This window comes from Thalassophryne amazonica, chromosome 14 (genome assembly GCF_902500255.1).
Source record: "Thalassophryne amazonica chromosome 14, fThaAma1.1, whole genome shotgun sequence".
Lineage (NCBI taxonomy): Eukaryota > Metazoa > Chordata > Actinopteri > Batrachoidiformes > Batrachoididae > Thalassophryne > Thalassophryne amazonica.
In genome coordinates, this window is record NC_047116.1 from 54,204,840 (window position 1) to 54,276,928 (window position 72,089).

At 41.4% G+C, this 72,089-nt stretch overlaps 1 protein-coding gene across 1 annotated transcript; it reads right to left on the reverse strand.

Annotated features, from left to right (window-relative positions):
* Positions 1-27,612: 27,612 nt before the first annotated feature.
* Positions 27,613-35,517, reverse strand: LOC117524726 (helix-loop-helix protein 13). Its single transcript, XM_034186541.1, has 2 exons — positions 34,707-35,517; positions 27,613-27,810 (listed from the first exon to the last, which is right to left on the reverse strand). Exons 1-2 carry the CDS (start codon positions 35,272-35,274, stop codon positions 27,773-27,775), a joined length of 606 nt encoding a protein of 201 aa, XP_034042432.1. The 5' UTR covers positions 35,275-35,517; the 3' UTR covers positions 27,613-27,772.
* Between the last annotated feature and the right edge of the window lie 36,572 nt (positions 35,518-72,089).

The window sequence follows — 72,089 nt, forward strand, 5'->3', positions numbered from 1 at the left end:
ACGCTCATTCTGGTGCATTTCACGCACACCTGCTCCCAATCTGCACCTCATCACTTGGGTGTATTTAAGATCCTCTTTTTGCTGTTTCCTCGCCAGATTGATGTGCTCTATGCCTTCTCTCCAGCCCTCTATTTCTTGTTCTCGACCTGCTTGCCACCCGTGTTCTTCGACCCCTTGCTTGTACTCTCGACCATGCACCTGCCTGATGTTCTTGCTTTGTTTGCCTTGTTGGACTGCCTGTGTACCAGACCCCGTTTTTCGCCCAAGTAAACTGCTTTTACATACAGAGCCTTGAGTCAGAGTCCTGCATTTGCATCCTGCCACAGCCGTTTACCAGTAATGATAATTCCTACCTCCACACAACTCCAACCACACACGAGAAAGTTTCTTGACAGTTCTAGTTGAAGGAAACCGCGTCTCCCTAACCGGACAGAGTTTTGATGTCATCACGCATGCGCGTAGGCACTGCTTTACTGCAACTTGAAAATCCCCCATTTCTCCATCAACAAGCTCCACTTCTTTATACAATCATCAGCCTCCAAACTGTTACATGCAGTTTCCCTCCATGAATTGTGGGTCATTTGAGCATTTTTGTAGTTTTTTGACTTTGTATTGTAAAGTTGGTCATATTTGTGGACCTTTCTGCCAAATGTTCCTCTGTTTGATCCATGATTAAAATGTAATCACTGTGTGCCCTGCAAAAACTTTTAAAATATGATGGGAGAGGAAGGAGTTAAACTGGAAAACTGACCATTCACAGCCCTTGTGGTCTCCGTCATTTTGATGTGTAGTTTCCGTTTTTGGGAGATGTCAGGTTATGGAGAAGGACTCAGAGAGGGTATGCAGTGATGCAAAGGACTCTGATCTAAAGCGATTGTTTTTGGATCACTACACCCAGAGATATGTGTGAAACCTGACATCATATTACAGTGCTGACAGCAAGCAAGATTTTGTTGAAAAATTCATGCCCAGGTGTTTAATCAAGGAAATACAGTATTTTCATGGCCAAAATATTAAGGTCATCTGGTACCTAGATGGTGCTTTGGAGTCAGTTGTATTTTTGTGGCATTGTTTGGGCCAAAATGTGATTTTGCACTTAATGTTGCTATGGTTAACACCCTTCCTACAGGGACTACCCAGGCATTTGGGATATAGAAGCCAGTGGTTGGGATGAATGGTGCTGTTAACTATATCTCACCACTGATACTTTGTTCAGGTTGGCAGGCAAGAATAAACATCTGAAAAGCTAAAGAGGTCTGAACAAGATACAGACAAATGAGGAGACAAAGAAAAGTAGAACCTGTGGAAGGACAGGACCTCATGATCTGAAGGGCACAACCTCATCCTGGGAGCATACTGTAGTTAGTGTTGTGTTTGTGAACTGGTTCTGCATGGATTAAAAAATCCAGCATGATGAAGTTTATTGTCTGGTCGCCTTCAACCTAACAAACTCAGTCACAATGCAGATTTACTGTGACCTGTAAAGCATACTACAAAGGCAACCCAGGGCTTGATTTACGACAAAGTAGTGAAAAATTCAGCCATTTCAAAAAGAACCAGTTGCTGAAGGCAAAACATGAATGCCAACTTCCCAAGATCAAGCATGAACTAAGCATGGAAGAACAGCACCAGAGAACAAACCCAGTGTCTCACAAGGTTCCACACGTTCACTGCAAAGGACTTGGTCACCAAGTATTAAAAATGTCTGCTCAATTTGAGATTATGTTTACTTGACTAATTATTTTTTTTTCTCCTTTGTTTGTACCACATAACAAAAATGCACAATGTTGAGAAGTGAGTTGCCTAAAAGTTTGCACTTTGTCCTCATATTCATTTGCAACATGCAAATGTGTGTACGAGTTACAAAAGTAACTTGTAACAAAAGTTTTGTAAGTTTTGTAACAAAAGTTACAAAAGTTTCATAAGTTACAAAATGTCACTTCTGGATTCTTGCAGTACTTTTGACTACATCCTAAAAAAAAAGATCTAAGGTATTGTCCTCTAATTAGTGTTGCCTCACAGCCAAGTTATTCATGTAAACTGGTGGTATTCATTTGTACATTGAGTAGTTTGGGAAACAGCCAGAGTCTGGTGGTGAATAGTTTGCAGATTGCTGTGTTGCCAAGGAGTTTTTCTGTATCTGCAGTTATTATCAGTTGTAATATGTGAAAAAGCTGCTTTGTGATGCAGGTATCTGCAGCTCTGCACATTGACTTTTTTTTGTTATATCCTTGTTTCCACAAACATGAGTTCAGCCGTGACTCAACTCAGATGCACTTCATTGACTTGACAGTTACAAGAACCAGTGTTGCCAGAGCAATTATGCTGCTATAACACAATTATATTCATTATGAGTGTAGCACTTCCAGAATCTGAACTTTAACCAGGCCAAACACAGGAGGAGGAGGGCAGGTCTTGTTGATAAAGTCAGAGCAAATTTGCTGAACAAATGACAGAGGGACGGTGCACTCAGGTGCTGATGGGGCGGCCTCCTCCACAAATAATGTGCTGTAATTAGCGTTGTTCTTGTGACCCTGCTGCCAAGGTTAGCAGCATGGTTGGCCGAGGTTCAGAGAGCAATGCTGGCCTGTGGGTAAGTTATACCAGGCTCGGTCAAAGCAAACTTAGTCTTGTTTATTTTACTGATTGGGTGAGGATGCTCAGGGTGAAGATCTCCAGATGTCAACACCGTGGTGGCATTTACAGTCCACTGTCAGTCCCTGCATATCACCTGTGTCATCATAATCAAAAACTCTGCAAAAGACCAGACTGTTAGATTATCCTGTAGCTGTGGAACTATAAATCTCAGCTGTGTAATGAGGTCACTCAAACAACAGCAGAATTTTTATTTTATTTTATTTATTTTTTGCTGCATTACACCACAAAATCATTACAATCAGCTACACTTTAATCAGCTAAGCTAGTGGACTTGGCAGGTCATTGTTTCAATTTGCCAAAGCTAGTTAGCTGTGTTAGCTGTTGTGTCACAAACCAAATTACTGTTACATGTCCAACCTTGTCTTTGGTATTAATTAGATGCCTGATTTTAGTCTTGTTGGCACAAATATTTTTTGTAGTTTTCTTCACATTTTAGCCTGAATACGTGAGACTCAAATATGACTGAAATGAACAAACATTCTTTGAGAAGGACAAAACCAGATCCCCAAATTAATGCAGCTTGTGTAAAAATATATTGAACAGTTTACAGTTCAGTATGAAAAAAGTTTTTAAAATTGTATTCTTGGCAAGAAAGGAGAGGGTGTTAAGAAGGGGAGGTCATACTTTGAGGAGATGATGAATAAAGAAAACAAGAGGGAGAGTGCTGAAGATGTCCAAAGATTGAATCAGTTAGTGTAATGGATCAGTAAGGATTAACCCCTTAACACCCATCGTCGCATATATGCTATAATCTCTGACTCAAATATGCAACTTACCAAATTGACCTGTATGCCTGTTGTTGCAAATTTGCAACATACCATCATTATTATTATAACATTATAACATAAAGTCATTACCAGAATACCCAATATTACTATCTAGTTTTTGTGCAAAAGTGAAATTAATAATCTCAACATTATTTACCATCTACTTAAAGGCAAAAACACACACAAAACATTTTTTTATATACAGGTATATAAATTCAGGCGTTAAGGGGTTAAATGAGGACAGCTATGAACATGATGAAGAGAAGAAGGCAGTTGGTCCTTAAAACATAACAGTGGAGCAATACAAATGGTTAGAAGAGATAGTAGAGGACTTTTTAGCAGGATTGCTTATAAACTAGAAAGTGAGAAGATGCCTGAAGTACTGGTACCAATTTTTTTGTTCACCTGGACCAAAGGTCCGGTGGGCTTATGCCGTGGATCGTCTGTCTGTTGCCATCGGCAGTGACCTGTGTAAACATCTTCTTCTTTGAAACTGCTGTACCAATAAAGCTGGAACTTGGTATGCATGTTCCAACCCATGATGACACCAAAGTTTATTTGAGGTGTTCCGATCTGATTTTCTACTAGAAGCACTCAGAGAGTGCAAACCTCCGCCAAGGCCATGGGGTCACTGACGCCATAACATCTACACGCCGTGGAATCACTGAACCTAAAAAAGTCTAGCGATGTTTGCTCAGTAGTAAAAAAAGTTTCATCTGCTGTGACTGGATAGCATGTATCCTTAGCGCTTGGCATCACAGTTTATTGCAACTTGCACCTTTCCCAGAAGCTACTGTCATCTGAGCACTAATATTGATATTGCATGTGCTTATAGACAAAAACAAATGAGACAAAATTCAATTTATTATTCAACTAAACTGCAAATATATGATTTTTTTTTAACATTTATGAAACACTTCTCTAAACAAGGCCATAGGGTCACTGACCCTAAAGAGATTCCCTCCTTGGCACAGTGATCTATTCAACAATTCAGTGTTACAACCAAAACTATGATACATACACTTTTCTTTCCTTTATATTTGACATCCTTGACCATGAAAACATGCCACTAGAACTTGGAATCACTTTTATGTCTTTATTAGTTCAAAAGTTATTGTATGAAAACGATTTTTCAGTAATAGCGGTTTTCTTCTGGATCTAGCTCCATAACATTTGAAGCTACATCAAATCTGATGACACTTACTGAATCAGTACAGATTCAGCTACAATTTGGTGTTAGTTGTGCATCCCTAGCTTCATTTGTCACCTCACACTGACACATTTTCTATTTCCCTATATTTTTGCATATTCTGGATCACCAGATCCGGAATCCGGATCCGATCATCACCAAACTTTGTTGTTTGATAGAACATTTGACTCTTACACCCTAATTTTTTTCAAGCCTTTCTGCCTTGTTTTTGTGGAGTTAGAAACTAGAATGTCAAAATTCCCCCTATCCCGCAGTGGTGAAGAATCCTTTAAAAAATTCCTGGATCCGGATCGTGCTCCGGATCACCACTAAAATTTAATCACTTGTTCCTCTTGTCATTTCCAACCACTCCACAAAATTTCATCAAAATCCGTTCAAAACCTTTTGAGTTATCCTGCTGACAGACAGACAAACAAACAAACGCGACCGAAAACATAACCTCCTTGGCGGAGGTAAATATGGCCGCCATGGTGGCCATCTTGAAAATCTCATATATATGTCATCCATTTATGCAGCAAATGGAGCAGCTATCAACAAGCCTAAAAACATATCCAACAAGTTTTGCAAAATGTTCAATTTTGACCTTGATGTGACCCCTGGACTGTGATCATATCCACGTTTCCAGTTGTCACTTTAAACATCTTCTCAGAAACTGCTGAACCAATGGTGGTCATGTTCCTTTTGAAGTATAAGAGTGATGTGCAGAGCTGCAGCAACTACAGCGGCAGAGAAGTATGTGAGGGTGGTGCAGGATATGTATGAGTACAGTGTGACAGTAGTGAGGTGTAGAGTCAGTATGAAGCATGTGTTCAAGGTGGAGATCAGATGAGATCAGACAGGAGTCTCCATGGATTATAATGTTTGCAGATGACACTGAGCTGTGGTTAGAGTAGGGAGCAGGTGGAGACTAGGCTGGACAGATGGAGATATGCTCTGGAGAGGAGGGGAATGAAAGCCAGCTGGAGCAAGATGGAGTACATGTGTGTAAATGAGGGGGAGCCCAGTGGAATAGTGAAACTGCCAGGAGTAGAGGTGGTTAAGGTAGATTAGTTCAAATACTTAGAGTGAGTAACCTGTTCAAAGGAGGATGGTAAAGGCAAGAAGAAGAGAGTCCAGGCAAGAGGAGTGGGTGGACAAAAGCAGCAGGAGTGATTTGTGATAGAAGGATATTTGCAAGAGAGAATAGGAAAGTTTGCATGATGGTAGTGAGAGGGAATGGTGTTAACAAAAAGACAAAAGGTGGAACTGAAGTCCCTGCTAATTTCCTTGAGCATGACAAGGACAGGCAGGAACAGCGCATCAGTGTAGGTTGGTATGGAGACAAAGTCAAGAGAGTTGGTGCATGTGCAGGGGAGGGATGCTGAGGATGGAGCCACTATGGAAGAGAAGATGAAGACCAAAGAGGAGTTTTATGGATGTGCTGAGGGCAAGGGAGTAACTTTGATTTTGATATTGGTGGGGACACAAAAGTGCTCCAAGACAAAGATTTTTTTTTTTTGCATTACCAATCATAAGTTCATGTCATGCAGATGTTATAGGTTAACAAGCCATCCCAATGGTTAGGGAGTTGGTCTTTCAATCACAGGGTTGCAGGCTCAAATCCCAACCTTACCTCTCACTGCGGTATTGTATCACTTCCTGTTCCGGAGCACAGCGGTGTTTTGCTGTATCTGTTAGCTGTTTAATCTGCGCAGTTAGATTGATCTAGTTATCTAGATTACGATTTGTTTCACAGTGTAATCTTCACGTGCCTTAACTAAAGCACTCCTTCTGCTGAATCACCTCTAAATTATTTACACATTATTCACTTTGTGTGTTTTTAGGAATCCGCTAGCTTAGCGCAGCTACTAGCTCTTAGCCGATTTAGCATGGCGGCTTCTCCTGTCTCTCCCGCACTTTTCTGCTCTGGGTGTGAAATGTTTAGTTATTCTTCAGCCTCCTTTAGCAGTAATGGTACTTGTAATAAGTGTAGCTTATTCGTAGCTTTGGAGGCCAGGCTGGGCAAATTGGAGACTTGGCTCCGCACCGTGGAAAATTCTACAGCTAGCCAGGCCCCTGTAGTCGGTGCGGACCAAGGTAGCTTAGCCGCCGTTAGTTCCCCCCTGGCAGATCCCGAGCAGCCGGGAAAGCAGGCCGACTGGGTGACTGTGAGGAGGAAGCGTAGTTCTAAACAGAAGCCCCATGTACACCGCCAACCCGTTCACATTTCTAACCGTTTTTCCCCACTCGGCGACACACCCGCCGAGGATCAAACTCTGGTTATTGGCGACTCTGTTTTGAGAAATGTGAAGTTAGCGACACCAGCAACCATAGTCAATTGTCTTCTGGGGGTCAGAGCAGGCGACATTGAAGGAAATTTGAAACTGCTGGCTAAGGCTAAGCGTAAATTTGGTAAGATTGTAATTCACGTCGGCAGTAATGACACCCGGTTACGCCAATCGGAGGTCACTAAAATTAACATTGAATCGGTGTGTAACTTTGCAAAAACAATGTCGGACTCTGTAGTTTTCTCTGGGCCCCTCCCCAATCGGACCGGGAGTGACATGTTTAGCCGCATGTTCTCCTTGAATTGCTGGCTGTCTGAGTGGTGTCCAAAAAATGAGGTGGGCTTCATAGATAATTGGCAAAGCTTCTGGGGAAAACCTGGTCTTGTTAGGAGAGACGGCATCCATCCCACTTTGGATGGAGCAGCTCTCATTTCTAGAAATCTGGCCAATTTTCTTAAATCCTCCAAACCGTGACTATCCAGGGTTGGGACCAGGAAGCAGAGTTGTAGTCTTACACACCTCTCTGCAGCTTCTCTCCCCCTGCCATCCCCTCATTACCCCATCACTGTAGAGACGGTGCCTGCTCCCAGACTACCAATAACCAGCAAAAATCTATTTAAGCATAAAAATTCAAAAGAAAAAATAATATAGCACCTTCAACTGCACCACAGACTAAAACAGTTAAATGTGGTCTATTAAACATTAGGTCTCTCTCTTCTAAGTCCCTGTTGGTAAATGATATAATAATTGATCAACATATTGATTTATTCTGCCTTACAGAAACCTGGTTACAGCAGGATGAATATGTTAGTTTAAATGAGTCAACACCCCCGAGTCACACTAACTGTCAGAATGCTCGTAGCACGGGCCGGGGCGGAGGATTAGCAGCAATCTTCCATTCCAGCTTATTGATTAATCAAAAACCCAGACAGAGCTTTAATTCATTTGAAAGCTTGACTCTTAGTCTTGTCCATCCAAATTGGAAGTCCCAAAAACCAGTTTTATTTGTTATTATCTATCGTCCACCTGGTCGTTACTGTGAGTTTCTCTGTGAATTTCAGACCTTTTGTCTGACTTAGTGCTTAGCTCAGATAAGATAATTATAGTGGGCGATTTTAACATCCACACAGATGCTGAGAATGACAGCCTCAACACTGCATTTAATCTATTATTAGACTCTATTGGCTTTGCTCAAATGTAAATGAGTCCACCCACCACTTTAATCATATCTTAGATCTTGTTCTGACTTATGGTATGGAAATAGAAGACTTAACAGTATTCCCTGAAAACTCCCTTCTGTCTGATCATTTCTTAATAACATTTACATTTACTCTGATGGACTACCCAGCAGTGGGGAATAAGTTTCATTACACTAGAAGTCTTTCAGAAAGCGCTGTAACTAGGTTAAGGATATGATTCCTTCTTTATGTTCTCTAATGCCATATAACAACACAGTGCAGAGTAGCTACCTAAACTCTGTAAGTGAGATAGAGTATCTCGTCAATAGTTTTACATCCTCATTGAAGACAACTTTGGATGCTGTAGCTCCTCTGAAAAAGAGAGCTTTAAATCAGAAGTGCCTGACTCCGTGGTATAACTCACAAACTCGTAGCTTAAAGCAGATAACCCGTAAGTTGGAGAGGAAATGGCGTCTCACTAATTTAGAAGATCTTCACTTAGCCTGGAAAAAGAGTCTGTTGCTCTATAAAAAAGCCCTCCGTAAAGCTAGGACATCTTTCTACTCATCACTAATTGAAGAAAATAAGAACAACCCCAGGTTTCTTTTCAGCACTGTAGCCAGGCTGACAAAGAGTCAGAGCTCTATTGAGCTGAGTATTCCATTAACTTTAACTAGTAATGACTTCATGACTTTCTTTGCTAACAAAATTTTAACTATTAGAGAAAAAATTACTCATAACCATCCCAAAGATGTATCATTATCTTTGGCTGCTTTCAGTGATGCCGGTATTTGGTTAGACTCTTTCTCTCCGATTGTTCTGTCTGAGTTATTTTCATTAGTTACTTCATCCAAACCATCAACATGTTTATTAGACCCCATTCCTGCCAAGCTGCTCAAGGAAGCCCTACCATTATTTAATGCTTCGATCTTAAATATGATCAATCTATCTTTGTTAGTTGGCTATGTACCACAGGCTTTTAAGGTGGCAGTAATTAAACCATTACTTAAAAAGCCATCACTTGACCCAGCTATCTTAGCTAATTATAGGCCATCTCCAACCTTCCTTTTCTCTCAAAAATTCTTGAAAGGGTAGTTGTAAAACAGCTAACTGATCATCTGCAGAGGAATGGTCTATTTGAAGAGTTTCAGTCAGGTTTTAGAATTCATCATAGTACAGAAACAGCATTAGTGAAGGTTACAAATGATCTTCTTATGGCCTCGGACAGTGGACTCATCTCTGTGCTTGTTCTGTTAGACCTCAGTGCTGCTTTTGATACTGTTGACCATAAAATTTTATTACAGAGATTAGAGCATGCCATAGGTATTAAAGGCACTGCGCTGTGGTGGTTTGAATCATATTTGTCTAATAGATTACAATTTGTTCATGTAAATGGGGAATCTTCTTCACAGACTAAAGTTAATTATGGAGTTCCACAAGGTTCTGTGCTAGGACCAATTTTATTCACTTTATACATGCTTCCCTTAGGCAGTATTATTAGACGGTATTGTTTAAATTTTCATTGTTACGCAGATGATACCCAGCTTTATCTATCCATGAAGCCAGAGGACACACACCAATTAGCTAAACTGCAGGATTGTCTTACAGACATAAAGACATGGATGACCTCTAATTTCCTGCTTTTAACTCAGATAAAACTGAAGTTATTGTACTTGGCCCCACAAATCTTAGAAACATGGTGTCTAATCAGATCCTTACTCTGGATGGCATTACCCTGACCTCTAGTAATACTGTGAGAATCTTGGAGTCATTTTTGATCAGGATATGTCATTCAAAGTGCATATTAAACAATATGTAGGACTGCTTTTTTTGCATTTACGCAATATCTCTAAAATTAGAAAGGTCTTGTCTCAGAGTGATGCTGAAAACTAATTCATGCATTTATTTCCTCTAGGCTGGACTATTGTAATTCATTATTATCAGGTTGTCCTAAAAGTTCCCTAAAAAGCCTTCAGTTAATTCAAAATGCTGCAGCTAGAGTACTAACGGGGACTAGAAGGAGAGAGCATATCTCATCCATATTGGCCTCTCTTCATTGGCTTCCTGTTAACTCTAGAATAGAATTTAAAATTCTTCTTCTTATTTATAAGGTTTTGAATAATCAGGTCCCATCTTATCTTAGGGACCTCGTAGTACCATATCACCCCAATAGAGCGCTTCGCGCTCAGACTGCAGGCTTACTTGTAGTTCCTAGGGTTTGTAAGAGTAGAATGGGAGGCAGAGCCTTCAGCTTTCAGGCTCCTCTCCTGTGGAACCAGCTCCCAATTCAGATCAGGGAGACAGACACCCTCTCTACCTTTAAGATTAGGCTTAAAACTTTCCTTTTTGCTAAAGCTTATAGTTAGGGCTGGATCAGGTGACCCTGAACCATCCCTTAGTTATGCTGCTATAGACGTAGACTGCTGGGGGGTTCCCACGATGCACTGTTTCTTTCTCTTTTGCTCTGTATGCACCACTCTGCATTTAATCATTAGTGATCGATCTCTGCTCCCCTCCACAGCATGTCTTTTTCCTGGTTCTCTCCCTCAGCCCCAACCAGTCCCAGCAGAAGACTGGCCCCTCCCTGAGCCTGGTTCTGCTGGAGGTTTCTTCCTGTTAAAAGGGAGTTTTTCCTTCCCACTGTAGCCAAGTGCTTGCTCACAGGGGGTCGTTTTGACCGTTGGGGTTTTACATAATTATTGTATGGCCTTGCCTTGCAGTATAAGGCGCCTTGGGGCAACTGTTTGTTGTGATTTGGCGCTATATAAAAAAAAATTGATTGATTGATTGACCTCTCTTTACACCTCCATCCATGACTGGAGTGACCTTGAGCAAAGCAACTAACCCAACATTGCTCCAGCTATACATTTAAATTGAATTCATCAAGGATGGATATTTAACACGAAGTATTGCAATGACCCTATCTGCTAGTGTTGTGACGTTCATGAATAGGGATGGGTATTGATAAGATTTTATCGATATCGATGCCATTATTGATTCTGCTTATTGATCCAATTCCTTATCGATACCTCATGAATTTTGTACTAAAAGTAGGCTTTACAGGTTTTCTATGTATTTCATTGAGTCTTAAAGTAAATAAATATGAAATTGGTCACTGTATCCTTGATCTCTGGACATAAATAAAAATAAACAAAACGGTGTTTCGCTTTGAAGTTATTAATTCCGACTGGACTCTATCATTGTAACTTGACTTGGCAGAGAGCCGCGCAGCGTTGGGAGCTGTGTGAACAGAACGGAGGATGATTCTCGTTTCTTTCTCGCAACAAGACAGGAGTCCCAGTTAGTAACTTTAATCTGCACAAAAGTGACTCACAATTGACATATTCAGGGATGAAAGTGACGAAAAACAAAAAAAGCTGAAACCCAAAATTACCCCCAAACACCACCTGCACGAAAATGAATTCTAGAAGCTGTGAAATGCAATCTGGGACTATTCCAGACAATAAAGTGCAGTGAGTGCAGCATCAATTTAGTGAGAAAAACTTTCAACTTTCAAAACTTTCCAACTTTCCTTATTCAAATTAATTCCAGTAGTATTCTGCTCTTACTAGGATGCAGCAGTTTTCTAGCTTGGCAGATAGTTCTGGAGGAAATCACTGAAGAAATTAACAAACTGAAAATATGGTTTGACCGAAAAAAATTGTCATTAAACTTAAATAAGACAGGGATGAAATGGAGGTGTAAGAGTCACTAGGTGTTCACAGGAAACACTTATTTATTTCTGTATGTACACTCAACAAAAATATAAACGCAGCACTTTTGGTTTTGCTCCCATTTTGTATGAGATGAACTCAAAGATCTAAAACTTTTTCCACATACACAATATCACCATTTCCCTCAAATATTGTTCACAAACCAGTCTAAATCTGTGATAGTGAGCACTTCTCCTTTGCTGAGATAATCCATCCCACCTCACAGGTGTGCCATATCAAGATGCTGATTAGACACCATGATTAGTGCACAGGTGTGCCTTAGACTGTCCACAATAAAAGGCCACTCTGAAAGGTGCAGTTTTGTTTTATTGGGGGGGGATACCAGTCAGTATCTGGTGTGACCACCATTTGCCTCATGCAGTGCAACACATCTCCTTCGCATAGAATTGATCAGGTTGTCAGTTGTGGCCTGTGGGATGTTGGTCCACTCCTCTTCAATGGCTGTGCGAAGTTGCTGGATATTGGCAGGAACTGGTACACGCTGTCGTATACGCCGGTCCAGAGCAGCCCAAACATGCTCAATGGGTGACATGTCCGGTGAGTATGCCGGCCATGCAAGAACTGGGACATTTTCAGCTTCCAAGAATTGTGTACAGATCCTTGCAACATGGGGCCGTGCATTATCCTGCTGCAACATGAGGTGATGTTCTTGGATGTATGGCACAACAATGGGCCTCAGGATCTCGTCACGGTATCTCTGTGCATTCAAAATGCCATCAATAAAATGCACCTGTGTTCTTCGTCCATAACAGACGCCTGCCCATACCATAACCCCACCGCCACCATGGGCCACTCGATCCACAACATTGACATCAGAAAACCGCTCATCCACACGACGCCACACACACTGTCTGCCATCTGCCCTGAACAGTGTGAACCGGGATTCATCCGTGAAGAGAACACCTCTCCAACGTGCCAAACGCCAGCGAATGTGAGCATTTGCCCACTCAAGTCGGTTACGATGACGAACTGGAGTCAGGTCGAGACGCCGATGAGGACGACGAGCATGCAGATGAGCTTCCCTGAGACGGTTTCTGACAGTTTGTGCAGAAATTCTTTGGTTATGCAAACCGATTGTTTCAGCAGCTGTCCGAGTGGCTGGTCTCAGACGATCTTTGAGGTGAACATGCTGGATGTGGAGGTCCTGGGCTGGTGTGGTTACACGTGGTCTGCGGTTGTGAGGCTGGTTGGATGTACTGCCAAATTCTCTGAAACGCCTTTGGAGATGGCTTATGGCAGAGAAATGAACATTCAATACATGAGCAACAGCTCTGGTTGACATTCCTGCTGTCAGCATGCCAATTGCACGCTCCCTCAAAACTTGCGACATCTGTTGCATTGTGCTGTGTGATAAAACTGCACCTTTCAGAGTGGCCTTTTATTGTGGGCAGTCTAAGGCACACCTGTGCACTAATCATGGTGTCTAATCAGCATCTTGATATGGCACACCTGTGAGGTGGGATGGATTATCTCAGGAAAGGAGAAGTGCTCACTATCACAGATTTAGACTGGTTTGTGAACAATATTTGAGGGTAATGGTGATATTGTGTATGTGGAAAAAGTTTTAGATCTTTGAGTTCATCTCATACAAAATGGGAGCAAAACCAAAAGTGTTGGTTTTATATTTTCTGTTGTGTTTCTATTCAGGTTATTTTTGTCTCTTTCTCTAAACTGTATATAATAAGTATATATTGTATATAATAATCATCAGATTATAATATATAAACAAAATAAATTTAAAAAATATTACAATTTGAAAACAAATGCACCCGAACGTGATGACAGCTGCAACTGCTTAATGCTAACTTTTAACATTGAAAATGCCATAGACAAGCTAACACGTAGCATTGCTCCCGTTTTTTAAGTTATAAAATACAACCCCTGGCAAAAATTATGGAATCACCGGCCTCAGAGGATGTTCATTCAGTTGTTTAATTTTGTAGAAAAAAAGCAGATCACAGACATGACACAAAACTAAAGTCATTTCAAATGGCAACTTTCTGACTTTAAGAAACACTATAAGAAATCAAGAAAAAAAGATTGTGGCAGTCAGTAACGGTTACTTTTTTAGACCAAGCAGAGGAAAAAAAATATGGAATCACTCAATTCTGAGGAAAGAATTATGGAATCACCCTGTAAATTTTCATCCCCAAAATTAACACCTGCATCAAATCAGATCTGCTCATTGACATTGACCCTATGTGTCTTTTTGCAAGGAATGTTTTTGCAGTTTTTGCTCTATGGCAAGATGCATTATCATCTTGTAAAAATCATTTCATCATCCCCAAACATCCTTTCAATTGTCCAAAATATCAACATAAACTTGTGCATTTATTGATGATGTAATGACAGCCATCTCCCCAGTGCCTTTACCTGACATGCAGCCCCATATCATCAATGACTGTGGAAATTTACATGTTCTCTTCAGGCAGTCATCTTTATAAATCTCATTGGAAAGGCACCAAACAAAAGTTCCAGCATCATCACCTTGCCCAAGCAGATTCGAGATTCATCACTGAATATGACTTTCATCCAGTCATCCACAGTCCACAATTGCTTTCCTTAGCCCATTGTAACCTTGTTTTTTCTGTTTAGGTGTTAATGATGCCTTTCGTTTAGCTTTTCTGTATGTAAATCCCATTTCCTTTAGGCGGTTTCTTACAGTTCGGTCACAGACGTGACTCCAGTTTCCTCCCATTCGTTCCTCATTTGTTTTGTTGTACATTTTTCGATTTTTGAGACATATTGCTTTAAGTTTTCTGTCTTGACGCTTTGATGTCTTCCTTGGTCTACCAGTATGTTTGCCTTTAACAACCTTCCCATGTTGTTTGTATTTGGTCCAGAGTTTAGACACAGCTGACTGTGAACAACCAACATCTTTTGCAACATTGCGTGATGATTTACTCTCTTTTAAGAGTTTGATAATCCTCTCCTTTGTTTCAATTGACATCTCTCGTGTTGGAGCCATGATTCATGTCAGTCCACTTGGGTGCAACAGCTCTCCAAGGTGTGTTCACTCCTTTTTAGATGCAGACTAACGAGCAGATCTGATATGATGCTGGTGTTAGTTTTGGGGATGAAAATTTACAGGGTGATTCCATAATGTTTTCCTCAGAATTGAGTGATTCCATATTTTTTTCCTCTGCTTTGTCTAAAAAAGTAACTGTTACTGACTGCCACAATCTTTTTTTCTTGATTTCTTATAGTGTTTCTTAAAGCCAGAAAGTTGCCATTTGAAATGACTTTAGTTTTGTGTCATGTCTGTGATCTGCTTTTTTTCTACAAAATTAAACAACTGAATGAACATCCTCCGAGGCCGGTGATTCCATAATTTTTGCCAGGGGTTGTACATCTATCAACTGTTTCAGAAGACCATAACAGGTCGGTTTAACATAAAAAAGGTAAATAATACTCACAGACGTATGTTCTTTAGGGTTTTAGCGGGGGAAAATTAAGCGAAAGAAAGAAAGAATAAATGAAGCAATCAAAGCACTGTTTCAATCTGCGAACCACTACTTCAATTGGTTCAAGGTTCAAAGCAAAGCCGCGCTGCAGAAAAGTTGATTACGGACCCGCTGCAGGGTCTGTAATCAATGTAGAGAAATGATCATTTTCCTGACAAACACCCCCCAAAATAACGGCGATTCTGAAGGACTGATAACAGAATCGTTAAGTAAAAAGTTTATTGATGTCGGTGGATCGAATCATTTCTTAACGATACCCGAAAGGAACCGGTTCTCGATACCCATCCCTATTCGTGAATGAATCGATTCCCGTTTGTCTGTTATTGTGTCTGCCTGCGCAGTCTTTTAATAAGTTCCCTGCAACTGTGCAGTAGCCTAGCTCTAACGATGCATTCTGCCACGTTGCTAAAACCTGCCTACTGCCTAAAGAGCAGAAGAAGCCTAATGCTTTTAAGAAGGGTTTCCATTCATGAAAGGGATTTTCATGAATGGAAACCCTTCTTAAAAGCTTAGCTGCTTGCTTAGTTTTTAAAGCTTGACGGAGACCCTGCACTTACATTCCTGACTGTGAAGAATGAACGAATATCTAGTTTCTTGGGAGGGGGGCCGTCATCCATTACCAAATATCACCGAAGTCTAGCTCAAGAGAGAGAGATGGGGATGGGGTCGATGGGCGGTCGCGGCCACTGTAGGAAGTGTGCTGCTTGGAGTGACAAGTGGGATAGCCAACCAAGTTAGCGAGAATCGGGTAGCTAATCAGCAGTGTTGCCACAGTTACTTTGAAAAAGTAATCCAATTACTGATTACTGATTCCTCCTTGAAAAAGTAACTTAGTTACTATACTGATTACTCAATTGGAAAAGTAACTAAGTTAGATTACTAGTTACTTTTTTAGTTACTTTCCCCAGCTGCCGACAACAACCCTCTGCCACCTCAACATGACAATGATACTTGTTTTGCCAAAACTCACTTTATAGTCACCCTTTCTTGGCGTCAATGAAAATAAATACTTGTTTTATAAAAAGTAAAATAAAGACCTCTTTCTTGACCTCATATTTAACTGTTGACAGCACTGTTACAGTAAAACTTGCAATTTCTAACCTACATTGTTTATAAATGTAGCTATTAAATTCATTCTAACATTTTTCTAACAGTTAAATTCTCTCTAAACATTTTACTTGTCGAAATTATTATTATTACTGTATAAGTAGTATTAGTAGTTGTAAAAAAAGGCTTCAAAACTGGACATTTAATCTAGGGTGTTGTGGGGGCACATCCTTGCCCCACTTCCCCATTCCATCTGGATTCGCCCCTGCTTTGGCATTTGAGCACAAAGAATGGATAACATTTATTTATGCAGAAAACATGACCAGATTTACAGGTAAGAAAGTTTTATTGCGTTTTCACATCATGTGCTCCTCAGAAAGAGAGTTTAGGTGCATTTGAGTGGAAAATAATGTTAGTTGTTGACACGTCGCGGAGGATCAGCTGTTTTTAGCAGCAGATACGGAGCGGCTCGGAGAAAAAAAAGCATAAAAATGTCTTTGTAAAGCTCAGTGCAGGTGTGCTGTTGTCATCTTCCTTTAAGAGGTGAGGACGAGTCGTAGCTGTTGCAGAAAAATGCGGATAAAAAGCTCACAGCTCGTTTAAAGTGGGCAGTTCAGTTGAACCCCGACCTCCTGCCCACGGACCAAGTTTAATGCTGCTATCGACCCACAATGCAAAAATAATAGTAACGCACAGTGACTTGGAGAAGTAACTTTAATCTGATTACTGATTTGGATGCGATTACTTGTTTCTAAAAAAAGTGGTCAGATTAGACCGGCATCACTGCTAATCAGACAAGGATATTTACGTTAAAGAGGGGGGCTTCCAGCAGTGCATACATTTAACCCTTTATGTGCCATAATAATGGAGGACAGCGGTTTTATTGGTCGTGATTACACAGTAGAGGGCTAAATATTGGTAGGGACGTGACCCTAGCATCCCTATCCCAAATTACGCCCTAGGCTGAGGGAGTACATGCAGGTGGTTGGTGTGACAGAAGAAGATGCAGAGGACACGGTGAGATGGAAAGGTATGATCTGATGTGGTGACCTTGAAGGGGACCAGCCAAAAAAAGAGCAAGAAGAAGAAGAAGTACTGTGTGATGTGGCCAGGCATCATGAAAGCAGGTCATCGGTATGGGCACAGCTTGGGAGGGGCTTTCAATGCCAATGTGTCACAGTTTACGACACAAAATATTTGCAAAGATGAACTAAACTAATATTTCAACAAAATGAGGAGATCTGCACATATCTATGCATCACTATGAATTAAAGGAACTGAAATTCACTGAAATTTTGCAGAGAAAATGTCAGGGTAAGCACAACATTAATCAGGACAAATCAACATTTTTTTATATTTTCCTGCAAACACTAATCACCCTTTAAGCTGCCGCTGTTTATGGCTGTCTCCATGGCGTGTTTGTTCTGGACTCCGGGGAGCTGTGTTTCTAATCTGAGGAAAGAAATTATTGAACCTTCTCAGTGCTCATATGAGAAGGCTTCAAATGTGCGGCCCCCTGCTGTTCAGGGCCCATGAGGCGAGGCCCCTTTGACACATTGTTAAGACGACACCACGTTTGCCCTTCGCACACTCTGATCTGAGTTATTAGCTCAAAGTCTAAAAGCGTGGCCTTGTGAAGAGGACCTGTAATGAGAAAAGCAGGTGAGGCATTTAACTGGAGTTTCACAGCTATTAAAGCACCAACATGCTGCGTCACCATGGCAATGAGTGCTGGGTTCAAGGCTTGTTGGGAGTCAGCAGTTTTGTTTTCAAGAGTAGCAGAGGTTTGAGTTTTCATTCTGCGCATGGGTTTGTAGTTTCAACACTGACCACAGCTGCAAGGAAACATTTTGATTGTGAAAAATAGAGCTGGCTTTGCATCTTTAACAGCAACTCTGTATAATGTATTTCCAGAGTTTAAGTTGCATTCTGTTTGTTTGTTTGTTTTGGGGAGGTGATGGTCTAGTGGTTACACATTGGGATTGAGACCAGAAGATCCTCGGTTCAAAACCTAGCCTGACCGGAAACTCACTGAGGGCCCTTGGACAAGGTCCTTAATCCCTGAATTGCTCCCGGTGTGTCGTGAGCGCTTTGCATGGCAGCACCATGACATCAGTGTGTGAGTGTGTTTGTGTGAATGTGAGGCATAATTGTAAAGCGCTTTGAGTGTCTGATGCAGATGGAAAAGTGCTCTATAAATGCAGTCCATTTACCATTTGTTTTACTAGTTTGGGAGGTCTTGTGACTTCAACTCCAGTGTGACTTAAACACTGCAGTGTTGTCAGTGTTGAGGTCCCCAGCAGATGGAGAAGGTCAATTAGACAACCACGTTTCATCTGGCTGCAGCAGGTAGATGGATACTTTTGAGAGTTGGGATGGACTGGTTGTCTACCTGGGAAATTCCCACTAGTCCTAGTTCTAGTATTAAGGAGAGTATGCTGAAGTTGTTTTTACATTTCTGGTATTTGTTTATGTTGCTCTAAAGTAGGTTAAGTAATGTTACAAAAGTGTAACAATGAAAAAAAAAAAATTAATTATGTTTAATTACCATTATTTGTTGATTTTCAATTCAACAGATTTATAAACAACAGCACAATTAAAGGTGATGAATGTTGTATTTCAGTAGAATCATGTTTTATTTTTGTAAATTGAACAAAACTGGTTCTGGTTTGTTAGCTATTTGAAAGTATTACATTTATTTGTGAACTTTAAAAATCAGTTTGGAGTTGTAATATACACCGTCAAATACAACCCCAATTCCAATGAAGTTGGGACATTGTGTAAAATGTAAATAAAAACAATACAATGATTTGCAAGTAGTAAGTAAGTTGCCCATGCCATGGACACTAACACACCCCCATACATCACAGATGCTCACTTTTGAACTTTGCGCTGGTAACAATCTGGATGGTCTTTTTCCTCTTTTGTCTTTAGGACACGACGTCCGTGATTTCCAAAAACAATTTGAAATTTGGACTCATCAGACCACAGCACACTTTTCCACTTTGTGTCTGTCCATTTCAAATGAGCTCAGGCCCAGAGAAGGCAGCTGCGTTTCTGGATGTTTTTGATGTATGGCTTTTGCTTTGCATGGTAGAGTTTTAACTTGCACTTGTAGCTGTAGCGACAAACTGTGTTAACTGACAGTAGTTTTCTGAAGTGTTCCTGACCCCATGCGTTAAGATCCTTTACACAATGATGTTGGTTTTTAATGCAGTGCCACCTGAGGGGTCGAAAGTCACGGGCATTCAATGTTGGTTTTCAGCCTTGCCGCTTACGTGTAGAAAGTTCTCCAGATTCTCTGAATCTTCTGATTATATTATGGACTGTAGATGATGGAATCCCTAAATTCCTTGTAATTGATCATTGAGAAACAGTGTTCTTAAACTGTTTTTTTTTTTTCATGCAGTTGTTCACAAAGTGGTGATCCTCACCCCATCTTTGCTTGTGAATGGCTGAACCTTTTGGGGATGCTCCTTTTATACCCAATCATGACACTCACCTGTTTCCAATTAACCTGTTCACCTGTGGAATGTTCCAAACAGGTGTTCTTTGAGTATTCATCAACTTTCCCAGTCTTTTTTTAAATGTGTTGCAGGCATCCATTTCAAATGAGCAAATATTTGCACACAAACAATAAAGTTTGTCAGTTTGAACATTAAATATCTTGTCTTTGTGGTGTTTTCAATTGAATATACAGTAGGTTTAAGGTATAAGGTTTAAGGTATAAGGTATAAGTAGGTATAAGGTATAAGGTTTATTTTGTTTTTATTTACTTTACACTCAATGTCCCAACTTCATTGGAATTGGGGTTTTAACATAAAGAGGTAAGGACCAGTGCACCCCCCGGCTGGGTGGTTGTCATCCAGTAACCAAGATGATTCAGCATTGTGGTGAATGTGGCAACACCAGCGAATGCTCCCAGTCCTGACCACTAAAATATACCCACGACTCACTGTTTTTCAAATCTGATTTTGAGCATTGAACGTGTCAGTGCTAGAATTCAAAAACTGAATACAGTTACTTAAAAAACACCGTGAACTACTAAAAGATAAAAGTTTTTTATTGCAAAGTTTTAACCTGAAGAGACAAATCCTTTTCTGCATAATTAATGAAGTTGGTTTCTGTTTATTTTCATTGATTTAATTTTGTTGTGGTGTTCTCCTTAACTTAATGTTATGTGTCGGACGCAGCTCGGAGAACCGACCAGCGTTTGAAGGACCCAGTATGAAATAAGCAGAGCACGGTACAAAGGCTAACTGAATTTAATACATAACAGTGATGTGATACAAAACAACAAAAGAGTGTGCGGTCTGGCGTGGTGGTGATACGGTGCGCTCCCAGCAGCGCTAACGGTCCGGAGCCAGAAGCCGTTCGGACCCAAGGACCCCGCCGACACCCCCCAGGTGGCCGCAACAAACCGAGTCTGTGAAAGAAGGAACCATTATGTGAGTCAATCAATCAATCAATCAATTTTTTATATAGCGCCAAATCACAACAAACAGTTGCCGCAAGGCGCTTTATATTGTAAGGCAAGGCCATACAATAATTATGTAAAACCCCAACGGTCAAAACGACCCCCTGTGAGCAAGCACTTGGCTACAGTGGGAAGGAAAAACTCCCTTTTAACAGGAAGAAACCTCCAGCAGAACCAGGCTCAGGGAGGGGCAGTCTTCTGCTGGGACTGGTTGGGGCTGAGGGAGAGAACCAGGAAAAAGACATGCTGTGGAGGGGAGCAGAGATCGATCACTAATGATTAAATGCAGAGTGGTGCATACAGAGCAAAAAGAGAAAGAAACAGTGCATCATGGGAACCCCCCAGCAGTCTACGTCTATAGCAGCATAACTAAGGGATGGTTCAGGGTCACCTGATCCAGCCCTAACTATAAGCTTTAGCAAAAAGGAAAGTTTTAAGCCTAATCTTAAAAGTAGAGAGGGTGTCTGTCTCCCTGATCTGAATTGGGAGCTGGTTCCACAGGAGAGGAGCCTGAAAGCTGAAGGCTCTGCCTCCCATTCTACTCTTACAAACCCTAGGAACTACAAGTAAGCCTGCAGTCTGAGAGTGAAGCGCTCTATTGGGGTGATATGGTACTACGAGGTCCCTAAGATAAGTTGGGACCTGATTATTCAAAACCTTATAAGTAAGAAGAAGAATTTTAAATTCTATTCTAGAATTAACAGGAAGCCAATGAAGAGAGGCCAATATGGGTGAGATATGCTCTCTCCTTCTAGTCCCCGTCAGTACTCTAGCTGCAGCATTTTGAATTAACTGAAGGCTTTTTAGGGAACTTTTAGGACAACCTGATAATAATGAATTACAATAGTCCAGCCTAGAGGAAATAAATGCATGAATTAGTTTTTCAGCATCACTCTGAGACAGACCTTTCTGATTTTAGAGATATTGCGTAAATGCAAAAAAGCAGTCCTACATATTTGTTTAATATGCGCTTTGAATGACATATCCTGATCAAAAATGATGTGTCCACACTCTACACACAGAGAACCACTCAAAGGTGTACATAAACAGCAAACACTTCCTGGCTTAATTACTAATCAGCTTCCCAACCTGCAGGCATGGAACATCCAGTTCACAAAACTCCACTGCAGTGGAAGCCGATACATGACTAACATACAGCTCAATATAATAAGGTGTGAGGGACACCACATTTACTGACTGTATAAACGTTAGTCACAAAATCTAACGTACCTCAGGAAGTGTGCTGACGAGCGTGAGACCTCACCCCCTCCTCTTTCACAGACCGTGCATCAAACCCTGGACGTTCTCTGCATCCACTGATGATGAGATGGCTCCCGAGACGACGATCTCACCCGTCTGGTCACAAGGTCGAGTCTCTGGCAAATACACACTGTATACTCCAGTCTTAAATGCCACCATGTTCCAATCCATATAGATGCACCACAGCTGTGAGTCCTGACGAGCCGCAGGTGATCAGGGTGAGGTCCTGATAACCTCAGCAACACAGCCACTCAGTCCCAAATGCAAGCCACCTGGAAGGAAAAACAAAAGACAGAAACAAAAAGGCAGCCAGGCCCCCCAGCCATACAACACTTAATGCTTCATGCCCATGTCGATATTGTGATTCAGTGGACCACAGCAAGTCAATCACGTGTCTTTTTTGTATGAGCTGTTTATTCTAATGTTGTATCTATTTATAATGTCATTTTAATAATAACTCAGTTGGCTGAGGGTGCACTTGGCACTTAATAATGCCGGAATAATGGCCAATAAATGTTTGTCCCGAGATGACCTCAGCTGACACTCACTTTAGTATCATTTAATACTTAAAGTATCATTGAATTCATGACATAAAAAAAATCCAGCAATTCAAAAATTGTGAGCCTTCAGTCGAAGCTGAATTTTAGAGCGCTGCAACTTTTTGGAGAACTGTTCCACCTCTTTTCCATCTAAACCCTTTGATTGTTCCAACAGGATGTGAGACACTGATTATATTTACAAGTGGAAGGACCAAACGGCGGACCAACGCAATAAACACAGCGACCGGCCGATGGAACAGCCTCACAGTGTTTGTCAGTGCAGGTCTGTCACATGTTAAATAAATAAACGAGCTCAGAACAAAAGTAAACCTAATGTAAGACACAGACGAGAAGAATCTGATTCATTCTGACTCACTTTTCCTCAGGCGAGGCATATTTAGTCCATGTGGTCGTTAGACGGTTTTTGATCCCCCTGGCTATGAAAGGCATGCTGTCACGTGACAACTGTTTAATTATTAAATACGTGCATATTCGAAAACCACTTATGCTGGTGAGGACTAATGGAGCCTGTCGCACTGAGTATTGGAGGAGAGTATCTGTCTCGGACATGTCGCCATCCAAAAACTATTCCACACAGTCAGTCTTCGTGAGAGAAATCCCACATCGACAGCATACAGAGTCCACGTGGAAAGATGCAGTTGGAGTATGTTGACCTACATAAACATTAACTTTCTGTTCATTCGTGTCAGTAAAATTTAAGTTCCTTATTTTCTACACTGCCCAAGCTGGTGTCCCCAGTGCCCATTATTTTCACAGCAAATGTACTTGTATAAGTCTGACGTGGTCAGGCACGAAGCCGGTGTGTTCTCATCGTGTTTCAAGAAACCATTTGCTCTTTAGTCCATCTAAAACCAGGTCTAAAAGTCTAGTTCAGTGACTTTTTAAAAGGTAACCTTAAATACGGGATGATACCTGCTGCCCAGACTGAAACAAAGATTGTCTGCAATACCAGGAGAACATCTCTTATTAATTATAGAACATTTTTTACATCTGCATTTCATCTTGTTGTGACCACAGCAATCATTAATAGACTACATCAAGGAACAAAAATGTGAGCACAAAGCTTTTGGAAATCTTATGAGAATAGTTCATAAAATGCAAAATTTCATGAACTTCTGTTCATGAAATTTACATTGTAGCTTGACCTGTACAGTATGTTTGGTTGCATGGAGAGATGACTAGAAATGTGAAAAGATCATCCCATCATCCCCCTTTTTAACTTGGTGATGACACTGTATGTACAAAATTTAAAGCTGAGGTGTGTAGGATTGAGCATCGAGTAGTGAGGCTGCAGACTGCACTATTTTTTTTAAAGAGGGTTCTTGAACTTGTTCACCTGCACTAGCAACCAATAAATAGGGTAGCGACCACTGATTCCTGTTCATTTCTCTTCTGTCTGTGCTGCAAAATGCCAAAGATGGAGTAAGGATGTCCCTTTTGGGTGACTGTATCAACATGGCGAACTACACAAGGGGGCCCGTGCCCATGTAGATATGAAGTGCTCATTCTAAGCTTAAGAAAACACATCGATTCATTGGTGCAGGTAATTATATATTATATAACGGCTAAGTGGATCCTTGTCATTTTATTGATGGTTTGTGTCACATGACATGAATTATTTGTACCATTTGCTATTGTGTTTCATTGACCGTGCAATAGTTCTTAGTGTGCAATTTTGGTGCTATATGAAATGTGCAATATACACATGAACATTCGCGGTGCCCCAACCACCGCGCATGTTCACTACTGGGGGCAATGTTTAGTTAAATATGGCAGAGTTTGTTCTGCTGGCTGATGACGATTTGAAGGAGCTAACTGATGCTAACACACACACACACAAACCCAACTCCACCATGCCATAAGCCATCTGGAGGCACTGTTAGGATAAAGTTAGGATGAATAGATAGACAAATTTCTGATGCGATTTTTCGCTGGAGTAAGGAAAGCAGACAGCAGACTGTACATGAAGTCAGTAGACGGTATCACGGACTAGAGGAAGCAGGGGCACAGTGGATCAAAAATGTTTTGTGGCAGCATGAACACATTATGCATCGGTTTAGGTCATTCTATTATGGATTTAATATAATGTTATAATAATGGCTGTGTTATTTATTTCTCACCAAGTGTAATTTACTGGTGTTTAAAATTGATTTTAAAATTTTTGATTCACTAGGCCCCGGACACTGATTCACGGGGCACAGTGAATCAACTTAGAATATAATGAAAAACAAATGATTATGAAGATTTCTTCAAAATTATTAAATACGAGGTCTGTTAGAAAAGTATCAGACCTTTTAATTTTTTTCAAAACCTGATGGATTTGAATCATGTGTGCTTGCATGAGTCAACCTTGAACCTTCGTGCGCATGCGTGAACTTTTTCACGCCTGTCGATTGCATCATTTCCTGGTAAGCAGCCTTTGTGTGGGACGTGTGCTGTGCGCTCGACGGATTTTCATTTCAAGGAAAAAGACGGAACAACTGGAGCAGCGCCGCATCAAATTTTGGCAGAAACTGGGCGACAGCCAGGTGGAAACCATTTGGATGATTCAGATGGCTTTCGGTGACAATGCTTTGGGCATCACACAGATTAAGGAGCGGTACAACCGGTTTAAAGACGTCCGCACAACGGTGGAGAGTGAGCCACGCTCCGGTCAGCCATCAACATGCTGAAATGACCAGATCATTTCCGAAGTGAACGCTGTGGTGATGCAGGACCGTTGTGTGACTATCCGAGAAATTGCGGAAGAGGTGGACATCAGCACTTTTTCGGTACATTCCTGTGACAGAAGATTTGGCCATGAAAAGAGTGGCGGTGAAACTCATGCTGCTGCTGACGGCGGCGCAAAAGCGCCTCCGTGTTGGAAGTCTCACAGGACATGCTGTGACATGCCGACCTCTTCCAAAATTTCTTGGATAGTCACACGACTGAAAAGTCACCGAAAGCCGTCTGAATCATCCGAATGGTTTCCACCTGGCTGTTGCCCAGTTTCTGGCAAAATTTGATGCGGCGCTGCTCCAGTCGTTTCGTCTTTTTCTCAAAATGAAAAGCGCACACAACACACGTCCTCACACAAAGGCTGCTTACCAGGAAATGATGCAATTGACAGGCGTGGAAAAGTTCACGCATGCGCACGAAGGTTCAAGGTTTGCTCATGCAAACACACGTGATTCAAATCCATCAGGTTTTGCAAAAATAAAAAGGTCTGATACTTTTCTAACAGACCTCGTATATGCTGATGCATATACAAACTATAATCCAGCAAACCAGCTATGTAATGTGTGAGCATCTTATAAAGTGATGTAAGTCCTTTAGAAACTATTATAAATACAACTGTCATAATTTCTGTTCAAGCGTGAAAACAGGTGTTTATATTCACGATTTTAGAGTATCCCAGAATCCTTTGCGTGCTGGGGAGGGAGGCTTGATAATGGCTCAGCTTAATGCTAACTTTAACATTGAAAATGCCATAGACATGCTAAGTGTTCGCATCTGTCCCGTTTTTAAGTTATAAAATGCATCTATCAACTGTTTCAGAAGAGCATAACAGGTTAGTTAACATAAAAGGTAAATATTACTCACAGACATATGCTCTTTAGGATTTAGCAGGGAAAAATTAAGATAAAGCAAATAAAACAAAGAAGCATTCTTTGAAGCATTGGTGCTTAGTTGGCTCTTTTAACCTTGAACCAATGAAGCAGTTCTCAGGCCAGCTGAGAACTGCTTCATTGGTTCAAGGTTCAAAGCAAAGCCGCGCTGCAGAAATGGTTGATTATACAGACCCGCTGCAGGGTCTGTAATCAGTGTAGAGAAATGATCATTTTCCTGAGAAACACCCCCAAAAACAATGGCCACTCTGAAGAACCGACAAGGGAATCGTTAAGCAAAAAGGCTATTGATGTCGATGGATCGAATAATTTCTTAAGGATACCCAAAAAGAACCGGTTCATGAAATGCAACCCTATCACCAACACACTTTAAAAAAATAAAAATAAAAATAAAACTCACATTAAAGACTCATGATTATCTTAGTTAAACACCTGAATGCATATTTTGGTTGAACTCACCTCCATAACGACGCACTGTTGCAAACAATTCAGTCCATTTAACTATTTTTGCTGTTATATAAAACAAATAATGAATGTTTTTCTATTCTTTCAATGTAACAAATATTTCATTCGGTGAAAGATGGAACGTACCATTAAACGAGGTGAACCTCATGAAATATTCATACCATTGAACTCATAAATATTCATTATTTGTATACTACTCTACATACTACAGTACATTCCATTTCTACTAATAAATGCTCCTAAATCCTACTCACTGGAGCTTTAAGTCTTGACTTTCACAATAGTGGTTGGTCATCCTTTTTTCATAGTCATGTGAGAAGTCCATAATTGCCAAACTTGGCAAATTTCATCTAATTACTTTCAGCAGTTTACATGGTAACTTTTGCAAAATCAACCAGATGTGGCCACGGATGAAAGAATGGCTCAGCGAAATCAGAAACAGAATCCTCCTTTTCCACTTTGGTGGTGTGTAATAAATATCTTAGGACACATTTTAAAGCACATGTACAAAATAACATTAGAAGTGTGACATAAATAAGCGCTAAGTCCAAATAAATACATAAATAATGCATTAGCTGCATTAAATCACAACTAGACTTCCTGCCGTCTTTTGAAACAGCAGCTGACACTCTAAAGCTCACTGCACTGATATTCTTTCTCATCTCATTTACATGATCAAGGGTCTTTTTAACACATCATCTCACAGCATCACGTAATAAAACCCACGCGTCAGTGCTATATGCAGAAGTATGAGTCCATGGACATCCATTGAGTCTCACAGCATTGTGTCCCCTCTCTCGCCGTGACAAGTGCTATTGGTAAACAACCCCCCCCCCCCCCCCAGTCCAAAAAACAGTGGCTCTTGATTATCAGTGTGCAATAAATTAGAATATTTAAGCCGTGGAGGAGGTGGGAGTGGATGACCTGGTGAGAAGTCCACAGATGTCGATCGTTCGCCTGCGTCATGCCGGCTGGCTGCCTGTCTGTCTTTTCAGAGGTAGAGGAAAAAAGTGGGAGAAAAAACCCAAACCACCTCCTCGTGCACTCGGCACACTCTGGTCGCCCCATGTTCATCGGTTAATCCCACTTTATCCAAGAGAGCCGGGCTGTCAGGTCTGGAAAGGAGAAGCAGAAGGGCAGAAGGAGACAAAAGCAGACTGAAGCCATGAGTTCTGATACATTTTAATGACTGTTTAACAAGTTGTTGGTCTGGGCCTAAGAATGGGCCCACGCTTACTCCTCAAAGGTTCCATAAAGAAGCTTTAGAGGGGATTCCCACAGAATTGGTTAAGTGCATATTGCGGGGAGGCAGTGAGTGCTGTAAGAAGATTTGCGTTTTGGTAAAATGAGGCTCATTTACGAGCAAATGGCCAAAGGAAAAACACCTGGGATTAAAAATGTGCAGCCCACACAAAGTCTGTGTCTTAAATGACATTTATGTTATTTGTATGTACTCAATAACTCACTCAAAATCATTAGTTCTTTCTATTCACTGTTTAAGGAGAACTGACTTGGATTTAGAACCCCGGTCACACGGCACTAACGAAGGACACCGAAGCCAAAACGAAACAAGAAATCTGGACTTACGCTGACTTTTGGAGACATTGTTTAACCGTCGTCCAGCTTCATTCCTGAAGCTGGCGCTTCGTTCCTGAAGCTGGCACTTCATCAGAATTTTCAAACTGTTGAAGAATGTGAACAAATCCTGACAACAACTTCAATTCGTCCGTATTCCGTTTTGCTTTCTGTCTTTACGGTTCCTCATCATTTGCATAGTTCCCATACCGTCAGCGTCCCGTTTGACTGTCGTCCAAATTCGGCCAACCTCCCAAGTCCAATATCTTGCACGAACGTTGACAATATCTGAACGGATCAATAACTAAAGCTCAGACGAGCTGAACGTGACTCGTCCATGTGTGGAACGAAAAGCAACGTCATACAGAAACAATAGCGGCAAGAACGTTTTATCAACTACTTTAACTATTTATGCATGTTCGCATGCCGTCTGTGGCTGGAGAGGTTGTGTGCACACACAAACGGCTGTGTGCCACAGACAGCTGTGCGCACATTTGCATGCTGTCTGTGGCTGGAAGATTCCACGGGTCCAAGCACGGGCACGGCCCCCGGTCGTGGAAAATTCCAGCCTCAGACAGCATGCAAATGTGTGCACAGCTGTCTGTGGCACACAGCCGTTTGTATGTGCACACAACCTCTCCAGCCACAGACGGCATGGGAACGTGCGTAAATAGTTAAAGTAGTTGATAAAACGTTCTTGCCGCTATTGTTTCTGTGTGACGTTGCTTTTCGTCCCACACATGGACGAGTCACGTTCAGCAGTTGTTTGTGCAGACGTTGTTTTTGTGAAGACAGACCTGTTGTCAAGACAACTCTCGCACCTGCAGGTGCTGTGGAGAGCGCATGTTGGCTGCAGAAATGATCACAGGCTGGCGCTCGGTCTGATACCCGCTGTCAAGTAACGTCATCATGAATGTTTTGTTTTGATTTTGTTTAAAGCGTCAAGGTTCCCGTTCGCTTCATTTTCTTTTGTTAGTTTTGGTTTTGTTTCGTTCCTTTATGTGCTCTGGACTCACAGGCTTTTTGGTGATTTTTTCCTTTGTTCAGTGATCGCTGTGTGCCGTGTGACCGGGCCTTTAGTCAGATTGGACTAAAGGCCTGGTCAGGTAAAATTAGTTTGTGGTAAAATTAGTTCAATGTTAACGGTGAACATATAAATGACCACTCAAAATTTAACTGATAATGTGCAGTCATCCTACAAATCTCATTATTATTGTTATTATTATTATGGCTATTTATTACTATTATTGTTCTTCTATATATTTGATGGTTTGTATTTACTGTTCACTTTCTTATTGTGAAACAGGGTGTTTTTTTGTTGTTGTTTTGTGTTTTTTTTTTATAACTGCCAATAATTCAAAAACTACTGACTGTACAGCAACTATAGCTGCACATACTTTATGTTGACAATATTTACACATATACATTTTAAGATCATATAAATGTTGTGGTTGGGCCCGTTAGTGCCCTTATGTAGGCATGTAATGCCCTTGCATTCTGACTGTTTTTCTGTTAGTTGTCTTTGTGATCTGTCCCCTGTCTGTCTGTCATCCTTGTTAGTGTTCGTTGTAATCTCTCCCATCTGTGTCCTTGTGTTAATCATCAGTGTGTTGCAGTCCTGTGTCCACGTCTGTCAATTGTGTGGTTTCCCTGTTTGTAGTCTGTACACTTTTAAGTTCCATGTTAGTTTCTGCCTTTGTTTCTTGGTTTTGTATTTGGTTATTGTACGTGGTTCTCTTTTTAGTTGATTATTATCATGATGTTTTTGGTTCTACTCACCCCCGGGTTTCTTTTACAGTTTGTGTAACTTTGTGTGTGTCAGTTTCTGTGTGTGCTGTAAGCGTGTCTTGTGTTCCAGGTGCCCCTATTCCTGTGCACACCACACCTGTAGTTCTTTTGTTTATTTGTGTTTTGGTACACTCAACAAAAATATAAACACAACACTTTTGGTTTTGCTCCCATTTTGTATGAGATGAACTCAAAGATCTAAAACTTTTCCACATACACAATATCACCGTTTCCCTCAAATATTGTTCACAAACCAGTCTAAATCTGTGATAGTGAGCACTTCTCCTTTGCTGAGATAATCCATCCCACCTCACAGGTGTGCCATACCAAGATGCTGATTAGACACCATGATTAGTGCACAGGTGTGCCTTAGACTGCCCACAATAAAAGGCCACTCTGAAAGGTGCAGTTTTGTTTTTATTGGGGGGGATACCAGTCAGTATCTGGTGTGACCACCATTTGCCTCATGCAGTGCAACACATCTCCTTCGCATAGAGTTGATCAGGTTGTCAATTGTGGCCTGTGGAATGTTGGTCCACTCCTCTGCAATGGCTGTGTGAAGTTGCTGGATATTGGCAGGAACTGGTACACGCTGTCGTATACGCCGGTCCAGAGCATCCCAAACATGCTCAATGGGTGAAATGTCCGGTGAGTATGCCGGCCATGCAAGAACTGGCACATTTTCAGCTTCCAAGAATTGTGTTCAGATCCTTGCAACATGGAGCCGTGCATTATCCTGCTGCAACATGAGGTGATGTTCTTGGATGTATGGCACAACAATGGGCCTCAGGATCTCGTCACGGTATCTCTGTGCATTCAAAACGCCATCAATAAAATGCACCTGTGTTCTTCATCCATAACAGACGCCTGCCCATACCATAACCCCACCGCCACCATGGGCCACTCGATCCACAACACTGACATCAGAAAACCGCTCACCCACACGACGCCACACACGCTGTCTGCCATCTGCCCTGAACAGTGTGAACCGGGATTCATCTGTGAGAGAACACCTCTCCAACGTGCCAAACGCCAGCGAATGTGAGCATTTGCCCACTCAGGTCGGTTTACGATGACGAACTGGAGTCAGGTCGAGACCCCGATGAGGACGACGAGCATGCAGATGAGCTTCCTGAGACGGTTTCTGACAGTTTGTGCATAAATTTGTTGGTTATGCAAACGATTGTTTCAGCAGCTGTCCGAGTGGCTGGTCTCAGATGATCTTGGAGGTGAACATGCTGGATGTGGAGGTCCTGGGCTGGTGTGGTTACACGTGGTCTGCGGTTGTGAGGCTGGTTTGGATGTACTGCCAATTTCTCTGAAACGTCTTGGAGACGGCTTATGGTGGAGAAATGAACATTCAATACACGAGCAACAGCTCTGGTTGACATTCCTGCTGTCAGCATGCCAATTGCATGCTCCCTCAATCTTGCGACATCTGTGGCATGTGCTGTGTGATAAACTGCACCTTTCAGAGTGGCCTTTATTGTGGGCAGTCTAAGGCACACCTGTGCACTAATCATGGTGTCTAATCAGCATCTTGATATGGCACACCTGTGAGGTGGGATGGATTATCTCAGCACTGAAGTGCTCACTATCACAGATTTAGACTGGTTTGTGAACAATATTTGAGGGAAATGGTGATATTGTTTATGTGGAAAAAGTTTTAGATCTTTGAGTTCATCTCATACAAAATGGGAGCAAAACCAAAAGTGTTTATATTTTTGTTGAGTGTATTTCCAGAGTAGATTTAAAGAGGTTGGTGTACAGTGAGTCTTTGAACTGCACACACAAATAACACAATCTGCATTGTGTTTTAGTTTTAGTATAGATTCCAGCCTGACAAAATAACTGAAACTGTCTGTTCCACATTCAAGTGGACATTATTTATTACAAGAGGCACTGACAAAATAATAATGCCATCTATAACAAATCCATCTGTACAAATAAAATGGAAGCATAGTGTTTGTGGTTGAGTATCGGTATGCAACAAACACCCCATTATAGCAGACGCGCACACCTCTGTTGTGCTTTTTCCAGAGCAATGAGTGGTTGTGTGCCTCGGCGCTGTGCCACCATGTGTCCAGCACAGTCTTGCAGTGTGTCCTGCTGAGCTGTATTAATGTCCCTGGCGCACAGTTACTACACACCGCTGCACAGGATCACTGCCCACTAAGGTCAATGAAATTGCTCTGCCCCAAAATAGAAAAGGACCTGCATTATATTTTAATTTCAGCCTGTAATTTTAACTTGGCATCAAAGTGACTTTACAGTGAAATCCACATTCAAGTAGAAATTATTTATTTCTAGATGCAGTAATGAATTAAAAACCAAAGCAGTCTGTAAAATTGAAGTAAAATATGCACATTGGCTCCTATCTGTACAAATTACAGTCACTTTGGTTACTTTTGTGACCCATGATGGTCACAATGTCACAATAATTTTGAACATGTTTAAAATTTTCGTGATTGGTTGCAACATTCTACAACACCACTTTGAGCACCTGTTGCACACTATGACATACTCCATCGAGGTATCCGATTGTTATTATTTTTTTTTCAGTCATAACAGTAATCATTCGGGTGCCAAAAAGCGGGTTAAGACATCTTAGTGTGATTTTTAATCCATCATTGCTTTTTGAGCTATACATGAGAGAGATGACCACAACTGTTGTTTATTTATGTAAAAGTGCAGTTCATTAAACCTATCCTTATATGGCGGATGTTAAACAACTGACTCACATTTTTTGTCCTCCAGAATTAACTGTTATAATGTTATATTTTCTGGTTTATTGCAAAAGTATGGGATACTGTTTTCAAATGATTCACAATCTGACTGCAAGTTTTAACTATATAAGACATTTGAACACAAACCTGTAGGAGCCTCCCTTTTCAACATGCTGTGAATGTGAAAGCCGATTTAAGTTTCTATTGTTCACTTATAAAACCATGACTGAGTGTTCACTGACTTGTCTTATAGAGCTTATGAAGTCTTATTTACCAACCCATGAGCCATGGTCTCAGGATGGAGGTACACCACATGTCTACGGATAAAAAGAAGCCCAGCAGGTTCTACAGCTTTGTTTATTGTACTCTGATCTGTCAACTGAGGTTAGACAGTCAAATTCTGTTGATTCTTATAATTCAGTTTTCTTTAGTTAAGCTATACATAGTTTTGTAATTTGGAAATATAGAGTAGTCAAGGATGATTAACCTGAATTCTGTTGTTTAACTCTCAAGGCAGCCATTGCAGATTTTGCAACAGCTAAATATCTGATTTTTCCTGTTACTAAAAATTAATTGGAGCCTGAGAGGGTTAAAAGCTAGTTCCTTTTATCTGTAACACGACATTGGGCGCACGGTGGCTTGCGGTTAGCATGGTTGCCTACAGAGCTACAAGGTCTCGGGTTCGGTTCTGGTCCCTACTCCTTTCTGTGTGGAGTTTGCATGTTCTCCCGTGTTTGTTTAGTTTCCCTCCAGGTGATCCGGTTTCCAAAGACTGCAGGTTAGATGGATTGGAAACTTTAAACGTGAGCCTCGGTGTGAATGAGTTTGTCTGACTATATATATGTGTCACCACTGCAATGGACTGGCGGCCGACCCGGGGCCTGCTCCGTTTCTCGCCTAATGACTACTGGCATAGGCACCATCCCCCCATGACCCTTAAGTCACAATAAGTGGGTTCAGAAAATAATGATGGAATTTTCCTTTTTTTTTTTTTAGCATTTTTGTTTTGGTGTATTTATGAAAATTTGAAATGTCTTGACCTGAAAATGTTGTGAAAAGTTTGTATTATTATTATTATTATTATTATTATTATTATTATTATTATTATTATCATCATCATCTTTCTGTTTGTTAATTAGGCCCTGCAACAGACTGGGATCTTGTCCAGGGTGTCCTCACACCCTATTAGTGCTGGGACAGACTCCAGCCCCCCCATGACCCTTAATTGGAGTAAGTGGAGACAGACAATAAACAAATGTTTGTTAATTATTGTTTATATATATATATATATATATATAATATATATATATATACGAGTATATGACTTCGACCAGGATGGCACCCCGGATGGAATATGTAACACTTGAAATCAACTTTTGACCTTTATCTTTTTATTGACCTTGTCCATAAGATTTATAGTATAAGCTTTTCACATTGCTGACCTGTTACTGAAACAATGAGACAATCCAGTATCCACTAAACATGTTATTGTCTCACATACGTTGTAATTCCTCCACCATTAACCTGTTTAAGTTAAGATTAGTAATTAACCACATATTCACATATCTTGATTACAAATAATAACATAAATCTGAGGTCATGTGTTGTGTAATTTTTGAAATACTATAAATACTGTCTTGAACTACACAGATACTCTGGTCTGTCAGATATTTGAACTTGGTGAAAGTATATGTGCTGTAAATAGTGCCTCTTATTTGTCATGTGGTGGTGATCAGGCAATATATCATTCACAACTCTGGCATATGGATTAAAAATATGCGCACAGTAGTTTATAGTGAAGCAAGTGGAAGAGCAGCTTCATATTATCCTCAGCTCAGAATCAAGAACATAAAATGAATGAAGGTGCTGTTTAATATGAGGACTTCTCAGATTTAACACACACTTCAGGATGAGAATCTCACCACTTGTGTTCCAGATGGCGTTGGTTTGGTTCTTGTAGCCGCTTTTCATGCACTCGTCCACGTAGGACTTGGGGTCACATCCCGACATGAGGATTTCTCTCAGTAGGGCGATGTAGGCGATGGCCAGTCTCAGGGTGTCTATCTTGGACAGACGCTTCTCGTAGGGGAACGTCGGAACGTGGCAGCGCAGCTCCTCGAAGGCGGAGTTGATGCTCAGCATCCTCTTCCTCTCCCGGATGTTGGCGGCGTGCCGCTGCACCTTGTAGGGCTGATGGCACACCAGCCTGCGCGCCCTGCGCTTGCTCAACTCCGGCAGCTCGTGTGCGCTCTCCGCTTCTCCGCCTGAAGTCGGCGACTGCACGTCCAAGTCGGTGAGGGTCACCTGCGCGTCTGGAAAGACGGACTGACAGCCGAAGGAGGACCAGGGAGACATCTGGCCGGAAGCTGCGCTGCTGTCCAGCAGCAGCGAGTCAAGCTGGCTCTGAAACTGGAAGTTTGGATCAACCTGTCCCCAAAAAGCAAAATCCGGGGTGCCATCCTGGTCGAAGTCAAAAAATAGATCATCCATAGTTTTTATTTTAAAAACAAATTAAATGAGTGACTTTCTCCTCAGACAGACTGCGTTTTCACCTGCGCGTGCTTTAATGTGCGCCGTGACACCGTCATCCTCTAGATTAAATACTTCCAGGACCTCCGTGCGTCGATCTGACCAAATCTAAAACTTGAAAAGAAACCCTCAAAGGACTCTTCACTCCTTGTAGATCGTTCATGTCTTTAAAAAGGAATTACAAAAGAATCAGCTGATTCTTAAGTTACCATAAGAAAAAAGAGAAGTAAGCACGTGTTCCACTCAAGTGGTCCAGCGGACACGACAAAACACTTTGGGGGGGGGGGTTGTGCGCGGGCACCGTGGCGCAGCAGGCCGCGCAAACCAGGTGACCTCAAATGAGCTCGAAGCCCAGCAGACAACAAACAATACTGTCAGAAACATACGGGAACACTTAATCCACACTGAAGGGATCTGTGCGCAAAGCGCGCGTTAGGGCGAAGGTGCCGCGTAATTTTACGCACAGATGCAAACACCCCAACAAATGCCATATATGGTGTAATATCTATTTCATCAGCATCGGCACAGGTCAGACTCGGTGTTTAGTGTCTGTTGCCACATCAACGCGCTTTTAATTTGCAAATGATACGCGTGATTAAACGGCAGGGGCGCGCACTGTAATTACACCCTAATGGTGGAAGCAGCTTTTTTTCCGAGGTTGCACAAAGGGCAGTGTGGGGATGAAGTTTAATTTATGAAGCCTGTATGTTTGCCTACACGTGGCTTCTGATTAAACAAAGTCCTTGAGGATGTTCATTTATAAGGGAAGCCATAAACACAGGCGGTCTGTGGAGAGTCATCAGGCCGAGGAGACACTTACCCACGCACAGAACCCCACGACAGGTGAAGGCACGACTGAAAGAGGCGATAACATTGTGACCAAATGCAGACTGCGTTTCGGTGCTGCTTGCATGTATGTCCATCATTATTCATGTTAGATTGACAGAATTAAACTTAATATCCTCCCCCGCAACCCGATCCGGATAAGCAGTTGAAGGTGAGATAAGATATACCTTCTCCTTTGAATTTATGTGCAATAAATTGCTTGCTATAGTTGAAAGAATTAGTTTACAATTTGTAAATTGTTTTTGGGTTTATGCATTGTGCACTTTGTTTGTCTGGTTGTATTTTGAGATTTTAGTTACCGATTAAGTTATATTGTTTGTGCACACTGCTTTGGTATTTGTTGTTGTGAGTATATATATTTATATATGTATACATTCTTTAAATTTATAGCTTAAGGGGTGGGTATTATATGCTTTGCTTCTGCCTACACCCTTTTGGCCACAGAGGTATACTGTAGTTGTTCTTTTTATGGGTTTTTGTTATTGTTGATCTGTGTGCCAAATAAATAAATTCATTCATTCATTCATTCATCTTCTACCGCTTAGTCCAATTAAGGGTCACGGGGGGGGGGGCTGGAGCCTATCCCAGCAGTCATAGAGCGTGAGGCGGGGTACACCCAGGACAGGATGCCATTCATTCAAAATTACAAGTATTTCTAAATATAGTGATCATCAGAGGCTTTTCTGTTTAAAGAACATCTCATATCCTGTCGTAATAACAGCAACAACAACACAGTAATATTATCTTACTATAATGACTGCAATGTATGTATGGACACAGCAACCCCTGCCACCACCACCCCCCCCCCCCCCCCCCCCCCCCACACGCACACTGCCTGAAGGATGAATTTTTGAAGATGATGATAATAATAATAAGGATATATAATAATAACAACAACAACAGCACAGTAGTGCTTATCTTAATATAATAACCGCTAACTGCAGTGTATCTGTGGATATGGGACCCCCCCCCACACACACACACTGCCTGAAGTATGAATTTTTACCCAAGGCCAAAATATGCCATCGGGTATTGTGAAGGCCTTGCGTCCTTCCGTCCATCTGTCTGTGCTCAGTATAAGTCCAGTCCTATTACTGGGGAGCAGGGAACATACTTGGGACAAAGTTCAAAGTTTCAATCTGTCAAGCTGACCAACTGCGATGACATCACTATTTTGATGTTTTCCTTATTTCTTTGATATTCTTGGAGTTCCAGGATCCTTCACGCTCATTTCAAACAAATATAAATAAATGTCATTCCGAAATGGCAAAATTGCTACCGACTTATGTACGAGGGGCTACTGACAAGTTTTGAGCCTGACCCAGCATAAGTAGGGTGTGGTTCTCCATCATTTACATTCTGAGAAAACAACATTTCTCAGCATTGTACCCAATGAGAAAAACTTCACACTTTCTCAAGAAATGTTGGTTTCTCAGAATGCAAATGATAGAGAAGCATGTACTTTTTTGTATTTTCATTAAGCAGTTTGTATGGTTTGTTATTAAAAGTTATGCATGTTTTACTATCTGCATTTTATGAGAATGGCGAATCACACTGACAGCTGGCAATAATGAATAAAATATGTAAATAAATGTTTCATCAATGATCACTGGAAAAGCAGGAGAAAAACAAACAATAACAGCTGTCAATCATAGCCAACAATGAGGAACCTTGGGGTAATTTTTGATCCTACATTGTCCTTTGACCTCCATATTAGAAATATTATGAGGACTACTTTCTTCCACCTGCAAAATATAGCGACGATTCATCCCATCCTGTCTATGGCTGATGCTGAGACCCTGATCCATGTGTTTATCTCTTCTAGGTTGGACTACTGCAGTGTTCTATTTTCTGGTTTACCGCAGTCCAGCATTAGGGCTCTCCAGTTGGTTCAAAATGCTGCAGCCAGACTTTTGACACAAAGCAGAAAGTTTGACCATACTGCACCCATTTTAGGGACCAGGCAGATTCAAATTTTCAGCCCTGTATATGTGATGGCCATCTCTGTTTATTTATCCCTTTCTACAGCACACTCAGCACAGCACAGCCACAGCACACTCAGCAAAACAACAACATGCTTAGGCTGAGTCTGTGGGTATGACCAGGCAGATTCAAATTTCCAGTCCTGTATATGTGTTGGCCATCTTTGTTTATTTAATCCCTTTCTACAGCACAGTCAGCACAGCACAGCCACAGCACACTCAGCAAAACAACAACATGCTTAGGCTGAGGCTGTGGGTATGACCAGGCAGATTCAAATTTCCAGCCCTGTATATGTGTTGGCCATCTCTGTTTATTTAATCCCTTTCTTCAGCTACTTTATGTTCTCAACTGTTAAGCATCTGACTGTCCTGTACAACCCAGTTTGCCTTCCTGTCTGAATACATTCATTTTATGTTTGTAAAATTGCAATGTAAAAACAGTGAAATACACCACTACCTCAATTTTGATTCATTGATATTAACATTTACTGTTATCCACCTTTTATGTGTAATTTTGTTATAAATTTGATTGCAAAACAAAGTCTGCATGAAGGACTTCAAATGTGTTTGTCTTTTAACCAAGTATTTCCACTTAGTTTGGGGAGTCCACCTCTTATAGTTCTGCTGGACAAACGTTAGCCCATTAACTATTATAAGTTATTATTATAACTATTATACAAAATAAGTTAAATAAAATTATATGCCCCTACGGTGGCCCAGATGTGACTATATGTGGTTGGGACAATTGTGTGTGTGTGTGGGGGGGGGGGGGGGGGGGCATTCTGCACTCATCACAGCAAAACACTTGAGTAATTGGCTCAGTGTTTTCTAATTAATGATGAAGGAGAGAAGAACTTGAGGGCCTGTCAAGACCTTCTGTCAATGTGACGGCGACGTTTCTCTTCCAGCTGACGGATGCTGTTTGGTTTGGTCTGGACTGAAGAGAGGCGCCTGTCAGATTCAGCTTTGCCTCATTGTTTACCAAAAACAAAAGCCCTGATTGGGTTTTCAAAGAAAGCTTCTCCCACAAACTGATCTCACAGCCACTTTCATGGATATTGTTATGATAATATGACATTATGTGAAGGCTTGCAGTGAAATCCAGCCGGCTCAGACAACCGGACAGCCAGGATGAGTCACGTGCACCTTGGACTTTACGCAAAGCCACATGGTGCCAGTTAAGACTGAGGGGTTTGAAGCCGTTTCCCACTTGGGATTAACTGTGAGAAAAACAAGGAATTTAATGAAAGTTCTAATCAAAATCACATTGGAATTGATCTTGATCCACACCTGTTCTTTCATGTTTTTTGCAATATTATCATTTTTAATCAGTGGCATACTTGATTTTGTGTACTTTGTAGCTCAGAGCTCTTGTGTCACTTCCAGCAATATGCTGAGATTTTTCTTGCTGTGGTGTTCAAAAGCCTCTCGCTCTCTCACTCTCCCTCCGCCTCTCTTCGGTGTCCGCCTGCATCCGTCGTAGTGAAAATAAAGATTAACATTTGAGTTATGTTCAGTGACGCACATTGTGTTTGTTTGGACGGCTGGGTACCAGGCTGATACACATCTTGGTTCTGGGTCATTTTTTGTTTCTTTAGTGTTTCTTAAGCCAGAAAGTTGCCATTTGAAATGACTTTAGTTTTGTGTCATGTCTGTGATCTGCTTTTTTCTACAAAATTAAACAACTGAATGAACATCCTCCGAGGCGGTGATTCCATAATTTTTGCCAGGGGTTGTACATCTATCAACTGTTTCAGAAGACCATAACAGGTCGGTTTAACATAAAAAAGGTAAATAATACTCACAGACGTATGTTCTTTAGGGTTTTAGCGGGGGAAAATTAAGCGAAAGAAAGAAAGAATAAATGAAGCAATCAAAGCACTGTTTCAATCTGCGAACCACTACTTCAATTGGTTCAAGGTTCAAAGCAAAGCCGCGCTGCAGAAAAGTTGATTACGGACCCGCTGCAGGGTCTGTAATCAATGTAGAGAAATGATCATTTTCCTGACAAACACCCCCCAAAATAACGGCGATTCTGAAGGACTGATAACAGAATCGTTAAGTAAAAAGTTTATTGATGTCGGTGGATCGAATCATTTCTTAACGATACCCGAAAGGAACCGGTTCTCGATACCCATCCCTATTCGTGAATGAATCGATTCCCGTTTGTCTGTTATTGTGTCTGCCTGCGCAGTCTTTTAATAAGTTCCCTGCAACTGTGCAGTAGCCTAGCTCTAACGATGCATTCTGCCACGTTGCTAAAACCTGCCTACTGCCTAAAGAGCAGAAGAAGCCTAATGCTTTTAAGAAGGGTTTCCATTCATGAAAATCCCTTTCATGAATGGAAACCCTTCTTAAAAGCTTAGCTGCTTGCTTAGTTTTTAAAGCTTGACGGAGACCCTGCACTTACATTCCTGACTGTGAAGAATGAACGAATATCTAGTTTCTTGGGAGGGGGGCCGTCATCCATTACCAAATATCACCGAAGTCTAGCTCAAGAGAGAGAGATGGGGATGGGGGTCGATGGGCGGTCGCGGCCACTGTAGGAAGTGTGCTGCTTGGAGTGACAAGTGGGATAGCCAACCAAGTTAGCGAGAATCGGGTAGCTAATCAGCAGTGTTGCCACAGTTACTTTGAAAAAGTAATCCAATTACTGATTACTGATTCCTCCTTGAAAAAGTAACTTAGTTACTTACTGATTACTCAATTGGAAAAGTAACTAAGTTAGATTACTAGTTACTTTTTTAGTTACTTTCCCCAGCTGCCGACAACAACCCTCTGCCACCTCAACATGACAATGATACTTGTTTTGCCAAAACTCACTTTATAGTCACCCTTTCTTGGCTTCAATGAAAATAAATACTTGTTTTATAAAAAGTAAAATAAAGACCTCTTTCTTGACCTCATATTTAACTGTTGACAGCACTGTACAGTAAAACTTGCAATTTCTAACCTACATTGTTTATAAATGTACTATTAAATTCATTCTAACATTTTTCTAACATTTAAATTCTCTCTAAACATTTTACTTGTCGAAATTTATTACTATAAGTAGTTAGTAGTTGTAAAAAAAGGCTTCAAAACTGGACTTTAATCTAGGGGTGTTGTGGGGGGCACATCCTTGCCCCACGCCCCATTCCATCTGGATTCGCCCCTGCTTTGGCATTGAGCACAAAGAATGGATAACATTTATTTATGCAGAAAACATGACCAGATTTACAGGTAAGAAAGTTTTATTGCGTTTTCACATCATGTGTCCTCAGAAAGAGAGTTTAGGTGCATTTGAGTGGAAATAATGTTAGTTGTTGACGTCGCGGAGGATCAGCTGTTTTTAGCAGCAGATACGGAGCGGCTCGGAGAAAAAAAAGCATAAAAATGTCTTTGTAAAGCTCAGTGCAGGTGTGCTGTTGTCACTTCCTTTAAGAGGTGAGGACGAGTCGTAGCTGTTGCAGAAAAATGCGGATGAAAAGCTCACAGCTCGTTTAAAGTGGGCAGTCAGTGAACCCCGACCTCCTGCCCACGGACCAAGTTTAATGCTGCTATCGACCCACAATGCAAAAATAATAGTAACGCACAGTGACTTGGAGAAGTAACTTTAATCTGATTACTGATTTGGATGCGATTACTTGTTTCTAAAAAAAGTGGTCAGATTAGACCGGCATCACTGCTAATCAGACAAGGATATTACGTTAAAGAGGGGGGCTTCGAGCAGTGCATACATTTAACCCTTTATGTGCCATAATAATGGAGGACAGCGGTTTTATTGGTCGTGATTACACAGTAGGGCTAAATATTGGTAGGGACGTGACCCTAGCATCCCTATCCCAAATTACGCCCTAGGCTGAGGGAGTACATGCAGGTGGTTGGTGTGACAGAAGAAGATGCAGAGGACACGGTGAGATGGAAAGGTATGATCTGATGTGGTGACCTTGAAGGGGACCAGCCAAAAAAAGAGCAAGAAGAAGAAGAAGTACTGTGTGATGTGGCCAGGCATCATGAAAGCAGGTCATCGGTATGGGCACAGCTTGGGAGGGGCTTTCAATGCCAATGTGTCACAGTTTACGACACAAAATATTTGCAAAGATGAACTAAACTAATATTTCAACAAAATGAGGAGATCTGCACATATCTATGCATCACTATGAATTAAAGGAACTGAAATTCACTGAAATTTTGCAGAGAAAATGTCAGGGTAAGCACAACATTAATCAGGACAAATCAACATTTTTTTATATTTTCCTGCAAACACTAATCACCCTTTAAGCTGCCGCTGTTTATGGCTGTCTCCATGGCGTGTTTGTTCTGGACTCCGGGGAGCTGTGTTTCTAATCTGAGGAAGAAATTATTGAACCTTCTCAGTGCTCATATGAGAAGGCTTCAAATGTGCGGCCCCCTGCTGTTCAGGGCCCATGAGGCGAGGCCCCTTTGACACATTGTTAAGACGACACCACGTTTGCCCTTCGCACACTCTGATCTGAGTTATTAGCTCAAAGTCTAAAAGCGTGGCCTTGTGAAGAGGACCTGTAATGAGAAAAGCAGGTGAGGCATTTAACTGGAGTTTCACAGCTATTAAAGCACCAACATGCTGCGTCACCATGGCAATGAGTGCTGGGTTCAAGGCTTGTTGGGAGTCAGCAGTTTTGTTTTCAAGAGTAGCAGAGGTTTGAGTTTTCATTCTGCGCATGGGTTTGTAGTTTCAACACTGACCACAGCTGCAAGGAAACATTTTGATTGTGAAAAATAGAGCTGGCTTTGCATCTTTAACAGCAACTCTGTATAATGTATTTTCCAGAGTTTAAGTTGCATTCTGTTTGTTTGTTTTGTTTTGGGGAGGTGATGGTCTAGTGGTTACACATTGGGATTGAGACCAGAAGATCCTCGGTTCAAAACCTAGCCTGACCGGAAACTCACTGAGGGCCCTTGGACAAGGTCCTTAATCCCTGAATTGCTCCTGGTGTGTAGTGAGCGCCTTACATGGCAGCACCCTGACATCAGTGTGTGAGTGTGTTTGTGTGAATGTGAGGCATAATTGTAAAGCGCTTTGAGGGTCTGATGCAGATGGAAAAGTGCTCTATAAATGCAGTCCATTTACCATTTGTTTTACTAGTTTGGGAGGTCTTGTGACTTCAACTCCAGTGTGACTTAAACACTGCAGTGTTGTCAGTGTTGAGGTCCCCAGCAGATGGAGAAGGTCAATTAGACAACCACGTTTCATCTGGCTGCAGCAGGTAGATGGATACTTTTGAGAGTTGGGATGGACTGGTTGTCTACCTGGGAAATTCCCACTAGTCCTAGTTCTAGTATTAAGGAGAGTATGCTGAAGTTGTTTTACATTTCTGGTATTTGTTTATGTTGCTCTAAAGTAGGTTAAGTAATGTTACAAAAGTGTAACAATGAAAAAAAAAAATTAATTATGTTTAATTACCATTATTTGTTGATTTTCAATTCAACAGATTTATAAACAACAGCACAATTAAAGGTGATGAATGTTGTATTTCAGTAGAATCATGTTTTATTTTTGTAAATTGAACAAAACTGGTTCTGGTTTGTTAGCTATTTGAAAGTATTACATTTATTTGTGAACTTTAAAAATCAGTTTGGAGTTGTAATATACACCGTCAAATACAACCCCAATTCCAATGAAGTTGGGACATTGTGTAAAATGTAAATAAAAACAATACAATGATTTGCAAGTAGTAAGTAAGTTGCCCATGCCATGGACACTAACACACCCCCATACATCACAGATGCTCACTTTTGAACTTTGCGCTGGTAACAATCTGGATGGTCTTTTTCCTCTTTTGTCTTTAGGACACGACGTCCGTGATTTCCAAAAACAATTTGAAATTTGGACTCATCAGACCACAGCACACTTTTCCACTTTGTGTCTGTCCATTTCAAATGAGCTCAGGCCCAGAGAAGGCAGCTGCGTTTCTGGATGTTTTTGATGTATGGCTTTTGCTTTGCATGGTAGAGTTTTAACTTGCACTTGTAGCTGTAGCGACAAACTGTGTTAACTGACAGTAGTTTTCTGAAGTGTTCCTGACCCATGCGTTAAGATCCTTTACACAATGATGTTGGTTTTTAATGCAGTGCCACCTGAGGGGTCGAAAGTCACGGGCATTCAATGTTGGTTTTCAGCCTTGCCGCTTACGTGTAGAAAGTTCTCCAGATTCTCTGAATCTTCTGATTATATTATGGACTGTAGATGATGGAATCCCTAAATTCCTTGTAATTGATCATTGAGAAACAGTGTTCTTAAACTGTTTTTTTTTTTTTCATGCAGTTGTTCACAAAGTGGTGATCCTCACCCCATCTTTGCTTGTGAATGGCTGAACCTTTTGGGGATGCTCCTTTTATACCCAATCATGACACTCACCTGTTTCCAATTAACCTGTTCACCTGTGGAATGTTCCAAACAGGTGTTCTTTGAGTATTCATCAACTTTCCCAGTCTTTTTTTAAATGTGTTGCAGGCATCCATTTCAAAATGAGCAAATATTTGCACACAAACAATAAAGTTTGTCAGTTTGAACATTAAATATCTTGTCTTTGTGGTGTTTTCAATTGAATATACAGTAGGTTTAAGGTATAAGGTTTAAGGTATAAGGTATAAGTAGGTATAAGGTATAAGGTTTATTTTGTTTTTATTTACTTTACACTCAATGTCCCAACTTCATTGGAATTGGGGTTTTAACATAAAGAGGTAAGGACCAGTGCACCCCCCGGCTGGGTGGTTGTCATCCAGTAACCAAGATGATTCAGCATTGTGGTGAATGTGGCAACACCAGCGAATGCTCCCAGTCCTGACCACTAAAATATACCCACGACTCACTGTTTTTCAAATCTGATTTTGAGCATTGAACGTGTCAGTGCTAGAATTCAAAAACTGAATACAGTTACTTAAAAAACACCGTGAACTACTAAAAGATAAAAGTTTTTATTGCAAAGTTTTAACCTGAAGAGACAAATCCTTTTCTGCATAATTAATGAAGTTGGTTTCTGTTTATTTTCATTGATTTAATTTTGTTGTGGTGTTCTCCTTAACTTAATGTTATGTGTCGGACGCAGCTCGGAGAACCGACCAGCGTTTGAAGGACCCAGTATGAAATAAGCAGAGCACGGTACAAAGGCTAACTGAATACATAACAGTGATGTGATACAAAACAACAAAAGAGTGTGCGGTCTGGCGTGGTGGTGATACGGTGCGCTCCCAGCAGCGCTAACGGTCCGGAGCCAGAAGCCGTTCGGACCCAAGGACCCCGCCGACACCCCCCAGGTGGCCGCAACAAACCGAGTCTGTGAAAGAAGGAACCATTATGTGAGTCAATCAATCAATCAATCAATTTTTTTATATAGCGCCAAATCACAACAAACAGTTGCCGCAAGGCGCTTTATATTGTAAGGCAAGGCCATACAATAATTATGTAAAACCCCAACGGTCAAAACGACCCCCTGTGAGCAAGCACTTGGCTACAGTGGGAAGGAAAAACTCCCTTTTAACAGGAAGAAACCTCCAGCAGAACCAGGCTCAGGGAGGGGCAGTCTTCTGCTGGGACTGGTTGGGGCTGAGGGAGAGAACCAGGAAAAAGACATGTGGAGGGGAGCAGAGATCGATCACTAATGATTAAATGCAGAGTGGTGCATACAGAGCAAAAAGAGAAAGAAACAGTGCATCATGGGAACCCCCAGCAGTCTACGTCTATAGCAGCATAACTAAGGGATGGTTCAGGGTCACCTGATCCAGCCCTAACTATAAGCTTTAGCAAAAGGAAAGTTTTAAGCCTAATCTTAAAAGTAGAGAGGGTGTCTGTCCCTGATCTGAATTGGGAGCTGGTTCCACAGGAGAGGAGCCTGAAAGCTGAAGGCTCTGCCTCCCATTCTACTCTTACAAACCCTAGGAACTACAAGTAAGCCTGCAGTCTGAGAGTGAAGCGCTCTATTGGGGTGATATGGTACTACGAGGTCCCTAAGATAAGTTGGGACCTGATTATTCAAAACCTTATAAGTAAGAAGAAGAATTTTAAATTCTATTCTAGAATTAACAGGAAGCCAATGAAGAGAGGCCAATATGGGTGAGATATGCTCTCTCCTTCTAGTCCCCGTCAGTACTCTAGCTGCAGCATTTTGAATTAACTGAAGGCTTTTTAGGGAACTTTTAGGACAACCTGATAATAATGAATTACAATAGTCCAGCCTAGAGGAAATAAATGCATGAATTAGTTTTTCAGCATCACTCTGAGACAAGACCTTTCTGATTTTAGAGATATTGCGTAAATGCAAAAAAGCAGTCCTACATATTTGTTTAATATGCGCTTTGAATGACATATCCTGATCAAAAATGATGTGTCCACACTCTACACACAGAGAAACCACTCAAAGGTGTACATAAACAGCAAACACTTCCTGGCTTAATTACTAATCAGCTTCCCAACCTGCAGGCATGGAACATCCAGTTCACAAAACTCCACTGCAGTGGAAGCCGATACATGACTAACATACAGCTCAATATAATAAGGTGTGAGGGACACCACATTTACTGACTGTATAAACGTTAGTCACAAAATCTAACGTACCTCAGGAAGTGTGCTGACGAGCGTGAGACCTCACCCCTCCTCTTCACAGACCGTGCATCAAACCCTGGACGTTCTCTGCATCCACTGATGATGAGATGGCTCCCGAGACGACGATCTCACCCGTCTGGTCACAAGGTCGAGTCTCTGGCAAATACACACTGTATACTCCAGTCTTAAATGCCACCATGTTCCAATCCATATAGATGCACCACAGCTGTGAGTCCTGACGAGCCGCAGGTGATCAGGGTGAGGCCCTGATAACCTCAGCAACACAGCCACTCAGTCCCAAATGCAAGCCACCTGGAAGGAAAAACAAAAGACAGAAACAAAAAGGCAGCCAGGCCCCCCAGCCATACAACACTTAATGCTTCATGCCCATGTCGATATTGTGATTCAGTGGACCACAGCAAGTCAATCACGTGTCTTTTTTGTATGAGCTGTTTATTCTAATGTTGTATCTATTTATAATGTCATTTTAATAATAACTCAGTTGGCTGAGGGTGCACTTGGCACTTAATAATGCCGGAATAATGGCCAAAATGTTTGTCCCGAGATGACCTCAGCTGACACTCACTTTAGTATCATTTAATACTTAAAGTATCATTGAATTCATGACATAAAAAAAATCCAGCAATTCAAAAATTGTGAGCCTTCAGTCGAAGCTGAATTTTAGAGCGCTGCAACTTTTTGGAGAACTGTTCCACCTCTTTTCCATCTAAACCCTTTGATTGTTCCAACAGGATGTGAGACACTGATTATATTTACAAGTGGAAGGACCAAACGGCGGACCAACGCAATAAACACAGCGACCGGCCGATGGAACAGCCTCACAGTGTTTGTCAGTGCAGGTCTGTCACATGTTAAATAAATAAACGAGCTCAGAACAAAAGTAAACCTAATGTAAGACACAGACGAGAAGAATCTGATTCATTCTGACTCACTTTTCCTCAGGCGAGGCATATTTAGTCCATGTGGTCGTTAGACGGTTTTTGATCCCCCTGGCTATGAAAGGCATGCTGTCACGTGACAACTGTTTAATTATTAAATACGTGCCTATTCGAAAACCACTTATGCTGGTGAGGACTAATGGAGCCTGTCGCACTGAGTATTGGAGGAGAGTATCTGTCTCGGACATGTCGCCATCCAAAATACTATTCCACACACAGTCAGTCTCTGTGGAGAGAAAATCCCACATCGACAGATACAGAGTCCACGTGGAAAGATGCAGTTGGAGTATGTTGACCCTACATAAACATTAACTTTCTGTTCATTCGTGTCAGTAAAATTTAAGTTCCTTATTTTCTACACTGCCCAGCTGGTGTCCCCAGTGCCCATTATTTTCACAGCAAATGTCTTGTATAAGTCTGACGTGGTCAGGCACGAAAGCCGGGTGGTTCTCATCGTGTTTCAAGAAACCATTTGCTCTTTAGTCCATCTAAAACCAGGTCTAAAAGTCTAGTTCAGTGACTTTTTAAAAGGTAACCTTAAATACGGGATGATACCTGCTGCCCAGACTGAAACAAAGATTGTCTGCAATACCAGGAGAACATCTCTTATTAATTATAGAACATTTTTTACATCTGCATTTCATCTTGTTGTGACCACAGCAATCATTAATAGACTACATCAAGGAACAAAAATGTGAGCACAAAGCTTTTGGAAATCTTATGAGAATAGTTCATAAAATGCAAAATTTCATGAACTTCTGTTCATGAAATTTACATGTAGCTTGACCTGTACAGTATGTTTGGTTGCATGGAGAGATACTAGAATGTGAAAAGATCATCCCATCATCCCCCTTTTTTAACTTGGTGATGACACTGTATGTACAAAATTTAAAGCTGAGGTGTGTAGGATTGAGCATCGAGTAGTGAGGCTGCCGACTGCACTATTTTTTTTTAAAGAGGGTTCTTGACTTGTTCACCTGCACTAGCAACCAATAAATAGGGTAGCGACCACTGATTCCTGTTCATTTCTCTTCTGTCTGTGCTGCAAAATGCCAAAGATGGAGTAAGGATGTCCCTTTTTGGTGACTGTATCAACATGGCGAACTACACAAGGGGGCCCGTGCCCATGTAGATATGAAGTGCTCATTCTAAGCTTAAGAAAACACATCGATTCATTGTGCAGGTAATATATATTATATAACGGCTAAGTGGATCCTTGTCATTTTATGATGGTTTGTGTCACATGACATGAATTATTTGTACCATTTGCTATTGTGTTTCATTGACCGTTGCAATAGTTCTTAGTGTGCAATTTTGGTGCTATATGAAATGTGCAATATACACATGAACATTCGCGGTGCCCAACCACCGCGCATGTTCACTACTGGGGGCAATGTTTAGTAAATATTGGCAGAGTTTGTTTCTGCTGGCTGATGATGACGATTTGAAGGAGCTAACTGATGCTAACACACACACACACAAACCCAACTCCACCATGCCATAAGCCATCTGGAGGCACTGTTAGGATAAAGTTAGGATGAATAGATAGACAATTTCTGATGCGATTTTTCGCTGGAGTAAGGAAAGCAGACAGGCAGGACTGTACATGAAGTCAGTAGACGGTATCACGGACTAGAGGAAGCAGGGGCACAGTGGATCAAAATGTTTTGTGGCAGCATGAACACATTATGCATCGGTTTAGGTCATTCTATTATGGATTTATATAATGTTATATAATGGCTGTGTTATTTATTTCTCACCAAGTGTAATTTACTGGTGTTTAAAATTGATTTTAAAATTTTTGATTCACTAGGCCCCGGACACTGATTCACGGGGCACAGTGAATCAACTTAGAATATAATGAAAAACAAATGATTATGAAGATTTCTTCAAAATTATTAAATACGAGGTCTGTTAGAAAAGTATCAGACCTTTTTAATTTTTTTCAAAACCTGATGGATTTGAATCATGTGTGCTTGATGAGTCCAACCTTGAACCTTCGTGCGCTGCGTGAACTTTTTCACGCCTGTCGATTGCATCATTTCCTGGTAAGAGCCTTGTGTGGGACGTGGCTGTGCGCTCGCGGATTTTCATTTCAAGGAAAAAGACGGAAACAACTGGAGCAGCGCCGCATCAAATTTTGGCAGAAACTGGGCGACAGCCAGGTGGAAACCATTGGATGATTCAGATGGCTTTCGGTGACAATGCTTTGGGCATCACACAGATTAAGGAGCGGTACAACCGGTTTAAAGACGTCCGCACAACGGTGGAGAGTGAGCCACGCTCCGGTCAGCCATCAACATGCTGAAATGACCAGATCATTTCCGAAGTGAACGCTGTGGTGATGCAGGACCGTTGTGTGACTATCCGAGAAATTGCGGAAGAGGTGGACATCAGCACTTTTTCGGTACATTCCTGTGACAGAAGATTTGGCCATGAAAAGAGTGGCGGTGAAACTCATGCTGCTGCTGACGGCGGCGCAAAAGCGCCTCCGTGTTGGAAGTCTCACAGGACATGCTGTGACATGCCGACCTCTTCCAAAATTTCTTGGATAGTCACACGACTGAAAAGTCACCGAAAGCCGTCTGAATCATCCGAATGGTTTCCACCTGGCTGTTGCCCAGTTTCTGGCAAAATTTGATGCGGCGCTGCTCCAGTCGTTTCGTCTTTTTCCTCAAAATGAAAAGCGCACACAACACACGTCCTCACACAAAGGCTGCTTACCAGGAAATGATGCAATTGACAGGCGTGGAAAAGTTCACGCATGCGCACGAAGGTTCAAGGTTTGCTCATGCAAACACACGTGATTCAAATCCATCAGGTTTTTGCAAAAAATAAAAAGGTCTGATACTTTTCTAACAGACCTCGTATATGCTGATGCATATACAAACTATAATCCAGCAAACCAGCTATGTAATGTGTGAGCATCTTATAAAGTGATGTAAGTCCTTTAGAAACTATATAAATACAACTGTCATAATTTCTGTTCAAGCGTGAAAACAGGTGTTTATATTCACGATTTTAGAGTATCCCAGAATCCTTTGCGTGCTGGGGAGGGAGGCTTGATAATGGCTCAGCTTAATGCTAACTTTAACATTGAAAATGCCATAGACATGCTAACGTGTTCGCATCTGTCCCGTTTTTAAGTTATAAAATGCATCTATCAACTGTTTCAGAAGAGCATAACAGGTTAGTTTAACATAAAAAGGTAAATATTACTCACAGACATATGCTCTTTAGGATTTTAGCAGGGAAAAATTAAGATAAAGCAAAATAAAACAAAGAAGCATTCTTTGAAGCATTGGTGCTTAGTTGGCTCTTTTAACCTTGAACCAATGAAGCAGTTCTCAGGCCAGCTGAGAACTGCTTCATTGGTTCAAGGTTCAAAGCAAAGCCGCGCTGCAGAAATGGTTGATTATACAGACCCGCTGCAGGGTCTGTAATCAGTGTAGAGAAATGATCATTTTCCTGAGAAACACCCCCAAAAACAATGGCCACTCTGAAGAACCGACAAGGGAATCGTTAAGCAAAAAGGCTATTGATGTCGATGGATCGAATAATTTCTTAAGGATACCCAAAAAGAACCGGTTCATGAAATGCAACCCTATCACCAACACACTTTAAAAAAAAAAAATAAAATAAAACTCACATTAAAGACTCATGATTATCTTAGTTAAACACCTGAATGCATATTTGGTTGAACTCACCTCCATAACGACGCACTGTTGCAAACAATTCAGTCCATTTAACTATTTTTGCTGTTATATAAAACAAATAATGAATGTTTTTCTATTCTTTCAATGTAACAAATATTTCATTCGGTGAAAGATGGAACGTACCATTAAACGAGGTGAACCTCATGAAATATTCATACCATTGAACTCATAAATATTCATTTGTATACTACTCTACATACTACAGTACATTCCATTTCTACTAATAAATGCTCCTAAATCCTACTCACTGGAGCTTTAAGTCTTGACTTTCACAATAGTGGTTGGTCATCCTTTTTTCATAGTCATGTGAGAAGTCCATAATTGCCAAACTTGGCAAATTTCATCTAATTACTTTCAGCAGTTTACATGGTAACTTTTGCAAAATCAACCAGATGTGGCCACGGATGAAAGAATGGCTCAGCGAAATCAGAAACAGAATCCTCCTTTTCCACTTTGGTGGTGTGTAATAAATATCTTAGGACACATTTTAAAGCACATGTACAAAATAACATTAGAAGTGTGACATAAATAAGCGCTAAGTCCAAATAAATACATAAATAATGCATTAGCTGCATTAAATCACAACTAGACTTCCTGCCGTCTTTTGAAAACAGCAGCTGACACTCTAAAGCTCACTGCACTGATATTCTTTCTCATCTCATTTACATGATCAAGGGTCTTTTTAACACATCATCTCACAGCATCACGTAATAAAACCCACGCGTCAGTGCTATATGCAGAAGTATGAGTCCATGGACATCCATTGAGTCTCACAGCATTGTGTCCCTCTCTCGCCGTGACAAGTGCTATTGGTAAACAACCCCCCGCCCCCCCAGTCCAAAAAACAGTGGCTCTTGATTATCAGTGTGCAATAAATTAGAATATTTAAGCCTGTGGAGGAGGTGGGAGTGGATGACCTGGTGAGAAGTCCACAGATGTCGATCGTTCGCCTGCGTCATGCCGGCTGGCTGCCTGTCTGTCTTTTCAGAGGTAGAGGAAAAAAGTGGGAGAAAAAACCCAAACCACCTCCTCGTGCACTCGGCACACTCTGGTCGCCCCATGTTCATCGGTTAATCCCACTTTATCCAAGAGAGCCGGGCTGTCAGGTCTGGAAAGGAGAAGCAGAAGGGCAGAAGGAGACAAAAGCAGACTGAAGCCATGAGTTCTGATACATTTTAATGACTGTTTAACAAGTTGTTGGTCTGGGCCTAAGAATGGGCCCACGCTTACTCCTCAAAGGTTCCATAAAGAAGCTTTAGAGGGGATTCCCACAGAATTGGTTAAGTGCATATTGCGGGGAGGCAGTGAGTGCTGTAAGAAGATTTGCGTTTTGGTAAAATGAGGCTCATTTACGAGCAAATGGCCAAAGGAAAAACACCTGGGATTAAAAATGTGCAGCCCACACAAAGTCTGTGTCTTAAAATGACATTTATGTTATTTGTATGTACTCAATAACTCACTCAAAATCATTAGTTCTTTCTATTCACTGTTTAAGGAGAACTGACTTGGATTTAGAACCCCGGTCACACGGCACTAACGAAGGACACCGAAGCCAAAACGAAACAAGAAATCTGGACTTACGCTGACTTTTGGAGACATTGTTTAACCGTCGTCCAGCTTCATTCCTGAAGCTGGCGCTTCGTTCCTGAAGCTGGCACTTCATCAGAATTTTCAAACTGTTGAAGAATGTGAACAAATCCTGAACAACTTCAATTCGTCCGTATTCCGTTTTGCTTTCTGTCTTTACGGTTCCTCATCATTTGCATAGTTCCCATACCGTCAGCGTCCCGTTTGACTGTCGTCCAAATTCGGCCAACCTCCCAAGTCCAATATCTTGCACGAACGTTGACAATATCTGAACGGATCAATAACTAAAGCTCAGACGAGCTGAACGTGACTCGTCCATGTGTGGAACGAAAAGCAACGTCATACAGAAACAATAGCGGCAAGAAACGTTTATAACTACTTTACTATTTATGCATGTTCGCATGCCGTCTGTGGCTGGAGAGGGTTGTGTGCACACACAAACGGCTGTGTGCCACAGACAGCTGTGCGCACATTTGCATGCTGTCTGTGGCTGGAAGATTCCACGGGTCCAAGCACGGGCACGGCCCCCGTCGTGGGAAAATTCCAGCCTCAGACAGCATGCAAATGTGTGCACAGCTGCTGTGGGCACACAGCCGTTTGTATGTGCACACAACCTCTCCACCACAGACGGCATGGGAACGTGCGTAAATAGTTAAAGTAGTTGATAAAACGTTCTTGCCGCTATTGTTTCTGTGTGACGTTGCTTTTCGTCCCACACATTGACGAGTCACGTTCAGCAGTTGTTTGTGCAGACGTTGTTTTTGTGAAGACAGACCTGTTGTCAAGACAACTCTCGCACCTGCAGGTGCTGTGGAGAGCGCATGTTGGCTGCAGAAATGATCACAGGCTGGCGCTCGGTCTGATACCCGCTGTCAAGTAACGTCATCATGAATGTTTGTTTTGATTTTGTTTAAAGCGTCAAGGTTCCCGTTCGCTTCATTTTTCTTTTGTTAGTTTGGTTTTGTTTCGTTCCTTTATGTGCTCTGGACTCACAGCTTTTTGGTGATTTTTCCTTTGTTCAGTGATCGCTGTGTGCCGTGTGACCGGGCCTTTAGTCAGATTGGACTAAGGCCTGGTCAGGTAAAATTAGTTTGTGGTAAAATTAGTTCAATGTAACGGTGAACATATAAATGACCACTCAAAATTTAACTGATAATGTGCAGTCATCCTACAAATCTCATTATTATTGTTATTATTATTATGGCTATTTATTACTATTATTGTTCTTCTATATATTTTGATGGTTTGTATTTACTGTTCACTTTCTTATTGTGAACAGGGTGTTTTTTGGTGTTGTTTTGTGTTTTTTTTTATAACTGCCAATAATTCAAAAACTACTGACTGTACAGCAACTATAGCTGCACATACTTTATGTTGACAATATTTACACATATACATTTTAAGATCATATAAATGTTGTGGTTGGCCCGTAGTGCCCTTATGTAGCATGTAATGCCCTTGCATTCTGACTGTTTTTCTGTTAGTTGTCTTTGTGATCTGTCCCCTGTCTGTCTGTCATCCTTGTTAGTGTTCGTTGTAATCTCTCCCATCTGTGTCCTTGTGTTAATCATCAGTGTGTTGCAGTCCTGTGTCCACGTCTGTCAATTGTGTGGGTTTCCCTGTTTGTAGTCTGTACACTTTTAAGTTCCATGTTAGTTTTCTGCCTTTGTTCTTTGGTTTTGTATTGGTTATTGTACGGGTTCTCTTTTAGTTGATTATTATCATGATGTTTTTGGTTCTACTCACCCCGGGTTTCTTTTACAGTTTGTGTAACTTTGTGTGTGTCAGTTTCTGTGTGTGCTGTAAGCGTGTCTTGGTTCCAGGTGCCCCTATTCCTGTGCACACCACACCTGTAGTTCTTTTGTTTATTTGTGTTTGGTACACTCACAAAATATAAACACAACACTTTTGGTTTTGCTCCCATTTTGTATGAGATGAACTCAAGATCTAAAACTTTTCCACATACACAATATCACCGTTTCCCTCAAATATTGTTCACAAACCAGTCTAAATCTGTGATAGTGAGCACTTCTCCTTTGCTGAGATAATCCATCCACCTCACAGGTGTGCCATACCAAGATGCTGATTAGACACCATGATTAGTGCACAGGTGTGCCTTAGACTGCCACAATAAAAGCCACTCTGAAAGGTGCAGTTTTTTTTATTGGGGGGGATACCAGTCAGTATCTGGTGTGACCACCATTTGCCTCATGCAGTGCAACACATCTCCTTCGCATAGAGTTGATCAGGTTGTCAATTGTGGCCTGTGGAATGTTGGTCCACTCCTCTGCAATGGCTGTGTGAAGTTGCTGGATATTTGGCAGGAACTGGTACACCGCTGTCGTATACGCCGGTCCAGAGCATCCCAAACATGCTCAATGGGTGAAATGTCCGGTGAGTATGCCGGCCATGCAAGAACTGGCACATTTTCAGCTTCCAAGAATTGTGTTTCAGATCCTTGCAACATGGAGCCGTGCATTATCCTGCTGCAACATGAGGTGATGTTCTTGGATGTATGGCACAACAATGGGCCTCAGGATCTCGTCACGGTATCTCTGTGCATTCAAAACGCCATCAATAAATGCACCTGTGTTCTTCATCCATAACAGACGCCTGCCCATACCATAACCCCACCGCCACCATGGCCCACTCGATCCACAACACTGACATCAGAAAACCCTCACCCACAACGACGCCACACACCGCTGTCTGCCATCTGCCCTGAACAGTGTGAACCGGGATTCATCTGTGAAGAGAACACCTCTCCAACGTGCCAAACGCCAGCGAATGTGAGCATTTGCCCACTCAGGTCGGTTACGATGACGAACTGGAGTCAGGTCGAGACCCCGATGAGGACGACGAGCATGCAGATGAGCTTCCCTGAGACGGTTTCTGACAGTTTGTGCATAAATTGTTGGTTATGCAAACCGATTGTTTCAGCAGCTGTCCGAGTGGCTGGTCTCAGATGATCTTGGAGGTGAACATGCTGGATGTGGAGGTCCTGGGCTGGTGTGGTTACACGTGGTCTGCGGTTGTGAGGCTGGTTGGATGTACTGCCAATTTCTCTGAAACGTCTTTGGAGACGGCTTATGGTGGAGAAATGAACATTCAATACACGAGCAACAGCTCTGGTTGACATTCCTGCTGTCAGCATGCCAATTGCATGCTCCCTCAAATCTTGCGACATCTGTGGCATTGTGCTGTGTGATAAAACTGCACCTTTCAGAGTGGCCTTTTATTGTGGGCAGTCTAAGGCACACCTGTGCACTAATCATGGTGTCTAATCAGCATCTTGATATGGCACACCTGTGAGGTGGGATGGATTATCTCAGCACTGAAGTGCTCACTATCACAGATTTAGACTGGTTTGTGAACAATATTTGAGGGAATGGTGATATTGTTTATGTGGAAAAAGTTTTAGATCTTTGAGTTCATCTCATACAAAATGGGAGCAAAACCAAAAGTGTTTATATTTTTGTTGAGTGTATTTCCAGAGTAGATTTAAAGAGGTTGGTGTACAGTGAGTCTTTGAACTGCACACACAAATAACACAATCTGCATTGTGTTTTAGTTTTAGTATAGATTCCAGCCTGACAAAATAACTGAAACTGTCTGTTCCACATTCAAGTGGACATTATTTATTACAAGAGGCACTGACAAAATAATAATGCCATCTATAACAAATCCATCTGTACAAAATAAAATGGAAGCATAGTGTTTGTGGTTGAGTATCGGTATGCAACAAACACCCCATTATAGCAGACGCGCACGACCTCTGTTGTGCTTTTCCAGAGCAATGAGTGGTTGTGTGCCTCGGCGCTGTGCCACCATGTGTCCAGCACAGTCTTGCAGTGTGTCCTGCTGAGCTGTATTAATGTCCCTGGCGCACAGTTACTACACACCGCTGCACAGGATCACTGCCCACTAAGGTCAATGAAATTGCTCTGCCCCAAAATAGAAAAGGACCTGCATTATATTTTAATTTCAGCCTGTAATTTTAACTTGGCATCAAAGTGACTTTACAGTGAAATCCACATTCAAGTAGAAATTATTTATTTCTAGATGCAGTAATGAATTAAAACCAAAGCAGTCTGTAAAATTGAAGTAAAATATGCACATTGGCTCCTATCTGTACAAATTACAGTCACTTTGGTTACTTTTGTGACCCATGATGGTCACAATGTCACAATAATTTGAACATGTTTAAATTTTCGTGATTGGTTGCAACATTCTACAACACACTTTGAGCACCTGTTGCACACTATGACATACTCCTCGAGGTATCCGATTGTTATTATTTTTTTTCAGTCATAACAGTAATCATTCGGGTGCCAAAAGCGGGTTAAGACATCTTAGTGTGATTTTAATCCATCATTGCTTTTTGAGCTATACATGAGAGAGATGACCACAACTGTTGTTTATTTATGTAAAAGTGCAGTTCATTAAACCTATCCTATATGGCGGATGTTAAACAACTGACTCACATTTTTTGTCCTCCAGAATTAACTGTTATAATGTTATATTTTCTGGTTTATTGCAAAAGTATGGGATACTGTTTTCAAATGATTCACAATCTGACTGCAAGTTTTAACTATATAAGACATTTGAACACAAACCTGTAGGAGCCTCCCTTTTCAACATGCTGTGAATGTGAAAGCCGATTTTAAGTTTCTATTGTTCACTTATAAAACCATGACTGAGTGTTCACTGACTTGTCTTATAGAGCTTATGAAGTCTTATTTACCAACCCATGAGCCATGGTCTCAGGATGGAGGTACACCACATGTCTACGGATAAAAAGAAGCCAGCAGGTTCTACAGCTTTTGTTTATTGTACTCTGATCTGTCAACTGAGGTTAGACAGTCAAATTCTGTTGATTCTTATAAATTCAGTTTTCTTTAGTTAAGCTATACATAGTTTTGTAATTTGGAAATATAGAGTAGTCAATGATGATTAACCTGAATTCTGTTGTTTTAACTCTCAAGGCAGCCATTGCAGATTTGCAACAGCTAAATATCTGATTTTTCCTGTTACTAAAAATTAATTTGAGCCTGAGAGGGTTAAAATCTAGTTCCTTTTATCTGTAACACGACATTGGGCAGCACGGTGGCTTTGCGGTTAGCATGGTTGCCTCAGAGCTACAAGGTCTCGGGTTCGTTTCTGGTCCCTACTCCTTTCTGTGTGGAGTTTGCATGTTCTCCCGTGTTTGTTTAGTTTCCCTCCAGGTGATCCGGTTTCCAAAGACATGCAGGTTAGATGGATTGGAAACTTTAAACGTGAGCCTCGGTGTGAATGAGTTTGTCTGACTATATATATGTGTCACCACTGCAATGGACTGGCGGCCGACCCGGGGCCTGCTCCGTTTCTCGCCTAATGACTACTGGCATAGGCACCATCCCCCCATGACCCTTAAGTCACAATAAGTGGGTTCAGAAAATAAATGAATGGAATTTCCTTTTTTTTTTTTAGCATTTTTGTTTTGGTGTATTTATGAAAATTTGAAATGTCTTGACCTGAAAATGTTGTGAAAAGTTTTGTATTATTATTATTATTATTATTATTATTATTATTATTATTATTATTATCATCATCATCTTTCTGTTTGTTAATTAGGCCCTGCAACAGACTGGGATCTTGTCCAGGGTGTCCTCACACCCTATTAGTGCTGGGACAGACTCCAGCCCCCCCATGACCCTTAATTGGAGTAAGTGGAGACAGACAATAAACAAATGTTTGTTAATTATTGTTTTATATATATATATATATATATATATATATATATATATATATATACGAGTATATGACTTCGACCAGGATGGCACCCCGGATGGAATATGTAACACTTGAAATCAACTTTTGACCTTTTATCTTTTTATTGACCTTGTCCATAAGATTTATAGTATAAGCTTTTTCACATTTGCTGACCTGTTACTGAAACAATGAGACAATCCAGTATCCACTAAACATGTTATTGTCTCACATACGTTGTAATTCCTCCACCATTAACCTGTTTAAGTTAAGATTAAGTAATTAACCACATATTCACCATATCTTGATTACAAATAATAACAATAAATCTGAGGTCATGTGTTGTGTAATTTTTGAAATACTATAAATACTGTCTTGAACTACACAGATACTCTGGTCTGTCAGATATTTGAACTTGGTGAAAGTATATGTGCTGTAAATAGTGCCTCTTATTTGTCATGTGGTGGTGATCAGGCAATATATCATTCACAACTCTGGCATATGGATTAAAAATATGCGCACAGTAGTTTATAGTGAAGCAAGTGGAAGAGCAGCTTCATATTATCCTCAGCTCAGAATCAAGAACATAAAATGAATGAAGGTGCTGTTTAATATGAGGACTTCTCAGATTTAACACACACTTCAGGATGAGAATCTCACCACTGTGTTCCAGATGGCGTTGGTTTGGTTCTTGTAGCCGCTTTTCATGCACTCGTCCACGTAGGACTTGGGGTCACATCCCGACATGAGGATTTCTCTCAGTAGGGCGATGTAGGCGATGGCCAGTCTCAGGGTGTCCTATCTTGGACAGACGCTTCTCGTAGGGGAACGTCGGAACGTGGCAGCGCAGCTCCTCGAAGGCGGAGTTGATGCTCAGCATCCTCTTCCTCTCCCGGATGTTGGCGGCGTGCCGCTGCACCTTGTAGGGCTGATGGCACACCAGCCTGCGCGCCCTGCGCTTGCTCAACTCCGGCAGCTCGTGTGCGCTCTCCGCTTCTCCGCCTGAAGTCGGCGACTGCACGTCCAAGTCGGTGAGGGTCACCTGCGCGTCTGGAAAGACGGACTGACAGCCGAAGGAGACCAGGGAGACATCTGGCCGGAAGCTGCGCTGCTGTCCAGCAGCAGCGAGTCAAGCTGGCTCTGAAACTGGAAGTTTGGATCAACCTGTCCCCAAAAAGCAAAATCCGGGGTGCCATCCTGGTCGAAGTCAAAAAATAGATCATCCATAGTTTTTATTTTAAAAACAAATTAAATGAGTGACTTTCTCCTCAGACAGACTGCGTTTTCACCTGCGCGTGCTTTAATGTGCGCCGTGACACCGTCATCCTCTAGATTAAATACTTCCAGGACCTCCGTGCGTCGATCTGACCAAATCTAAAACTTGAAAAGAAACCCTCAAAGGACTCTTCACTCCTTGTAGATCGTTCATGTCTTTAAAAAGGAATTACAAAAGAATCAGCTGATTCTTAAGTTACCATAAGAAAAAAAGAGAAGTAAGCACGTGTTCCACTCAAGTGGTCCAGCGGACACGACAAAACACTTTGGGGGGGGGGGGTTGTGCGCGGGCACCGTGGCGCAGCAGGCCGCGCAAACCAGGTGACCTCTAAATGAGCTCGAAGCCCAGCAGACAACAAACAATACTGTCAGAAACATACGGGAACACTTTAATCCACACTGAAGGGATCTGTGCGCAAAGCGCGCGTTAGGGCGAAGGTGCCGCGTAATTTTACGCACAGATGCAAACACCCCAACAAATGCCATATATGGTGTAATATCTATTTCATCAGCATCGGCACAGGTCAGACTCGGTGTTAGTGTCTGTTGCCACATCAACGCGCTTTTAATTTGCAAATGATACGCGTGATTAAACGGCAGGGGCGCGCACTGTAATTACACCCTAATGGTGGAAGCAGCTTTTTTTCCGAGGTTGCACAAAGGGCAGTGTGGGGATGAAGTTTAATTTATGAAGCCTGTATGTTTGCCTACACGTGCTTCTGATTAAACAAAGTCCTTGAGGATGTTCATTTAAAGGGAAGCCATAAACACAGGCGGTCTGTGGAGAGTCATCAGGCCGAGAGACACTTACCCACGCACAGAACCCCACGACAGGTGAAGGCACGACTGAAAGAGGCGATAACATTGTGACCAAATGCAGACTGCGTTTCGGTGCTGCTTGCATGTATGTCCATCATTATTCATGTTAGATTGACAGAATTAAACTTAATATCCTCCCCCGCAACCCGATCCGGATAAGCAGTTGAAGGTGAGATAAGATATACTCTTCTCCTTTGAATTTATGTGCAATAAAATTGCTTGCTATAGTTGAAAGAATTAGTTTACCAATTTTGTAATTGTTTTTGGGTTTATGCATTGTGCACTTTTGTTTGTCTGGTTGTATTTTGAGATTTTAGTGTACCGATTAAGTTATATTGTTTGTGCACACTGCTTTGGTATTTGTTGTTGTGAGTATATATATTTATATATGTATACATTCTTTAAATTTATAGCTTAAGGGGTGGGTATTTATATGCTTTGCTTCTGCCTACACCCTTTTGGCCACAGAGGTATACTGTTAAGTTGTTCTTTTTATGGGTTTTTGTTATTGTTGATCTGTGTGCCAAATAAATAAAATTCATTCATTCATTCATTCATCTTCTACCGCTTAGTCCAATTAAGGGTCACGGGGGGGGGGGGGCTGGAGCCTATCCCAGCAGTCATAGAGCGTGAGGCGGGGTACACCCAGGACAGGATGCCATTCATTCAAAATTACAAGTATTTCTAAATATAGTGATCATCAGAGGCTTTTCTGTTTAAAGAACATCTCATATCCTGTCGTAATAACAGCAACAACAACACAGTAATATTATCTTACTATAATGACTGCAATGTATGTATGGACACAGCAACCCCTGCCACCACCACCCCCCCCCCCCACCCCCACCCCCCCACACGCACACTGCCTGAAGGATGAATTTTTGAAGATGATGATAATAATAATAAGGATAATATAATAATAACAACAACAACAGCACAGTAGTGCTTATCTTAATATAATAACCGCTAACTGCAGTGTATCTGTGGATATGGGACCCCCCCCCCACACACACACACTGCCTGAAGTATGAATTTTTACCCAAGGCCAAAATATGCCATCGGGTATTGTGAAGGCCTTGCGTCCTTCCGTCCATCTGTCTGTGCTCAGTATAAGTCCAGTCCTATTACTGGGGAGCAGGGAACATACTTGGGACAAAGTTCAAAGTTTCAATCTGTCAAGCTGACCAACTGCGATGACATCACTATTTTGATGTTTTCCTTATTTCTTTGATATTCTTGGAGTTCCAGGATCCTTCACGCTCATTTCAAACAAATATAAATAAATGTCATTCCGAAATGGCAAAATTGCTACCGACTTATGTACGAGGGGCTACTGACAAGTTTTGAGCCTGACCCAGCATAAGTAGGGTGTGGTTCTCCATCATTTACATTCTGAGAAAACAACATTTCTCAGCATTGTACCCAATGAGAAAAACTTCACACTTTCTCAAGAAATGTTGGTTTCTCAGAATGCAAATGATAGAGAAGCATGTACTTTTTTGTATTTTCATTAAGCAGTTTGTATGGTTTGTTATTAAAAGTTATGCATGTTTTACTATCTGCATTTATGAGAATGGCGAATCACACTGACAGCTGGCAATAATGAATAAAATATGTAAATAAATGTTCATCAATGATCACTGGAAAAGCAGGAGAAAAACAAACAATAACAGCTGTCAATCATAGCCAACAATGAGGAACCTTGGGGTAATTTTTGATCCTACATTGTCCTTTGACCTCCATATTAGAAATATTATGAGGACTACTTTCTTCCACCTGCAAAATATAGCGACGATTCATCCCATCCTGTCTATGGCTGATGCTGAGACCCTGATCCATGTGTTATCTCTTCTAGGTTGGACTACTGCAGTGTTCTATTTTCTGGTTTACCGCAGTCCAGCATTAGGGCTCTCCAGTTGGTTCAAAATGCTGCAGCCAGACTTTTGACACAAAGCAGAAAGTTTGACCATACTGCACCCATTTTAGGGACCAGGCAGATTCAAATTTTCAGCCCTGTATATGTGATGGCCATCTCTGTTTATTTAATCCCTTTCTACAGCACACTCAGCACAGCACAGCCACAGCACACTCAGCAAAACAACAACATGCTTAGGCTGAGTCTGTGGGTATGACCAGGCAGATTCAAATTTCCAGTCCTGTATATGTGTTGGCCATCTTTGTTTATTTAATCCCTTTCTACAGCACAGTCAGCACAGCACAGCCACAGCACACTCAGCAAAACAACAACATGCTTAGGCTGAGGCTGTGGGTATGACCAGGCAGATTCAAATTTCCAGCCCTGTATATGTGTTGGCCATCTCTGTTTATTTAATCCCTTTCTTCAGCTACTTTATGTTCTCAACTGTTAAGCATCTGACTGTCCTGTACAACCCAGTTTGCCTTCCTGTCTGAATACATTCATTTATGTTTGTAAAATTGCAATGTAAAAACAGTGAAATACACCACTACCTCAATTTTGATTCATTGATATTAACATTTACTGTTATCCACCTTTTATGTGTAATTTTGTTATAAATTTGATTGCAAACAAAGTCTGCATGAAGGACTTCAAATGTGTTTGTCTTTTAACCAAGTATTTCCACTTAGTTTGGGGAGTCCACCTCTTATAGTTCTGCTGGACAAACGTTAGCCCATTAACTATTATAAGTTATTATTATAACTATTATACAAAATAAGTTAAATAAAATTATATGCCCCTACGGTGGCCCAGATGTGACTATATGTGGTTGGGACAATTGTGTGTGTGTGTGGGGGGGGGGGGGGGGGGGCATTCTGCACTCATCACAGCAAAACACTTGAGTAATTGGCTCAGTGTTTTCTAATTAATGATGAAGGAGAGAAGAACTTGAGGGCCTGTCAAGACCTTCTGTCAATGTGACGGCGACGTTTCTCTTCCAGCTGACGGATGCTGTTGGTTTGGTCTGGACTGAAGAGAGGCGCCTGTCAGATTCAGCTTTGCCTCATTGTTTACCAAAAACAAAAGCCCTGATTGGGTTTTCAAAGAAAGCTTCTCCCACAAACTGATCTCACAGCCACTTTCATGGATATTGTTATGATAATATGACATTATGTGAAGGCTTGCAGTGAAATCCAGCCGGCTCAGACAACCGGACAGCCAGGATGAGTCACGTGCACCTTGGACTTTACGCAAAGCCACATGGTGCCAGTTAAGACTGAGGGTTTGAAGCCGTTTCCCACTTGGGATTAACTGTGAGAAAAACAAGGAATTTAATGAAAGTTCTAATCAAAATCACATTGGAATTGATCTTGATCCACACCTGTTCTTTCATGTTTTTTTGCAATATTATCATTTTTAATCAGTGGCATACTTGATTTGTGTACTTTGTAGCTCAGAGCTCTTGTGTCACTTCCAGCAATATGCTGAGATTTTTCTTGCTGTGGTGTTCAAAAGCCTCTCGCTCTCTCACTCTCCCTCCGCCTCTCTTCGGTGTCCGCCTGCATCCGTCGTAGTGAAAATAAAGATTAACATTTGAGTTATGTTCAGTGACGCACATTGTGTTTGTTTGGACGGCTGGGTACCAGGCTGATACACATCTTGGTTCTGGGTCATTTTTGGCTGTTAGCAGCTCAGTGTAATCTTCAGCATGGACCACAAACTGCACTTTGATGTGAGACTGAGCCATTTGAGTGTCACGCCACATTGAGGCCACATCTCAGAGCAGAAGTTACCCTTGACTACAGATTAGGACCCAGACTGCCTCAGGCCTTTATACCCTTAGAGGCAAACTACAGTCACCCTTTACCTCCATCTGACCTGCGTCAAAGTCAGTCAGCTGAATGAAAATAATGCAGGAAGTGTCTTGTTTGCATGCAAATCTTTTCAATTTGTGGATTTTGGGTTTCATCCATTTCAGTCATAAACTGTTTTTGCTTCTTTGGGTTCTTTGGGTAATTTTTTTTTTTTTTTTTTTTTTGTGATACGCTCTGATCACAGATCCAGAAAGACAATAAGAAAATCCAAGTTCATACCTCTGTCAAGGACAAACAACCCTCACATTTTTGGATTGGGATTAACAGCATTATTGTTGTACATTATTTTGTTCCTGTTCTATATGAATAAAGTCTTAAAGGCCCAAGAGCCCGCTGAGGCCGGTCTTAATTCACAGATACCACAGAATGAAGCAGATGACAGTCTATGACTCTCCCTGTGTGGGACACCAGTCCATTGCAGGTTACATCCTCAGCCAAAGCCAGTACTCACTGTCAAAGGAACTGGAACAAGTCCCTTGTCCATTGACACAAACAGGTAACCTGACCAGGAATCAAGCGCTGTTGGTCATCCAACTCCACTCCAACGAGATTGAGCCAGCCTTTCATAATCCTGGTCCAAAGTACTGCATGTTTTCAGATGCCAACAATGAAACTCACTTGGTTTGACTCATTATGTGCAGTTATACCATTGAGAAATGGGAAATACACAGTACTTTGTGGGCCAAGGACCAGGATTGGGAAACACTGAAGTCTGATGTATATTGTGTCCATATGGATATGTGTAAAACTGAAAAAAGAAGCATGTTCACTTGTCAAAGGACATGTGTGACTGGCAGGTTTATTCAATGTCAATGTGATAATTTTTTGTGAGGTCTAAACTTGACATTCAGTTGCCAGTGTCCTGCACCAAGGGGCATGCTTGTTGGATCATGCCCAGAAAGGTACACCACATGGCCAAAATGTTGTAGATGAAGTTCCCTCACAGTGCAACTGGTACATCTGATCTTAGTCTCCCTAAGTATCCACTCATCGGATACAAAGTAATTCCAGAGATTACTTGGACAAACTAAATATTAGGATTCTTGCTTACACAAAATTTAAATTTTACAGTTCGTTTTCTTTAGACAGGTCACAGTATGGACACATGAACATTTACAGTCACTGAATATGTCCTAGACTTAAGTGACACAACATTGTTCAGGATAATTGAGCAGGTACTAATAACGAGGAAGGGAAATGCATCAGTGTTAATATGGTGGAAGAAATTCAGCCCTGCAGGTGCCAGGAGGATGTAGAAAACACAGCAATGTTTGAATGGAACATTGCAATGTTTTGAATGGAGTCATGGTCATTGATTTGGCACAACTTTACACCAGATGCCCTTCCTGACGCAACTTCACATTACATGTAGAAATGTGGCAGGGATGGGGTTTGAACAGAGAACTTTCTGCACTGAATCCAAGCGCACTAACCACTTGGCCACCACCCCATGCCCCTACCAAAATACATCTATAAAGGCCCCTTCACCCATAACACGAATGAGCCCGAATGGTGCACGAAGGAGGATTCAAATGGCACTTGCCAAAAAATCAGAGCAGCACACAGCAGTCGGCACAACTATTCAGCCACGGCACATGCACTCCACATTTGAATCATGCTCGTGCTGGAAACCCAATAGAATGGCATCAACATGAGGTCATACTGCTATCTGACCATGGTCGCAACATTTGTACGGCATGCCGTACGCAGGTGGGAACATTCGGACCATGGTCGAGGGGCTACACAAAATGATCTGCCATGTCGAACCCTGGCCGAATGTTGTGACAGAACCAGCCTATACACCAGCAGCCGAATAAGGGCGAATAGCGGGTGAATGCCCATTCAACCCATTTACCGGCATTGTCATCGCTGCACCAGTTTCTCTCGCTCTCAGTTGACAGCGCCAACCAGCTTAATGTCCGCAAATCATCAGACACAAGGAGGATATTCCCTTTCTAATCCAACTCCATCATTTGCACGGTTTATTTTTCTGTAAGTAATTCAGTCGGTGAAACTTAATGGCATCATCATCGCTGCACTAGTTTCTCTCATTCTCAGCTGACAGCACCATTATTGACATCTGCATAGCAAAGCGGTCAGGGTGCAGAGTAATACATCAAATGTGAAACGGTCGAATATTTTTCCATCGTCAACGCAATATTTTATAGTCGGAAAGCTCACACAATTTATCAATCAGATTCACAGAACAAATGTAATTGGATTAGAATTGTGGATTCTTGTTTGTGGCACTTAGAGAACACTCACTGGAAGGATCACTTGAGAGGATGGGGTGAAGGTCTGGAGCCAAAAACAAATAATTAATTGCAATTATCTTTTTCTCACCCACCAGAAAACTGTGAGGTGATTTTGAATATGGAAATAAATGTCCTTCAATATAATTCATAGGATGATATGATTTAAAGATTTTTTTCAATCAAAATTACCCAAAATGTCACAGATTTGAGAGACTCTCTCTGGATGTCAGCACTGCCTTCTGTCTATGTCTTGAAGCACAACAACCACTGTCATCATGTCCTTAGACCAGGACTTACAGGTTTAAAGGGGAACAGAAACACTTTTTGAGAATTTGTTTGTGCATTCCTTGGTAAAAATTGTTATTCATACCCTTGCAGAATGTTTGAGCGCAGTGTAGATAATATTATTTGAATCAAATTTGCCGCTAAATTAAATTGCCATTGGCTGAAGTCAGTGGAGGGCACTTGCGGTTGATGTCACTAGTTGGGGTGTTCTGGCCAGTTTACTGAGCTCGCTCACTGAAGTTCTATTAGTCTCCTAAAGAAACAGGTGGAATATGTTGGAAAGCTGCTCATGTTGGAACAAGGGAGACAATATTTCCTTCCATAAGTAAGTGGTTTTGGTTATTCTTGTCACTTTGTCCGTGACATTTGGTTGATAAACAGGTGTATGTTTCCTGCCCGTGCCTGTGTTGTCCGAGGACACAGACGACACTTACACACACCACTGACTTCATGAATGAAATTCGGTCAATAAAGGATAATTGTGTAAAAATATATAAATAAATGTTTCGTAATGGAAAGAAAGAAGTGGAAAGAAACCTGCAATTTTCAGCAGAAGACTGTGACAAAATTGTTGTAATGATCAAACATGGACATGCGTCAGTATGTAGTGAAAATGAAACACCCCTGGAAATACAATAATATGAAAAACATTTGTGGGAATGGAGTAGAGCTTAAAAGAAAAAGTATTGTTCAGAATTGACCAAATTCAAACCACAATGTAAAGTGTCCTTTTTTCTTAAAATGGATCATTGCACCAAGTTTTGTGGAGCTAATCTAACATCTTTTTGAATAATCTTGAGGAAAAAAAAAAGCAGACAAAGACATACATGCTGATGATCACATAATCATGCTGGAGCTTGGATTCTCACCACAAGCTTGACAAATAAATAAATGTGAATGATGTTAGGAAGTGGTTTACTGGCTCCGTCCCCATTCCTGTCTGTGTTTTGGTCCCAGCTCTGGTCTGCAAAAAGCATCATGGTCATAAAACGGGCCTTATGCAAACACCCCTTTGGGACGCCACCTCTCTGCCTGAGCCTGAACCTGGATTTCAGCCTCTGGGCTTGATAAAAAAACAATACAAAAAAAAATAAAAAATGCTGCAGCCGTGCACAGCGGGAAGCGCTGCTGCACGTTATTTACGTACAGGACATTTCCCATTATTGCATTCATTAATTCCAATCTGTGCATCCAGTGTGAGATTTTTTTCCTGTGAGTCTGCTGAGGTCGCGGCGTGAGGGGCTGATGAGCGTTGCGGCACAGGGCCGATGTGAGAGAATGTGCAGGCTGAGCAGAGATCATCAGCTGTGACACCTGCTGAGGTCCAGATGTTTTACCCCCAAAGGTCACCTGATCACAAATGTGAAGTTTATTGGTAAAGAGGATCCTCGTTTTATTTATTGTCATTACACACATTTAAAGATATAAAGTTTTTTTTTTTCTGCAGAAATCCAGGGCAATGAAACTGACTGAGCTCATTAAAAACCTCGTATTTAAACTTTCGCTTCTAGTAAGCAGCGTTTTGCAAGCACTTTATGGCCGAAGTCATTTTGAAGTTTTGAAGCACAGAATCTGTGACATGGCTGATTTGTGCACAGTGCACCAGAGCCACTTTGGTTGAAAACAATTCCTCATGATGGAAGCATGCGGGCAGTAAATCTTTTTTTGGAGTGAATAATGGTGGAAAGTGTCGGTATGCTGTGATCGGCGAGGGAAACTTAATTGCTTTGAAAGTTTTGAGTGGAGAATAAAGCCTAAATCAAACTCCTTTTCTGATTAATTATCACTGAAAATCTCATTTTGAGCACAAACGGATTTATTTTATTTGATGCTCATGACCCTGTTATGTGTTGACGCGGGTTGAGGAGCGGACCTGCGTCTGACAGAACCCAGCGGTAAAAATAACCAGAAGGCGGTTCCCAACAGAAACAATTTATTTTTCACCTGTGCTTACAAATGTAAAACATAAAAGCGTCCCTCTGGTGGAGTGATAAGTGGCACGTTCACCAGCGCCCGCAAGGATTAAAGCCCGGCGCTCCTGGACTCACTACCACCGCCAAACACCCCCCAGGTGGACACGACGAACCGATTCTCTTTAGCGTGTGCTGACAGCATGTGTCCTCACCCTTCCCTGCTTCACGGGCTCGATATGTCAAACCCAGGCGCGGTCCTCAGCGTCTCACAAACGAACGTCACAAGGTCGAGTTCCCGGCAGTTCTGCTCAAATCACACATGACTTATATGCAGAACGCCATCCAATTATCTGCTTCAGCTGCAAGTCTTCAAGGCCGCACGTGAGCCCCTGCCACAGGTGTTCCACATGACGCTAATAAGGGTGAGGACTCTTCAGCCAGCACTTTCTCCACAGACAAATCAGCCCTCATGCCATCTGGAGAGCAAAGAAAAGAAAAGAACACCAACACAGCCAGCCACGCCCCCCCAACACACAACAGACCCCTCCTGATGCCAGTTTTACCAGAAAATGAAGAAACTGTGAATCTTTGCATTCTATTATGCACCCATATTGGCCTCTCTTCATTGGCTTCCTGTTAATTCTAGAATAGAATTTAAAATTCTTCTTCTTACTTATAAGGTTTTGAATAATCAGGTCCCATCTTATCTTAGGGACCTCGTAGTACCATATTACCCCAATAGAGCGCTTCGCTCTCAGACTGCAGGCTTACTTGTAGTTCCTAGGGTTTGTAAGAGTAGAATGGGAGGCAGAGCCTTCAGCTTTCAGGCTCCTCTCCTGTGGAACCAGCTCCCAATTCAGATCAGGGAGACAGACACCCTCTCTACTTTTAAGATTAGGCTTAAAACTTTCCTTTTTGCTAAAGCTTATAGTTAGGGCTGGATCAGGTGACCCTGAACCATCCCTTAGTTATGCTGCTATAGACGTAGACTGCTGGGGGGTTCCCATGATGCACTGTTTCTTTTTCTTTTTGCTCTGTATGCACCACTCTGCATTTAATCATTAGTGATCGATCTCTGCTCCCCTCCACAGCATGTCTTTTTCCTGGTTCTCTCCCTCAGCCCCAACCAGTCCCAGCAGAAGACTGCCCCTCCCTGAGCCTGGTTCTGCTGGAGGTTTCTTCCTGTTAAAAGGGAGTTTTTCCTTCCCACTGTAGCCAAGTGCTTGCTCACAGGGGGTCGTTTTGACCGTTGGGGTTTTACATAATTATTGTATGGCCTTGCCTTACAATATAAAGCGCCTTGGGGCAACTGTTTGTTGTGATTTGGCGCTATATAAAAAAAATTGATTGATTGATTGATATTAAGTTTATTTCCTCAAATGCAACACTTTTGTTGATCTGTAACTAAAATGCAGCAAAGGGTCTTTTCATGAGGTTTCAATGGTCAGAACTGATGTCTGGTCATTTTTTAGGGAAAATGTTAAATTGGATCAAATATAAACTTGGTGTTTATTGGTAATGTAAACCCAAACTCTGTTATATATCCTCAGTAGTACTGACATCTGATGAATGAGTGAATTTTGTTGTTTTTGGCCATTATGATGGCAATACTAGAGTTTTAGCAAACTTTTCCATCTGAGCCTATCGAAACTTACAGTACATGTTCACACACACACACACACACACACACACACACACACACACACACACACACACACACACACACACACACACACACACACACACACACACACACACACACACACACACACAGTGGTATTGTTTTAGTTCCTGTGTGTCAATCTGTCTGTGTCTGAAGAAAATGACTTGAAGAGTTTATTTATTTATTTATTTTTTAATCTAATTTGGACCAAACCTCATGGAATCACTGAGGCTCAGCCAAGGACAAAGTGTTTGGATTTAGAAAAACAATCAGTTAAATGTTAAGGTCACAGTCCAAGGTCAAACTTTTGCCCCAATGATTATATATGTGGGGATATTTCGAATGTCTATTTCAAGGAATTAGTTACAGATATACTTCTTTTTACTATTAAACACATTAATATGAAGTCATACATCACCTTTCTTTTGGTCAGATGGCCTTTGATTTTTGGGTGAATTGGGAAAGCTGAACTTATTTAGAGAATCTAACTGGGGAATTTTGTTACAGACACACCTACGGTAATTATTAAACTTGAATATGAAATCCTGTTGTCTTGGTCATATGACCTTTGTTCATGGGTGACCTTTTAGAATAGTTCATTTGAGGAACCGGTCACAGATACACCTGCAGTTATTATGAAACAGTAATATGAAGTCATATATAACTTTTGCTTGATCACATGAGCTTTGATGATGTGTGACATTGACAAACTCAACAGTTTTCAGCTAGTATGGATAAAACATGGTAGAAAGGATGTATGTTAGTCAAGGAGAAATTGGTTTACTTATGGACTGATGATCAATAATTAAGACCACACAGAACCATATATTATGGTATTACCCAATCACAAAGAAATATTGTGCATTAATCTGTGTCAAACATGTAAGGTATGGGTGTTGGACTCCATGAATGTCTATTATTGTTGAGCCATGGATCCTCAGATGTGGAATAACATCCACAGGATGTACAGACGGAGGGACTGACACATAATATATATGTTTCCTATTCAAATTGGAAACATGTATATCAAATGGGAGGGGAGGTGATGGTTTAGTGGTTAAGGAGTTGGGCTTGAGACCAGAATAGCCTCGGTTCAAATCCCAGCCTGACTGTAAAATCATGAAGGGCCCTTGGGCAAGGTCTTTAATCCCCTAGTTGCTCCCGGTGTGTAGTGAGCGCCTTGTATGGCAACACCCTGACATCGGGGTGAATGTGAGGCATTATTGTAAAGTGCTTTGAGTGTCTGATGCAGATGGAAAAGCACTATATAAATGCAGTCCATTTACCATTCAAATGAATGGGAATGTCTGTCCAAACACTTGACTGGTACTGTATGTCTAATATATGCAGTACCTGTAATTTATTATTCTTAT

Excerpts from the sequence above, each read along its gene's own strand:
- LOC117524726 (XM_034186541.1), bottom strand. The coding sequence starts at position 35,274 with ATGGATGATCTATTTTTTGACTTCGACCAGGATGGCACCCCGGATTTT. Across the intron at positions 27,811-34,706 it reads CGCCATCTGGAACACAAGTG|ACCTGACAGCCCGGCTCTCT; the intron begins GTGAGATTCTCA and ends TCTCCTTTCCAG.